We start from the raw sequence: 68,193 nt of genomic DNA, 5'->3' as shown, positions 1-68,193 counted from the left end.
CCCATAATAGATCTCTGTAATAAACCTCGCCTTTGCTTATTACATCCAAAATGGTCTCTCTGTGTCTGGGGTCCGTGATTTCCCGAGACTTAAATAAGGGTGTCTCTCAGACTGGGATCTTTCAGTTGGGGGCTCGTCCGGGATCGGTGTTTCCTGGGGCGCGCCATCTTGAGACTTGAGCTGGGATCTTTCACCAGAAGCTGATGTGTCTGTTAGAAAATCTTTTATTATTGCAATATCTTAAGTGCCATGTCTGCAGATCTCGAAGTGTTCAAGGACCATCTGTCTAAGTATATCTAATTAGACAAACTTACCTAGCCTGACTACTGTATCGTTCTGAATGCATTGAAGTGTATGATTATTTATAGTTCTAATAGTCCTGGCAAACTTGTATAAGACTGAATATGGGTTATAGATAATGGATGTTCAAGTTACCTGTTGTAGTTGTATAAATAACAAATTTAATTCTAATTCATCTGGATTCAGCAGTTTCTGTATGCAAACAAACTCTTTCTGCATATTGAGAGTCAATAACTACATTAAGAGATTCTGGAACATCTAATAGAGCCATGAGAATTACCATATAGTTCTGACTTTTTGCATTCAGCATTAGCATTCTCAAAAGCTGAAGACTCAAATATTTCTTTTGCATCTGGATCTGACATTGCTCTATTTTCAGCTGAAGTTAATATTTGTAAAAATAAATAGTAAAGGATTCATTTGAGCCTTGGGCTATCTTGGAAAATGATTCAGATAGTTTTCCCTTGTTGTGGTTTGCCCTGGAGTTATCTGTATTTTGATGATAATTCCACTGCCCCAAGGACGGCTGCCTAGTCAGTACTCAGGACTCAGGTGACTTCACCAGAACCTTCTCCCCAATGAATTTGTAAAATACAGGTGAGGGGCAGGTACAGGATAGAAGGAGGCCTGTCTTTAGAGGAGAAGGAAGGATGGATGGGAGAGAAGTTTGAAGGAAGAGGAGGAGACTGGGATGGAAAGGAAAAGAGACAGGAGGGAGAGGGAGAGAAGCCGTGGCAGGACGGATGGCAGGTGACGTTAAGATTCTGCTCTGTGTATTTATAGGTTGTTATTATTAATGTTCTTAAGGGATGGATGGTACTGGGCTTTGTATGTTTAGGTGGGCAATTATATCTTATCAATTGGATCTAAGATTATTGTGTTGTGTGTTCTTTCATGTGTAGATTAAGTGTAATGGAGTGTGGGGTGGCTGGTCTGGGCTGCCACGGAATTGGAATGTGTGCTTCTGGCAAGATAGCTACCAGACATCTTGGGACACTGAGGTGCTGGATCTAGGGGGATAAAAGATAACCATACTTTCTTTCCTTCTTTCTTTCTTTCTTTCTTTCTTTCTCCCTTTCTTTCTTTCTTTCTTTCTTTCTTTCTTTCTTTCTTTCTTTCTTTCTTTTTACAACAACATTCCCTGTTGTTCAACCTTGTCCCAAGCATTTGAAGCAACTGTATGACATTGTCCTAAGGTGACAGCATCAAACAGAATTTACATTTGTCTCTCAGCATATTCACCTTCACTTGGCAATTGATCCTTGACAATATTAATCTCTCGATTCTTATTACATTCTTCCTCACTCCACCAAGTCAGCCACTGTAGCCGAGGGCCAGCATCCAATATGGCTGTCACTAAATCTTTCCAATCTTTTGGAATTACATAATTTTGCATAGCCCAGTCATTAAGTACCTGTTTCACACAAGGTAAGTGCATTCCATAGGCTACCATTGCCTCTTAAAATCTTAGATTTAGCATCTATGGGGTTGCCACACAAATTCATGGTAACCTTGTAGGGTTCGTTCATCTGAAGGTAACTATATTACAGTAAATAGAAAAATTATTGTAGTTTTTTTTAAAGATTTTTTTTTATTTACTTAATGTGTGTGAGTACACTGTAGCTGTCAGACACACCAGAAGAGGGCGTCAGAACCCATTACAGATGGTTGTGAGCCACCATGTAGTTGCTGGGAATTAAACACAGGGCAGTGCTGAAAGGGCAGTCAGTGCTCTTTTTTTTTTTTTTTTTTTTTGGAGCTGGGGACCCAACCTAGGGCCTTGCGCTTACTAGGCAAGCGGCTCTACCACTGAGCTAAATCCCCCAACCCAGTGCTCTTAACACTGAGCCATCCATCTTTCCAACCCTTTATTGTAGGGTTTTTTTTTTGTTTTTTTCCCCCCGGAGCTGAGGACTGAACTCAGGGCCTTGCGCTTGCTAGGCAAGCGCTCTACCACTGAGCTAAATCCCCAACCCCGTAGGTTTTTTTTTTTAACAGGCCTGGACTTCTATCCTGCATTCTTGTCATAAGGTAGCACCATAGGCTTTACATTGAATTTCTCTGAGCTAGCTTGATATCCCAATTAAAAAGATCGTCCAATTTCTGTACTCTACTGCTTGTAATTTAGCATCCCACCTCTCAATCCTCTCTTTAAGTCTATGCCCCATGAAATCAAGGAAGAAGGATGAGGAAATGGTTTGGTTTTAGACCCTGGGACAAGGTGCATATTTTACATATCAAAGCAGATCTGGTCTCCAGGTTCTCCCAGCATGCCTCAGTCCCATCTGGTATACCCTGCCCCCAACCCTGAACTAACCAGCCCAGGGGCTGCTGCCCTGCCCCAGATGCTTTTCCCTATGTAATCCAGACATTTTGGCCTCCTCTCTTTCTTCCCCTTCCCTCTCTGCACATCCTTTCTGTCCCCATCTCCACACTCAATTCCCCATGGCAATTCCCCTGGCCTCAATCCTAGGGACCAGAGAACTCACCAGAGAACAGCTCCCCAGTAAACCCACCTTTAATATTCTTTTTTTTTTTTTTTTAAAGATTTATTTTATTTATTAGCACACTGTAGCTGTCTTCAGACACACCAGAAGAGGGCATCAGATGCCCATTACAGATGGTTGTGAGCCACCATGTGGTTGCTGGGATTTGAACTCAGGACCTCTGGAAGAGCAGTCAATGCTCTTAACTGCTGAGCCATCTCTCCAGCTCCACCTTTAATATTCTAGTCTGGCTTGAATTGGCTCATTTCACCTGCGGTGGAGAGATAACCTCTCAGAGATTATTTCCTTTTTACTTTATTCTGATTTTTCTTAGAGAGAAAACTGTGATCATTACCAAACATTACATATAATTCACTTGGTAATGATAATTAAAATAAAATAATAAGGAGGTCCACATGCCCTCTCTATAGTGTTTTCCATTTTTAATACAGAAAATTTTCTTTTCTTTTTTTAAAATAATTTATTTATTATAAATATAGTACACTGTAACTATCTTCAGACACACCAGAAGAGGGCATCAGATCTCATTACAGATGGCTGTGAGCCACCATGTGGTTGCTGGGATTTGAACTCAGGACCTCTGGAAGAGCAGTCAGTGCTCTTAACCACTGAGTCATTTCTCCAGCCCAAAATTTTATTTTCTTTTTAGTTTTGCCAACTCCTTCCTTCAGAGACTTCACTTTATTATATTCAAATTCAATATTTCTTTCTATGACTGTTTATACTCAGCATCTTTTTCAGCATCTCTATTTCTCTTCTGCTGCTTTAAACTTACTGTTTATCTCAGTACTTAAGCCTCTCTAAATTCTGTCTTCTGGAACTGCACACTCCAAGCATACATTACTGACTCTGAACTCTGGGACTTCAGCTCCTCCACACCAGCCGTTGTCTCTGCTCCATGATCCTGTGCCTGGATTCTCTCCTCTGAGTCTGGTGTCTGGAACTCTTGTTCAACCTGCATCTTGGGTCCTAACTTGGATCTCCTGCCCCATGCTTGTATGGCAAATATTGTGAAAGTTTCTGGGTCCTACTTGAAGTTTAATAATAAAGACAAGGAGACATCTGTATACTTTAAAGCTGTAGGACTGTTTTCTAGGGCTGTCTCTAAATTAGCTTCTAACTTAACCTGTTGGTGCCCACGCTGCCACAGCACCGAGAACTGGGCGTAGGCCTGCAAGGTTTAAGAAAAAACACATACCTGGGTCATTCATGTTATGTGAATGCCCTCTTCCTCACATTAAATACCTGAACAGGATCATGCCATATGCCAATATGTGGATCCTTCCATTTCACCTAGGCATAAGTATGCCTAGTTGTAGGGTGCCATAAACACTCAGAGAGTTCCTTGGCATCCGAATTTTAAAATTTAAAATGAAAAGGGCATTATTTAAATAATTGTATGGCATACAGGGATATAACTCCCCCTTTTTTATTTATTAAGGTATTGTTTTAAAGTTTTATTTATTTTTTTTTTAGACAACTGTCTTTTTTTTTTTTTTAAGATTTATTCATTTATTATATATAAGTACCCTTTAGCTGTCTTCACACACCAGAAGAGGGCATCGGATCTCTTTACAGATGGTTGTGAGCCACCATGTGGTTGCTGGGAATTGAACTCAGGACCTCTGGAAGAGCAGTCGGTGCTCTTAACCGCTGAGCCATCTCTCTAGCCCATTTTTTTTTTTTTTTTTGGTTTTTTTTTTTGGAGCTGGGGACCGAACCCAGGGCCTTGCGCTTCCTAGGCAAGCGCCCTACCACTGAGCTAAATCCCCAACCCCGTTTTAAAGTTTTATAATACCTGTTTTATAATATCTTATCCTTGAGGATTATAAGGAATCTCAATAATATAGGTGTCATCGATTTGTCAAATATTATTAGGATGTAACCCTCTTGGGCTAACTCCCAAATTGGGAGAGGAAAAATATGGGGCGCACTGGGGACATTAACTGACTATTCAGGCTGTTTGTTCTTTAGTTACTCTACTGTGAAACCTCAAAGAATTAGCATTAAGATTAAATTTTCTATGTATCTGTAAAGCTTTATCATAGACAGTACTATTTGTCTATTAGAAGAACCATCAGTATCATATATAACTGTGGGTACTTTTGCCTCAAAGGCTTTAGGGTAGAGGCTATATACACCTGACATATAGTAGGACTGTTGGCCATCCCCTGTGGTACACAACCCAATGATAGCCAGGAGAAGGCTCCTGAAAATTTATGGAAGGAATGTTAAAAGCAAATCTCACAATTTTTAGGATCTAGTGGAATAGTAAACAATCCTTTAAGTCAATAACTATCATATGCCAATCTTTTGGTATAGCTACAGGAGAAGGGAGACTGGGCTGAGTAGGTCTCTTGAGTGTCATAATTTTATTAATTTCCATTGAATCTTGTAATAGTCTCCACTTGTTTGATTTTTTTTTCTTAATTTTAAATATGTGTGAGTCCTGATCCTGTGATTGAACTGCAAACTGTAGCCAATGTAACACTGGCAATTTTTAACCACAATCATCAAGTTTTCCTTGTAACACCAGAGCAAAACCAAAACTTTGGAAAGCAAAACTAAACCTCTAACAAACAATCTAGTCTCCAAAATCCAGTCTCTCCAAAACACCAAATACATCTCTCATGCTATAAGGTTTGACTGCCAATTCCTGCATACAAACACACAATGGTGCAGTCTCTAATACCTCAACAGAGAGACATTGCCCTAAATTCATAAGTCTTGTTTCTAGGATAAGAATTATATAAAAACATTATCCTAATTTAGACCTGTTTCCCTGGGTTGGCTCATGCCATGTGTTGTCTAGAATGACTCCATCTGAATTGCCAGTTTTAAGCCAACTTTCTGTTACCAATGTTATAAATTTTTAACCATACCCAATAACTTAAAAGCCAATAATCTATAGCCAAGACATGTAGGGCATATTTATACATTTAAAACCAATCAGAAACAAAACAATAAAGTGGCTACACATATCTTTTTTTTTCCTCCGGAGCTGGAAACCGAACCCAGGGCCTTGCGCTTCCTAGGCAAGCGCTCTACCGCTGAGCTAAATCCCCAACCCCTACACATATCTTTAATATATAGTCCAAACATAATTTTTACCTTTTCTAGCTGTAATCTTAAGAGAAGCACCTTGTCAACTGCTAAATCCAATAATCACAGTCAGAGATTTTTCTAAGAGAAACAGCCATCAGTTCCCTTACCATAGAAGCTGAGGAGCTGCTGGCCCCCTTTAATATCGGCTCGTGCAGACGCTCAGCCTCTGGGGAGCCTGTCCTGCTTACCTAGACTCCTAGCTACAGGTGCAGGGCTCCAAAAGTCAATTGAAATGGCTTTTTATTTAATTGTTCCTTTTTGAAATGAGTTAAAACTAAATCAAGGGGTAAACAGCCAGCATTTAAAAAGTTTTAACCATTTTTTCTTTTGAACGCGAAACACAGAACAACATTCAAGCAATGAAACAAAAAACATAAACTGACAGACATGGACAGCTTGGTGCACCAAGGACAGACAATATACATAGAGGGAGAGAACTAGATGGTGTCCCACCAAAGGGACCCAGATATCCTACTTAAAGGACCCAGAACCAGAGATAAGCGTTTCTCCAATAGGAGCCAGCAAGGAGGCAGGATGTCTCCAATCTCCCTCTATCCCTGGGAGAGCTCAGAAAAAGCTTACACTCATTTTCCTTCTCTTTTGCCAAAGCTTCTGCAGAGAGTCCGGGAGGACTGCTTTTCTCAAACCCATTCTCTCTCATGTCTAGGGTGTAAACTCTCTCCAGTTAGGATTCAAAGACTAAAAGCATCTATGAGAATTGACTTCGCTTCTCTAGATTCTAGCATAACTCTAAAGGAACACATACACAAAAACACTTTACCATTACCTTGTCCTTTTTTTTTTCTTTTAACAAGGTTTACTCACTGCTAGCCCAAATCTTTATTTTTCTTTGCATGTGCTTTCAATTCCCGTGGTGTCCTTCACTGTCTCCCGCTATCCCTATCGCTATGCCATATAGTTATTTAAATAATACTCTTTTTATTTTAAATTTTAAAATTCGGATGCCAAGGAACTCTCTGAGTGTTTATGGCACCCTACAACTAGGCACACTTATGCCTAGGTGAAATGGAAGGATCCACATATTGGCATATGGCATGATCCTGTTCAGGTATTTAATGTGGGGAAGAGGGCATTCACACAACACGAATGACCTGGGTATGTGTTTTTTCTTAAACCTCACAGGCTTATGCCTGGTTCTTGGTACCGTGGCATCGTGGGCGCCAACAAATAGAGGTCCCACCAAGATCAGGATGTTGTTGTAAAAATATATAAATAATAAAAAGTATCAGTGTCTTTTACCCCGCTAACTCTGTTCCTCGGGGCCCCAAGATATCTTGGCGGAAACACAGCCCAGCCGCACACTTTCCTACACTCAAACCATCACATAAAAGAACACACAACACAATAATCTTAGATCCAATTGGTAAGACATAGTTGCCCACTTAAACATACAAAGCCCAGTACCATCCATCCCTTGAGAACATTAATAACAACCTGTAAATACACAGAACAGAATCCTAACGTCACCTGTCATGGCTTCTCCCTCTCCTGTCCTCTTCTCCTTTTTCGTCTCCTCCTCTTCCTTCAAACTTCTCTCCAGCCCATCCTTCCTTCTCCTCCAATGACAGGCCTCCTTCTATCCTGTACCTGCCCCTCACCTGTACTTTACAAATTCAATGGAGAGGTGGTTCTGGTGAAGTCACCTGAGTCCTGAGTATGTGACTAGACAATTGTTCTTGGGGCAGTAAAATTAACATCAAAATACAGTAACTGCAGGGCAAACCACAACACCAGGAAAGTGAGGAATTCCCGACAAGGTCGTCCCAGGAAGCTAGCAGGTGAAGAAGGAGGGACTTATTGGAGATGCTGAAGCACTCATTTGTGTCTGAGTGTTGTGTACGTCCTGTGTACGTCCTGTCCCTACAGAATCCTGTATGGATGGAGACCTATTGGAGCTTCGTGAAAAATCCTCCAATCCTGATGCCAGTGGGAATAAGGAGCACAGTTTGGCCCACGGTGATTGCCACCAATGGAACCACAAGAAAGCAGCTGTCTTGTCTGATGACTTTGCTGGGAACATGAAGATTCAGCTCTTGTGTTTCGGGTCCCTGGAGTCGTTCCTGTGCCCTTGGATGAAGATGGAGGATTTCCCCTCACCTCGTGTCATTACGGAAGAGATTTTGGCATTGCTGCAGTCATTGTTACTGCCACTGCACATCCTGTCCCACTGCGGCCTGCGCTCCAACACCTCTGCACACCGCTGCATGCCAGAGGAGAAGGCTGGACTCCAGTTGTTACCCCTGCCCCTCCCCGTTCCCCTGGCAGTTGTCGCCACCGTGGGTGGTGTTGCCATTTTGCAGTCCATGGCTTTACAAGAATGCCATCTCCATGAAGCTGCTGAGGACCAGGGAACACTTCCCAGGTTGCGCGGATCTCAGACGTGGTTCCATTGCCTGCTGGTTGTTCGGGAGAAGGTTGGCTGATCCTGAACTGTCATGGGAAAGACTTTGGCATCTTCGCTGCTATTGTGGCAGCCATTACTGCTGCAGCCACTGTGGCTGCGGTGTCTGGGATTGCCCTCCCCCATTCTGATGTTAAGGTCAGCACAGTGGGTAAACTTTCAGGAGAGGTTGCTGACAATTGGGAATTCTAAATTTAAATCAACAGTCAGTGCTTTTACAGGAACAGTTTGATCTCTTATTTTCACACATGTTTGTGTGAAATCTTACAATGGCCCTCGATGTTATGGCCCTTGGGCGCTGCAATACCTTTCTGTTTGCCCTGAGCATTTCGCCTGGGTGGTACACCTGGGCGATAACACTGTTAAATCGGTTCCTGTTTCTTTGTTCCTGAGGGTGTTAGCCTGTTTTTCCACTGTGCTTCCTGGATTTCTCCACTCAGTGAACTTGGGGTATATATTCTGGGAATCTAAGTAAAAGATTTGGCATTCTTTTTTAACATGAATGACCTGAGTCTGTGTTTTTTTCTTAAACCTCACAGCTCTACGCCCGGCTCTTGGTACCATGGCGGCGCGGGTGCCAACATTAGCCCACTTCTCTGCCATTGCCATTGGGCATATGTCTGTTCATGTGGCTCTCCCTGCCCTACTTTGCTGCTTTGTCCTGTCTCCCTTCTGTTTCCCTCCTGTGTCTGTCTGACCAGATGTTCTGCCTGTTCTTCCCGCCCTATTTCTGACTGCCAGTTCTTTGTTATGCAAAAAGCCCAACCTACTCAGCCAGTTGGCTGTGTGGTCCTTCCCCATGGCAGCATGCCTTTCTTTTTGAGCAGGTGAGGAAGTGAGTGCCAACTAACAATTCAGAACACAGGGACGCACTTTTTTATAGCTAGTAATACATTATTTGCGAATTATGTCAATAGCAGATAATATGACAGTATACATAAGTAACCCTAAAAATTCCCCTGGGAAACTCCTACAGTGGATATACACTTTCAGCAAAGTATCTGGATACAAAATTAACTCACAAAAACCAGTAGCCTGGGGTTGGGGGATTTAGCTCAGTGGTAGAGCGCTTGCCTAGCAAGCGCAAGGTCCTGGGTTCGGTCCCCAGCTCCAAAAAAGAAAAGAAAAGAAAAAAAAACAAAAACAAAAACAAAAAAAACCAGTAGCCTTCCTATAAACAAACTTCTGAGTTTAAACTTCTGAGACAGAAGTCAGAAACAACACCTTTCACAATAGCCTCTAAGATATCTTGGGCTAACTATAATCAAACAAGTGAAAGACTTGCATGATTAAAAACTTGAAGACTATTATGTCCCAAGAAATTCTTTTCCCCAATGTTAGGCGTCTGACAAAAGCCAGGGTATTAAGAAGATAATTTCTACGTGGTAAAAGGAGTTTAATTCTCAAGGGACATGTGTCTGTCATGCCCATTAGTATATCAAGGTCTGTGTACATTCAATTAATCCCGACTTACAAGTACCTGTTACAGTCATCCTGGCTGGCATACCCTATCTCTACCCTGAACCTCACTGAGTCCCTGAGTTTTGCTTCCTGGGTTGCAGCTTCTCTTCCCTATATAATTCAGCCATTTCAGCTATGGGATCTCTTGGATCCCATGTGCTCTTCTGATCGTTTTCTCCTCTCCCTTCTATCCTCTTGCTCTCCCCCCTCCCCTCTCTCCTCCCATGGTCTTTTTCTTTTTTCTTTTTCTTTTTTAGATTTATTTATTTTATGTATGTGAGTACACTGTTGCTCTCTCTCTCTCTTTTTTTTTTTTTTGGTTCTTTTTTTCGGAGCTGGGGACCGAACCCAGGGCCTTGCGCTTCCTAGGCAAGCGCTCTACCACTGAGCTAAATCCCCAACCCCTGTTGCTCTCTTTAGACACACCCTGAGAGGGCATTGGATCCCATTACAGATGGTTGTGAGCCACCATGTGGTTGCTGGAATTGAACTCAGGACCTCTGGAAAAGCAGTCAGTGCTCTTAACCACTGAGCCATCTCTCCAGTCTCCACCTGGTCTATTCTACTGTCCCAGTTCAGTCTGGACCCTTCCAGATGACTCTGACTGTGATTTCCCACATATCTACAATAACCTCCTCAATCATACCCAGGAGCAGCCATGTCCTCATTTTCAAAGACATTGAGAAAAATGTAGAAGATATTGGAAGCTGGAAAGATCAGATCTCATGCCCATGAATTGGTAGGTAGGATTGATATAGTAAAATGGCCATTCCAACAAAAGCAATGTACAGATTCAATCTTCATAGATCTTGAAAGGATAACTTTCGGCATCATATGGAATCGCGCGCGCGCGCGCACGCGCGCACACACACACACACACACACACACACACACACACACACAAAAACAAGGATATCTAGAACAATTACTGTTGGTGTAATTGTTCACCATCCCTAACATTTAAGATGTATTACAGATGTATAATAAAGATAGTATGATATTAGCACAAAAAAAGGCAATATTGATCAATGGAATCAAATTGAAGACCTAGACATAAATCCACAGACTTTCAGACACGTGATTTTTTTGATAAGCCAGAAGTGCACGCTGTAAAAAAAAAAAAAACCAGAATCTTTAGCAAATATTGCTGGTCATATTGAATGAATGATGCATGTAGAAAAACCCAAATAGATCCATAATTATCACAATGCATAAAACTCAACTCAAAGGAATCAAAGACTTCAATTAAAAAACCAGCTACACTGGGCTGGAGAGATGGCTTAGTGGTTAAGAGCACTGACTGCTCTTCCAGAGGTCCTGAGTTCAAGTCCCAGCAACCACATGGTGGCGCACAACCATTTGTAAAGGAATCCAATGCTCTCTTATGATGTGTCAGACAAACCAGCAACAGTGTACTCATATAAAAATAAATAAATCTTAAAAAAAGAAGAAGAAAAAGAAATGAAATCTTCTGAGACTGTAAAGCTTCTGTATGGCAAAGGAAACCATCATTCACACAAAACAGCATCCTATGGAAAGGGAAAAATCCTATAGAAAGGGAAAAGATTTTTTACCAACTATATATTCAATATAGGGCTAACATCCAAAATAAATAAAGAACTCTGGCTGGAGAGTTGGCTCAGCAGTTAAGAGCACTGACTGCTCTTCCAGAGGTCCTGAGTTCAAATCCCAGCAACCACATGGTGGCTCATAACCATCTGCAATGAGATCTGATGTCCTCTTCTGGTGTGTCTGAAGACAGCTACAGTGCACTTATATATAATTAATAAATAAATCTTTTAAAAATATATAAAGATCTCAAGAAACTAGATATCAAGAAACTAAATAATCCAGTTTAAAAATGGGGTACAGATTTAAACAGAAAATTCTCAAAAGAGGAAACTCAAGTGACTAAGAAATACTTAATGAAACACCCAACATCCTTAGTCATTACAAAATGCGAATCAAAACTACTTTGAGGTTTAATCTTACACCCTTCAAAATGGCTAAGGTGGACAAAACCAGGGACACTCATGCTGGGCGGGGAGGTAGAGTGGGAAGGAAGAGGAAGACAAGAGAAGGAATATGGGCAGAGACACCTATAATTAAAGGCCATTTGAGGGGTAGTATGGAGATCTAATACTGAAGCTTCCTAAAATGTGTACATGTGTGAAGGTGATCTAAATGAAATCAACAAATAATTGGGGAGGCAGAGCCCCTAATGTATATCTCTTGCCACCAAATGAAGCTAATGGTACTGGAATTGGGTTAACTAATAGAGATGTTGACCACAAGTGTCCCATGGGAACTTCCGAGCAGCCCAAGGTGTTGTCTAAAGTATAGGTTTCTCTCCACAGACTGACATCAGGGCTGCACTGATGAAGACAACTGCACAAATCATGAGACATGTAGAGGTCTACATATACGTGTTTCGTACAGGAAGGTACTCAGCACACTACCAAAGGAGAAAAATAAATACCACTGAATTGGCCAGAGTTGGGGCCAATCTGGGCCAGTGGGAAAATTCCCACCACAAACCTCTGAGCACAAGGACCCCTCCCTTCCAGAAAGAAAAAAGCTGGTTTAGTTCCTGGAACAGCTACTAGTCAAACTGTCACACAAAGCTACCTGTGGCTTCCAACCGACCCCTCCCCCCTTGGGAAAGCCTTGAATGGTACACTGAGTCCAATCTGAAAGTTGTTTCACTTCACCAAATGTGCATAGTACCCTGCCTAGGTACCATTGTTTGAATTCTGCCCCAATTGTTTGAATTCTACCACAACTGTTTGCAAGGTATATAAGTCTCTGTTACAGTCTGCTCAGGGTCGTCTCCCCTTGAATTGGGAGGACCCCGATGTGTTGGAATTAAACTCCTCTTGCTATTTCATCTGTGATCACTGCATCTGTGAGTCTCATTCAAGAGGTCCTGGAAGAGAATCAACTCAGAGCTCACACCACCCAGCCAACAAGCCCTTTGCTCTATGATGGCATCCTGCCTGTAAGATATGCTAGGGCACCGAGTGGCACAGAGCTTGTGGGAGTAACCAACCAATATCTGATCTGACTTAAGGCCTACTCTGTGGGATGGAATCCATATCCTGCACTGCTTGGAGGACCAGGAACGTGAGACTAAATAGCCCAGGGACCTAGGGTAAAACCAAACACAACTGTTCTTTAAAAAAAAAGTATTAATGACATGACATCTAATGACATTCTGCTGTACTAACATACTCATAGATCAGGGACTACCCCATCCCCCACTCCACAGAAGAGGTGGCAGAGGGGATGGAGAACAGCAAGGAAACAAGGCCCTCTAAACCAACAAGATCAAGGTATATATGGACTCACAGAGACTGAGGCAGCATGCACAGGGCCTGCAAGCGTCTGTATGGACCTGCACCAGACAGGGTCCTAGAGCTGAGAGAAATGAACTCATGACCCCACTCCTAACCCGGAAGAAATTCCCAATTGATAATTAATTGCAAATGGAAATTTAGTTTCCTCCAAGGGATTCTCATAAGGGAAAATATAGTTTTAAGGAGGGTAGGCTGCACATCCAACGATACATGGCCAACAGATAAAGAACTCAATGGGATCTTTGGAGGTTCCTTGTCTCATTATGTGATTCCTGGGCTTTCCCTTCATCACCACCACCACCACCACCACCACCACCACCACCACCACCCCACCACCACCCCACCACCACCATCATCATTTTATTAGTTTATTCATGTAGTTTTTTTCTCCTCTCCTTTTATATTAATCTCAAAAATGGGAGGAGAAAGGCCACTGATCCAAATTATTATAGCCAAACTAATTAAAACAAGCTTTTCTTATTCACGTACACTGCCCAATGTGGGGTTTGAGATTAAGGAAGACAAGGCTTTTAGAGCTCCAGGGTAGGGGGCTTCCAAATGGGGGATTCAGTGGACAAACTAGGTGGGGTTACAGGAGCAGAACATAAGCATAGCAAACTAGTCCCCCCCTGAAACAAAGACCTGGTCGCAAGGTGGGCAAAGAAGGTAGCCATCAGGTGTGGTTGGAGTTCCTGGAACAGGCAGGACAGAACCATTTGTAGTTATGGTTACAGGTGGGGCACAACCCAATCCTTGAGAAGACGAGCCCAGTTTGTCTTTTCTGTAACATGGCCTTGAAGCCCAAGACGGAGAGGAGCCGCTTCGTTTACCCCACAGACTCTGCATGCTACCATGTTGTCCGGTTTAGTGTTCTTGCGGGGCTCCTGAATGTGAGAACAAGTGGGTCTCTCATTCTCGTGCTGTTCTTGGGCTCTTTTCCTGCTGTTCTATTCTGTTCTCAGATGTTAGTTTTTGTCTTATTATTTTCATAATATTATAAATTATTATTATTATTATTATTATTATTATTATTATTATTATCTCTTAGAAGCCTGATCATTAGCTGGGAGGTGGTGGTGCATCCCTTTAATCCCAGTACTTGGAAGGCAGAAGCAGGTGGATCTCTGAGTTCCAGGCCAACCTGGTCTACGGAATGAATTCTGGGACAGACTAGGCTATGCAGAAGAACCGTGTCCAAAAATAGATTTTAAAAAAAGAAGAAATCGGGGTTGGGGATTTAGCTCAGTGGGAGGGCGCTTGACTAGCAAGCGGAAGGGAATGGGTTTGGTCCAAAGCTACGGAAAAAAAAAAAAGAAAAGAAAAGAAAAGAAAAAAAAAAAAAAAAAAAAAAAGAAAGAAGAAAAGGAAAAAAAAATGTTTGTTTTCCAATGAAAGACAGAAAGGGGGTGGATCTGGATGGGGTGGGGGAGTGAGACCGACCTGGGAGGAGTTGATAGAGGGGAAATCTTAATCAAGATGGCTGGTATTCAGAGCCAGGATAAACAGCTATGGTGCGTATTTAACACACCTAAGTGGATCTGGCTCCCAGGTTTTCCCAGCATCCCTTAGTCCCTACCTGTTACAGGGCATGGCTGGCATACAACCTTCTACCCTCTGCCCTGGATGAACTTTTCAGCTGAGGGGCGGGGCTTCCCCTCTCCCAGAAAGGCTTCCCTATAGAATGCAGACATTTTGGTCTATCTCTTCTTCTTCGCCTTCTCCTATCATTCACTTCCCCCTCTCCTCTGTCTTCCTCCCCATGGTGACTTCCCTGATTCCCTCCTGCTTGGTCAGTGAACTCACCAGAGAGTTCTTCCCAACGAACCTGCCTTTATACTCTAATGTGGCTTGAATTGGCTTATTTCATCTAACTTATCAGCTGACATATCTATTTTCATTAAGAAGGAGAAAAAAAATAAAAAGTAGTGATAAATTTGTCTCTGATTGCTCCTAGGTACAGTTGCGGGGGTTTATTGTAAACAAAAGGGAGAAGACAGTTACAGGCATCCGGAAGAGTCCACACTGAACATGGCCAGCAGACTGAACTGGGCCGTTCAAGGAGAGGGAGGGGGAACAGAATGAGAGATGGAAAAGAGAGAGGTCAAGAGAGGTCAAGCAGCCAAGAGGCCAAGAGAGTGCTTGGGACCCAAGAGACCTTGTAGCCAAAGCACCCAACTGAGGAGAGGTTTAGGGTAGGGCGGAGTGAGAAGTGCTGAGGGGAGCCAGGGACACAGAGTGAGACCTGCCTTCGTTTTCTTTGAGACTTAATGGACAGCATGGGCAAATCAGAAAGAGCCAATCCCAGAACAGTAAGGAAGCAATGAGAAGGCTAGCAATACTATTTCATGCTGGGGTACTTACTTATGTGTAATCCCTAGGCTTAATCCTCAGTATAAGGAAGTATAAAAGAGTTGGGGGGGGGGTGCAAGAGCTGGGGTATGTTAATGGCAAAGGAGCCAGTCTTAGAGCAAGAGAAACAAGGAGAGAGAAGTGTCTGCTCAACCCTGTGGTGACACATTGCCCTTGCCGTCTGGTAGCTTCCATCACATGGAAACAAGAGTGCTGACTAGCATTAGAAGCTCCGTGCTGCTTGGAACTGGTAATAACACCAGAATGGCTGGTCTGGACAAGTCTGGGCAGATCAGGTAGGGATTAGTCAAAACTGCTTATGCTCATGCATTCTTCACCTGCATTTATGATATTGGGAAGCATCCAGTCGCCTGGGCTGCGTTCTTTTAAAATCTCATTTGTAATTACTGTGTGAGTGTAGGTATAAATGATGGTGCTGCTGCTGCTGCTGCTGCTGCTGCTGCTGCTGTGTGTGTGTGTGTGTGTGTGTGTGTGTGTATGTGTGTGTGTGTGACAGAGACAAGGGGTGAAGAGCACAGCAGCACACACGTGAAGGCCAGAGGACATCTTTGTGGAGGTAGCTCTCCTGTTCTACCTTTACCTGGATCCTGGGGATTGAATCCAGGTTGTCAGGCCTGCAGAGAAAGCGGTTAACCTGAAGAGTTAGCTTGAAGACCTGAGGACTGCATTCTTTCTATCCTTTGAGTCAGGGTCTCACTATGTAGCCCTGGCTGGCCTGGAACTCATTATGTAGACGAGGATATCCTAGAACTCCCAGAAAGCCACCCGTCAGGCTTTTTAAAGGCATGTGTCATCACATCCCACCCAGACTGCATTCTTTTAAAAGAATTATTAGATGGTCAGGGTTTATCACTAATTTCTATGCTAAAATTGTATATAAAGTTGCCTAAATATGTCCAAACCCAACTTTAGGTCTAAGCGTCTTTTTTTTTTTTTTTTTTTTTCAGCTGGGGACCAACCCAGGGCCTTGCGCTTCCTAGGCAAGCGCTGAACCACTGAGCCAAATCCCCAACCCAGGTCTAAGCGTCTTACACATATAGTTCTTTAGCAACTATGATTCAAATCTAAATATCAAATGCAAGCTATTTAAATTAAGTTAACAAAATGAATAGTAAATCTATAACAATAAACAGTAAATATTGAATTCCAACTATTTAAGTGGCAGCATTCACTTACTATGACACTTGAGGCTGTTTCACTAAACCCAGATCACCTGCGGAATCACGCGTGGGTCTGGCGCCGGCTACCTTAGAGCAGGTTCTCTAGCACTGGACAAGATATTACCACAGGCAGAGGAATGACACAGTCATAAACTCTTCTCTAGGCTGGAGAGACGGCTCAGCGGTTAAGAGCACTGACTGCTCTTCCAGAGGTCCTGAGTTCAAATCACAGCCATTGGCCCAAGTTCCTGACTGCTGGGAAACAAGCATGGACCATCCACTGGATAGATTATGATTTCTAAGATCATAATTTTAAATGAGAAAAAATATTGAAAAAGCAGTAAGTGGTAAAACCTAACCAAAAACTCTTTTTAATGGAACATTATTAAAAAAAAAAAAAAAAAATCAAAAGACAAAAAAAAAAAAACAAGAACACAGTGAAAGCCCCAAACTTTGTATGGGGAGAAAAGAAATATTGTATACAATTTACAATACCTGGTGTTTGGTTTCCTCCCTGGGACAAGCACCCCCTACCCCACAGGTGCATATTTTACATACCAAAGCAGACCTGCTCCAGGTTCTCTCCGCATCCCTGCCCCCAATCCTGAACTTTGCAGCCCAGGGGCTGGGCTGTCTTCCCCCCAGAGGCTTTTACTGTATAATCTGAACATTTTGGATTGTCTCTCTTCTTTCCCTCTTTTCCTTCTCTCTTTATCTTTCCCCCTCCTCTGTTTCCCTTCCCATGGCAACCTCCCTGGCCTCCTTCCTTGGGTTCAGTGAACTTACCCTTGGAGAGCAGCCAGAGAGCAGCTCCCCAGTAAACCTGACTTCATATATAATTTAATCTGGTTTGAATTGACTCATTTTACTGGTGGAGAAATAACTTATCAGTTGGCACAATTAACACTCAATGAATCCCTTTATCCAAACTCTAATGTCACTTGCTCGGGTTGGGGATTTAGCTCAGTGGTAGAGCGCTTGCCTAGGAAGCGCAAGGCCCTGTTCGGTCCCCAGCTCCGAAAAAAAAAAAAAAAAAAAATGTCACTTGCTCTATGAAGTATTATCCAATGATTTTCTTTTGTTCAAATTTATATGATTCTACACATGACAAACAGCTCAAAGCAAGAATTTTTCTTAGACTGGAAAATAAAAATAGCTTTGTCAGCAGAGCAGAGGGGGCTCATACTTGTAATCTCAGAATTTGGAGGCTGAGACAGGAGGATTGTCAGAAGTTTGAGGGCAGCCTATGCTATATAGCGAGTGAGTTCTAGACCAGCCTGGGCTACAAGTGTCTTAAGGAAGCAAGGAAACACAAAAACCCAAAGGCTTTGTCGGTTCTTTCAAAGCACTTTATTGGACCTAAAGTTCATTCAGGGGATACACAGACACACAACTCGTCTGATCGGCCACTAATATGCTTTGGTTCCCTTTTATTTTTGTACTCAACAGCCAGTTCACTTTTTCTCCGTGTTCAATATCGAGCTTCGGTAGAAGCTTTGCAAGTCCCTCGTCCTCGGCCCCCGGGACTCTAGAGTCCCCACTCTGCGTGGGGCGCACTGCCCTCTTTGTTTTCTTCCTGTGGATGTGCTTCACGGGACTCTTCTGCTGTTTCTCCATTTTGCTGCTCACGTCCCACAACCTTATCTTCCCGTCATTCCCTCCTGTGAGCAGCAGATGGGACTCAGGCAGAAAGCAGACCTGGGATACACCCAGAGTATGTCCCTTAAATCCCAATTCTCGCTCACATTTGACTCCCATCACCCTGAAGATGCGCACTTTACCATCCTCTGCACCACAGCTAAAAATGTTGCCACACGATGCCACAGAGATAGAGTGGGCTAGTGCAGGGTTTAGGAGCCGACCAGGGGTCTGGGGGCCTTCCGTTTCCTCTGTTTCATCCTCCTGTAAATTTGTAATCCAGACAGGTCGGGCTTTTTGAAGACTCCACAGCATTACCTTTAAATAAGGTGAAATTACAGTCACACAGTGTTCTAGGCTCATTGCTCAACTACAGTGTCTACTGAGCTTCTAATAAAATAGGTCACAGTTCCTCTCACACTAAATGGTGTTAGCTGACATGCCAGGATAACATGACCCACACTAGACTAAAACCAGAATGCACACGCACAGGTAAAATTTACAGGGGAGGGATCCTAACACTTTTATTGAACAGACTCCATGAAAATCCAGTGGTTGGGATGAGGATGAAAATATGGCTTAATGGTACAAACACGTATCGGCCACTGTAAAACCAAGGGAGACCCCCAACATCACCCCCCAAAATTAAAAAAAAAAAAAAAAAAAAAAGGAAAGAAATGAAAACAAGCCAGTCTGCCTTTAAGCTCAGCACTAGGGAGGCAGAGGAAGCAAACCCCCAGCCTCCCACCCCCTCCCCCAAGCCCCTGTTTTTTCAAGACAGGGTTTCTCTGTAGCACTAGCTGTCCTGGAACTCTCTCTGTAGACCAGGTGTCCTCAAACTCACAGAGATCCACCTGCCTCTCTCTCTCAAGTGCTGGGGTTAAAGGCGCACCACCACAGGGCATGGAAGGCAGGGATTTATGCATTCAAGGTCAGTTTGGTCTACATCGCCCCGTCCAGACCGTCCAATGCTACACAGTGAGCCCTTGTCTCAACAAACAACAAAAACCTTAAAAAAATATTTCATAGTTGACTTGCCAAAGAAATTCTTGGTTTGTTTCAAACCAGATCTCACTATGTAGGGCAAGTTAGTTTTGAACTTATGATGACCCTTCTGCCTGTTCGTCCAGTGCTAGGATCAGAAGTGTGTATCACCACACCCAGCTCTGACTCTTTTTCTTTATCTGGGGCCAGGAAATACCAGTGGAGGGGGGTTGTTTTTTTTTTCTTTAAGATTTATTTATTTATATTAGTACACTGTCTCTGTCTTCAGACACACCAGAAGAGGGCATCACATCTCATTACAGATGGTTGTGAGCCATCATGTGGTTGCTGGGAATTGAACTCAGGACCTCTGGGAGAGCAGTCAGGGACCTTAACCACTAAGCCATCTCTCCAGCCCCATGTTCTTTTTTTTTTTTTTTTTTTTTAAATGTAGCAGAAATCTGTGTGTGTGTGTGTGTGTGTGTGTGTGTGTGTGTGTGTGTGTGTGACGACGCTGATGTACAACCCAGCAAATAGAATTTGGGAGGCAGAGGCAAGAATTCTAGCTCATTCCCTGCTACACAGTGAGACGTTACCAGGCAAATCAAAATACCCTGCCTTTCCACAGAACGTTGAGAATGTTCTCATGCAGATGCATACCCCTAAAATGTTTCACACAGAATTGGAGCCAAAATGCCAAAATCTGGATGTCTATTTTTTTAAAAAGATTCTTTTTTGAGACAAGGCCTCTCTATATAGCCCAGGCTGGTTTTGAATTCATAGCGATGTGTCTGCCTCTGCCTCCAAATGCTGAGACGGCATGCACCACCATGGCCGGCCCACAAAGCTTCATTTAACTTTTACGTGTGTGTGTGTGTGTGTGTGTGTGTGTGTGTGTGTGTGTGTGTGAGAGAGAGAGAGAGAGAGAGAGAGAGAGAGAGAGAGAGAGAAATACCAGTGCCTTGGCAGTCCAGAAGAGAAGAGGGCATTAATTAGATCTCTGTAGCTGTAGTTAGGCAGTTGTGAGCCACCTGCCATGGGGGCTGGGAACTCAACTCAGGTCCTCTGCAAGAGCAGTGTGAACTCTCACTACTGGGCCTCTCTCTAGCTCCTGTCCATTCCTAATCTCACCTCAAGAGTACAGGTCCCGTTTGCATATCTAACTTACATGTAGGAGTTAGTGAGCCAGTGGTAAAAACTGAAGGAGGAGAGAGGTAGTCAAACACACTACCTCTGAGTATTGCTAACCAGCAGCCAGCTAGCTGTTCCAGTACTTCCTGAAAACCACAGGAAGATCCAGCCTGCTGGGGAACAATGCAGATTTAGGAAGGCTTTGGTTATGACCTAGTTGTAGGCTGCAGGGCAACTGTGTCCTATAAATACAGAAGAAGCCTGGTGTGGTGTATGACTTTAGTCCCAGTACTTGGAGGCAGAGAGACAAGTAGATATCTCTGAATTTGAGGACAGTCTGGTTTACAAAGTTGGTTCCAGAACAGCCAGGGCAACACAGAGAACAAATACACCCAGAGCAATTCTGTATTGAATGATTTTGTATATAGAATTTTTACAGAAGCACTACAAATATTTTTCAGGGGGAATTCTTTATTATTTGGTGAGTGTCCTAGCACACAGGACATGTATTGGCTCCATTGCCATGCCCTTCAATCTTATGGATGATACTGATTTGTTGGTGTTGTAGTATGTTGTTGTTTTTTAGATAGGATCTATTACATAGCTCTGGCTGTCATCCTATAACTTGCTATGCAGCTCTTGCTGGCCTTGAACTCACAGAGAGCTGCCTGCTTTTGCCTCCCAGGAGCTGGGATTAAAGGAGGCCAGCACACTTCAAGTGTAGATAATACTTTGAATACCTCATATAACAGAGAAAAGTATGGGTTTCAGAGGCAGACATTGAAGTCTAATTATAGTCAGGTGGCTCACTTATAATAATTATTGACAAGGAACAACAGGAGACTAGAGAGAAGGCTTGGCAGTTAAGCACACTGTTTGCTCTTCCAGAGGACCCTGGTTCAAATCTCAGCATCCACACGGTAGCTTGAAGCTGTCTGTAACTCTAGTTCTAGGGTATTCAATGCCTAGTTCTGGTCTCTACAGGTACCAGGCACACAAGCAGTGCACAGACAAACATGCAGGCAGAACATCCATACACGTAAAATGAAATTACTTTTAAAGGGAACAGTAGTTAGGAGGGCACGATGGAATGAAGACTAGTTTGTGCAAAGCACCCAAAATCCTAAGCACTCGATTCCAGTGATGAGATTTTTCTCTTGCAGGAGGAAGGCCAGCTCACCAGTTCAAGCTACCTAAGAACTCTCATGTTACTCCAAGATCTGCTCCTGTGAAAACAGAACGTTAAACCCCACCAGCTTTCCCTATACAGTGTGCTTTATACCCCCATGCCTTTCCTCTGAAGTCAGGCTAATTTGTGATGTTGTTTCCAGTCTAGTACTGCATACAGTGTTTTGCTTCTGATCACTCACACGCATTTCAATCACCTCAAATTTTAAGTAAAAAGAGACCCTGCAACTCCCCCTCACCCCCCTTTTAAACTATTTAAGTTTCTAGGGAATGTGTAGAACAACTCTGCCTTCAGCATCTCACCCCCACCCCTTTTTTGTTAAGTTGACCTAAAACTACTTCTTTGTTTAAAGCAAGTTTTAGAATCGGATATTTGAATCCTAAGGTCTTAGAATATCTTTAAGGATGGACAAAGGAAGACCAAAGGCTAATGAATAAAATATGGTGTCAGGCTAGCACTCAAGCTAGAAGTAAGCTGCGATCCACAGCTGAGTAAGAAGTGTTAGAGTAGAAAACACCTGATCAACACTTGACTCCAGGACTGGGATAGAGGTTAGTGGGAGAGCACATGTGTGGCATGTACAGGTCCTAAGCTCAATTTCCATAGCTGCCAAGGAGACCAAGCCGAACATACTTGATTTTCTTAGCAAATTCTGCTCGGAAAGTACCCAAGTGCTCTTTGCATAAACATCACCTGCATATCCAAGCCGCATGACACCAGGCTCTGAGGCCTCTGAGGTCGGAAAGCCACAGAGGAACAAATGTTGGAATGTCTCTTCAGGGATCTGGTAACTTTCTTCTTTTCCAAGTCGAGGATTTTGATTGCCCCAGAGTCATCAGCAGAAGCCAGCAGACTTTCAGTTTCATTTAATGAAAGACAATTGATTTCTTCCTCATTCACATGAAAGTGGTCCAGGCACCCTTTGAGAGACCTGACATCTAGTACACTGATGGACTCTCCATGGGAGGCATAGAGCTTGGTGGGGCAGGAAGCGGAAAACACGACGCTGGTCACATCATCTGCCCCTTCCAACTGCATGTGTCCTACAGGGGTCCCATCTTCACCCCAAGCCACAAGGTCTCCACCCTCTCCTCCTGAAGCCACCAGCCCGTCTTTACTTGCATTCAGGCAAAGGATTGAAGAAGAATGTCCTCCAGTCCACTTGACTGCCATGATGGCCTGCAAAATTCTGGGAAGAGGGAGAAAACCTGTATCAGATTTTGTATAAGAACTCGATACTATGAGACAAATATAATTACCAACATTTCAACAGTTTTTAAAGATTGCTTAAAAATTCAACAACCCTTGCCCTCTCCTCTCAAAAGACATTTGAGGACTAAATCTACAAATCTCTAGTTAAATATAAGACTGCTTCTCTAGTACACATCTACAGGAAACCCAAATACACGCTGACTAGCAGGAATAAACTCTTAGGTTTTCTCCTAATCTTATCCTTGTTTTTGGTTTTGTTTGTTTGTTATTGTTGTTGTTTTAAAGGGATTAACTCTATTTTAAAGGTACTTTGGGCTAACTTCTATCCTACAGAAAACATGAGAAGTTAGGCAATGAGCAGACTGTATAGTTAAAAGGACTATTACAGACACATGCAGTTCTGATAATTTTTTCCATAAAGGTCTAGTAGTAAGTCTTCTTTTAAAAAAAGATTTTATTTATTTGATGTATGTGAGTAGACTAGCTATCTTCAAATACATCAGAAGAGGGCCTCGGATTCCATTACAGATGGTTGGTGGGAATTAACTTAAGACCTCTGGAAGAACAGTAAGTGCTCTTAGCCACTGAGCCATCTCTCCAGCCCTAGTACTAAGTCTTATTACATCAATCTTTTAAGATCCAAGAGTACAGTACAGGTCTACACATGAGAGGGGAGGTATTACATTTCCATACACTAAATGAATCACGTGAATATTTATTGATCACTTACATAGTCAGAAAAATAACAAACAACTATCAATGAGTCTATTTAAAAAAAAAAAAAAAGAGTTCAGAAAGCCTCAAAAAACTCATTTGGAGGGGTTGGGGGTTTAGCTCAGTGGTAGAGCGCTTGCCTAGCAAGCGCAAGGCCCTGGGTTCAGTCCCCAGCTCCGAAAAAAAAGAAAAAAAAAAAAAAAAAAAACTCATTTGGAGCCACAGAGATGGTTCAGTGCTTAAGAGAATTTTACTAGCTGCTATTTGAAAGGATCACCTTGGTTCCCAGTACCCACATGGCAGTTCACAACCAACAAATAACTTCAGTCCCAGGAGATCCAGTGCTTTCTTTGGACCTCTGAGGGTACCGGGTATCAAACTGTTAAACACATGCACACCTGTAATCCTAGCACTTAGGAGGCTGAGGCAGGAAGATATTGAGTTCTGGGCCACTGTGGGCTACATACTGAGACCCTCAAAGGAAAAAATGGTGTGTGTGTGTGTGTGTGTGTGTGTGTGTGTGTGTGTGTGTGAAACAGAGTGCTATGACAGAGTAGGGGAAAGTTATTTAAATATATGTTAAGTCAAAACAATTTAGAAATGAAGTGTTTGCAAGCTGCTGTTGTTGACTTTGTACACTTGAAGCAGACAGCCTTGTAGAAATGTGTCCATGCCAAAATTACTTCCCTCACCTATCGAGTTCCTAAGCTTGTCTTCTGTGAGGTCACCTAAAGCACAGAATTACTCATATCCTACCATGATTAGTTTAATTAGATAATAGATTCATTTCCTCCAACTCCTAATTCGATGAGGGAGTGCGTAAGAGCAAAGTAGGGCATGTTAAAGGAATCTTTTAAAAGGGTAAAATGCCACAGGGGGCAGTTCCGAGCAGGTAGAATAGATAAAGTCCTGGGGGAGGGGGGGGGAAGGGAGGTTCATGAAGAGCAGGTGAAGGACCTGTAACAAGAAGGGAGTGATGAAGGCCATCTTCTTACACTTTGAAACTATCCTGGCTCTAGTTGCGTGACGACATGCCACGAAAGTCATATGAACAACTGGGGTAAAGACACAACAGAATGAAGCTGGGCAGTGGGGCATGCCTTTTAATACTAGCATAAAGGCAGCTGTGAATCCAAGGCTAGTCTGGTCTACATATCAAGGTCCAGATTATTTATGGCTATACAGAAAAATCCAGTCTTGAAAAACAAGCACCACCACCCCCCCAAAAAAACAAAAAACAAAAAACAAAAGAGAGCAGAATGATACCATTGGATACTTCAAAGATTTGTCTTTTTCTTTTTTTTTTTTCAGAGCTGGGGACCAAACCCAGGGCCTTGTGCTTGCTAGGCAAGCGCTCTACCACTGAGCTAAATCCCCAACCCCCAAAGATTCGTCTTAAGACAAGATAAAGTATTTGATAAGTGGATGATCTCTGCCATCAGTGTTTTTTTAGTCATACCTTTATTCATGAATTTCTACTATCCATTTGTACAAGCCTGAGATAGATAGATAGATAGATGATAGAGAGAAAGAAAGAAAGAGAGAGAAAGAAAGTAAGAGAGAAAGGAAGAAAGAAAGAAAGAAAGAAAGAAACCATCTGAATCTGTCTCTCCTAGGGTCCCCAAGTAACTAGAGTCTATACTCTTAGTACCATTTGCCCATGCCTTTCAATCTAACCATTCTATGTATGTAGTTCTTTACTTTCTTTTCAGATCCACAAAATTTAAAGGAAAAGCAATTGTCATTCAGACAAAATTTGGTTCAACATTCAGGAGCCATGAAGAGAGAGGCCATTACTATAATGTGTGGGTCAACACTTCTTCATAGATTTGGACTAAAGTTAGTCCTGATGTGGAGAAACTAAGTGACAACCAAAACAACTCAAAGACTGTGACATTAGCCTAGACACAACAGACAAAAATTTGGGTTACTTGGTGGAAGACACCTTGAGGAAGGGATTAGCAAGGCATAAGCATGTAATTATACCCCAGTAGGGAAGCAGTTGTTGTTCATTTGTTTTTACTAAAAATCAGGAAGTGGATTGCACATAGGTGGATCTCAGGCAAGGTTTCTTGCTACAAAAAATTGCACAATACTGGACTTGACTACTGAGCCTGTGGGCCCTATTACAATAATCACTTCATAGTCTTGAGAATTATAAAAGTCAGATTAAAAGATCTCATCAATGCCTGGTTCACACTGTAGTTCTTTTGTTTTATGTGTATGGCGTGTATGTGCGTACACCTCGGTCATTCGTGAAGCCGGAAGGCTTGGCTCCCCTTGAACTGAAGTTACAGGCAGCCTTGAGCCTCCATATGGGTGCTAGGAATGAACCTATGTCTTCTACAAGAGCAGCAAGTGCTCTTAACTGGTCAGACATCACTCCAGCCCTCAATTCTTTTTCTAAATGCCCTTTAAAATTTGAAAACATCGTATAACTAAATAATGCTAGGTTCTTTTCCTCCCACTGTTGGGATTACAAATTACAAAACAAAAAACCACACACATTTCCTTAATCTTTTTACTATGAGATGAACCGAATGCACTATATTTTGTCCAAAAGACTGTGACACTTGGTATTCAAATGACCCTTTGAAATTACCCAAACTTGCTTAATATCAAATATAATAAAAACCTGCGTATTTACGACGGTTGCTCAGATTTAGCCACCTTACTTTTAGAATGGATACTGTATAGATGTTCTGTTGAGTCCCCTACTGTCCTAGCCAGGAAAAGACGATGTCAATTTCTCAAGGTAAAAAATAAAGTAAAATGGATCTAACCTGACCACGAAAGGGGTCTCCAACTGCCCAAAGGTAAAGTTAATAGATCCAAGCGAACTGAAGATGAAGGATCTAAGAACTGGCTAGCAAACTTTGTCGTAAACAAAGTTGGAGAATGAGCAGAAAGCAAATGAAACGGGAAACTCCGTAGGAAGAGAGGCCAAGGAAAGCCGACTCAAGGCCATTAGAGGAAAAACAGAAAAACGCACTTGAGAACAGATCAGAATCCCACTAGCCAACAGCCTCATACCTGGGCTTCCCGTTCCCGGTGGCGCGTAGTGATGACCTCAGGCGCAGCATCCAATCCCATCAAGCTTAGGGAGCGAGGCGCCTCCACCGAACAGTCACTTCCGGGCTGAGAGGCGCGGCGGCCGAGCTGGGCGTGCGCCCTTGCTTCTTGCCCTCAACCCGCATGGCGGATCCCGGGGCGCGTCGCGGGCAGGCCGGGCGAGGCGGGTGGTTCCGGCGCCCGCGCTGAGCGGCTACGAGGGGCGGGGACCCGAGTGGCCCGCGCCATCTGCCCTCAGTGAGGCGGGGCGCGCAGCGGACGCCCCCGGGCAGGGGCGGGAGCGGTGGAGGCGCGAGCGGCTGTCGCTGAAAGGGGCGGTGAGCGAGCTGCTCCGGTCTCTAGGCGAGGCTTGGCCTCCCGCGCCGAGACGGGGCGCAGCGACGGCAGCGGCGGCCCTCGGGCCGGCTGGTGAGGCGATGGCGGCGCCGGGCCCGGGGGCTGGGGCAGCCTCGGGCGGCGCTGGCGGCGGCGCCAGCGCCAGCGCCGGCGCGGGATCCGCGTCCTCCGGGATCGGCGGCCGGTTGCCCAGCCGGGTGCTGGAGTTGGTGTTCTCCTATCTGGAGCTGTCCGAGCTGCGGAGCTGCGCCCTGGTGTGCAAGCACTGGTACCGCTGCCTCCACGGCGATGAGAACAGCGAGGTGTGGCGGAGCCTGTGCGCCCGCAGCCTAGCAGAAGAGGCTCTGCGCACGGACATCCTCTGCAACCTGCCCAGCTACAAGGCCAAGGTGAGGGAATCCCGGGCCATGTCGAAGCCCGGTTCCTCTCCTGCCCGGTGTTCTTGGGGTTTACCTTGAAAGCTTGAGTTAGATGTTTCATCTCACCATCCCGCCTTTCTACGGCTTCAGCCAGTCAGCACCACCCCTCCTTTCCATAACGATCTTTTCTTTGGATTGAAGTTGTGCTTCGTAATCCACCTCACTTTTAAAAATACTAGGTGGTTTCCCATCATTCATTTTCCTCAGCTCTACTTTCAACAGTTTTTGCTCTTAAAGACCAGCCGATACCCTTGATCATATATTTTCCCTGGCCTCCAAGTAGAATGGCACTAATGCATTCCAGGTCGCTTTAAAATGGGTTTAGTTGCTGGGGCTTTTGCGTTCACCATCCCCTTTCTTGGCTCTGATTAATAAGCACGTTTTCATTATTTTCACCCATGTTCTCTTAGGGCCACAATATTTAACGCTTCCAAGTGATGATCAGGGTAGGCATCCTGCTAACTAACTTGTAAGAAAGAGACTTTAATATTACTTCCTCTCATTGGTGCGGTATAACTCATCAAACTGCCTTGTCCTGCTGTTATTGATAACTTTTCATAGTTCTACTGGGGTGATGTCTCTTTTGTCATCTAATATGTTTATTCCTGTTTTGCTGGGCTTTTGTTGTTGTCGTTCTTGATTCTTGTGCTTTCATAACAAAATTAAAATGCTAACAAACAGGTCGTGGCAGGACCAAGTATTCTCCAGCATACAAACAAAAGGCCTTGGGCTAAGGTTCATGTAGGTAGATAGTAGCTCTTCAGGATAGCAGTCATCAAAAGCATATGAAGCTGGATGTGGTGGCGCACACCTTTAATCCCAGCACTCCAGAGGCAGAGGCAGAGGCAGGTGCGCCTCTGTGAGTTAGGGCCAGCTTGGTCTGCCAAGTGAGTTCCAGGACAGCCAGGGCTACATAAGAGACATGGAGAGACTGTCCAAAACAAGGAGCATATACGAGAGATGATAGACGTCTGACCAGGAATGTGGTAAATATATCTTTTCTTTTTTAATTCTATATTGCCAGTGAGTGTCTAAGTCATTTTTAATGTGAAATAGGTGCACTATTTCTTTTAATATACATGTATTATTATAAATGTGTATACACATATTTTATGTCTGTTTTTGGAGACAGGGTCTCACTGTGTGTCCGGGTGGTCTCCAACTTGCCATCTTTCCTTGAGAGTGCTGGGATTATAGGATGGGCCACAGTACTGATATATTCTTATATATTAAGACAAGTTTTCGTCTGATGAGAGAGGAACACTGCTGTCAATTATGTCAACTACCAAATAAATAGTCTGTCTGTCTGTCTGTCTTTCTTTCTTTCTTTCTTTTTTTCTTTATTTATCTGAGACAGGATTTCAGTATTCAGCCTCGGCTGGCTTGGAACTTAACAGAAATCCACCTGCCTCTTGTCTTCAAAGTTCTGAGTCTAAAAGTGCCACCACTCCTGCCACCCTCCCCATCATATTATTTTTTCTTTGACACAAGTACACACACTCATGCATATGTGAAGAATACCAGTGCCCACAGAATCTAGAATGTCTACTGCTCTAGCTGGAGTTACAGACATGTGACCTCCCTCTGCAACACACACACACACACACACACACACACACACACACACACACACACACACACACTGGAAAATCAGGGGGCACTCTTTTTTTTTAAATTTTAAAAGATTTTATTTATTTTATGTATGTGCTCTCTAAATAAATAAAAAGATTTTATTTATTTAGTATGTGCACACTAGAAGTGTGCATCAGATCTCATTACAGATGGTTGTGAACCACCATGTGGTTGCTGGGAATTGAACTCAGAACCTTTGGAAGAGCAGCCAGTGCTCTTAACCACTGAGCCATCTCTTCAGTCCCCGGGGCACTCTTAACTGCAGACTAAATTGATACTGATTTTGGTTTTTCCGGAGAGATTATAGTTTTAAGTTTCTAATCTTCATTATCTTTCTGCTGTGTGCACTGAGGCTCCAAGGTGGTCTTGTCTTACCCGGGTTCTTGTAGGTGACAATTGTGAAAATGCAGTGTTAATTCAGGAGGACTCAGTGTAGAAGTCCTTAGACAGGGAAATAACTAACATGTGGCACACATTGCTACCTAGTGTAGTATAGGAATGCTAGCAGTCCGTGGGGAGGAAGAACTTAGGAGCTGAGTGGAGAAAAAGTTTGAGATTAAGATGCCACAAAGCTGAACTTTAAGATGAGGTTTATGATGTTAAATTTTATGAAAAACTCTGAGCAGAAAAACAAGGAAAGCAAAAATGCAAACTCTTACCCACACTTTGCCTTGTGGGGATTACAGTGTAGTAGAGTGCGTGTGCGTGTGCATGTGTGTGTGCGTGTGCCTGTGCCTGCGCCTCTGCCTGCCTGCCTGCCTGCGCCTGCCTACAAGCCTTCCTGCCTTCTTGCCTGCTTTCCTGCCTGCCTCCCTGCCTGCGTTTCTTTTTTCAGTACTGGGGATTGAATACGTGCTAGCTGCATCCCCCAGCCCGGGGGAATAGCTATTAATCTGATCACTGCCGTTGTGAAACTGCATCTGGTAAGTATTATGAGTGAGAGTCACATCTGTTCTGAGTGTCAGTAATGGAGGATTTAACTAGGTCTGGAGGTCAGGAAGAGACTTTCTTATAAGACATGATGCACAAACTTAGTGACACCTAAAAGATAAGTATAGAGGCCAAGAGGAGCAAGAAGAGCCTCTGAGGAGGGACTCTGGCTTGTATGAGAAACAAGGTGACTGCCAGTGGTTGCTCTGAGAGTGCAGGTGACGCTGGTTTGAGAGATAAAAGGAGTGGGACACACTACACTGAAGCCTTTCTAGTTGTAAGCAAGAACAATGGCTGTGGGGAGTGGTGCCATGATCAGTTTGTGGGTTAGTTTTGACTCCACTATGGAGAACAGGTTGGAATACGATTTTAGAAATGTGGTAGATCCACTAGAAAGAGGATAGTGAAGGAGATGGGGGGAAATGGACAAACTTAGGAAATAGAGTAACAGAATTTGATGACTGTTCCTCCTATTGCCTTTAGATGTGGCACTAGGATTTTAGGTCATCATAAATTAAAATTGATTTTTTTCACTCAGAGAATATTAAGATACTGGGATTATCTATGTACTCTCTGAAATTTGCGGGATCAAACAGTTTTTTGTTTGTTTTTTTTTTTTGTTTTGTTTTTTTAAAGAATCTGTAGAATGTGGCAGTAGTTTTGAAATAAAGACGAGGAAGAAGGAAGAGCTAAGGATGACTCCTAGATATTTGGCTTACATAATCTAAGTATCACTTGAGCAAGAGTTTGGAGGAAAATGACAGCAAGTTCACTTGTGGAAGGTCAGAATTCATAGTGTCTTTGAGATATTCGTCAGATTTCAGATAGGCAGCTCCTGATAGCCAAGGGTTAGAAGCAGTCTAGGCTAAAGATAGGAATTTCTAGTTGGACTGAATGAAGGGAAATACTGCTGTAAAGGTGACTGGGGACTGGCTGTATCGTGGAAGAGGGCCTTTGGAAACAGTCTGTTATGTATTGTTTGGGCTTTATTCTGCACCTGGAAAACCATACAAGTCTGAACAGAAGAACAGTGAAGTAAAGCTGGGCTTTAAAAGACCAGGCCATGGGATACAGAGGAGAGAAAGACACAACTGGAGGAGTGCCACAGAGAACGACTCTCATGGTGACAGTAGACCAACAGCTTGTTGAGGGAAGGTGCATCCAGCAGAACTCCCAAGGCAGCTGAGCAAATGCGAGGAGAGTACAACACTGGGAAGTGTTTGGTTGGTTCATTTTGTTCTCCTCCCTTTCTATCCCTACCTTTTAAAAGACTTGTTTATTTATGTTATGTATGAGTACATTGTTGCTCTGAGGGCATCAAATCCTAGATGGTTGTGAGCCACCATGTGGTTGCTGGGAATTGAACTCAGGACCTCTGGAAGAAGCAGTCAGTGCTCTTAACCACTGAGCCACCTCTCCAGCCCCCGTCCTTCTGTCTTATCTCCTTCTTCCATGCTGCTCAAACCAGGGCATGCTTAGCACTCACTGTGCCATTGAACATTCCAGAAATGTTCTTTTTTATAACTCACGCTTTACTTATTTCCAAGTAGTATTTAGTCACCCCAAATATTTTGTATCGAAGTATACCCTAACTTTCAGACTTACATTCTGAGCTAGACCTTTTTCATTTTTGTTTTTAGAAGCAGAATTAGAGACAGCTTGTTGAGAAAGGGCAGGCCCTTTGGAGAAGAAGGATGAGCTAAGAGCTGGGGAAAGTGTGCACTCAGAAGCCCTCGGCTAGGTCCTCATGCTGTTGAAATAGGAAACCTCGGTTTTTCAAAAAGAGACAGAAACTATGACTTTAATTTTTTGTATTGTTTTTAAAGATAGAGTTTGTTTCTCTGTGTAGCCCTGGCTGTCCTGGAACTTGCTCCATAAACCAGGCTAACCTCAAACTCAGAAGATCCACCTTCCTCTGCCTCAGTGCTGGGATTAAAGGTAGGTATACTTGGCCTTTAAAATTTATTAATTGGGTATTTTTCATTTCATTTGAATTTTTCAGTATTTGTTCTAAGAACAAAGATCCATAATATAATCACAATGCTACTGTCATCTCCAAAATGAAACTAACAGTAATTCCTTAATACAGAAGTTGCAGTGTTGTCTCATAAATGTGAAATATATAGTTTAACTTATGGCTTATCTAATCAGGATCTGTATATGTCCTTCGAGAAGGAGTCACGAGGTCTGTTAAGGCTATCTTAGTAAACAGACTGATTCCGTCTCCCGCCTCCCGCCTCTGCAGCTCATTTGTCACCATCTACCTTCCTTAATGTTACCCAGCATGCTCTTCTCCGTCCCTTCCTGTAGACTCTACAGTGCAAAGCATGACCAGTTTAGATTACAGTACATTTCTGTTTGTTTGTTTGGTTTGTTGGTTGGTTGGTTAGTTGGTGGTTTTTACAAAATACTTTTTACTAAAGTCATGTGTTTAGAGGTGTGGTAGAAAACAAGATCCTAAGTGTGACGTTAGTGAATGGGAGTTCAGGAGAGAGGAATGATGGGGATTGGGCGGTCCTGGCAAAGAACACCTTCATGGAGGTGGTGGTAGAAAACTAAGAAGAGGATGCAGATATGGCACGAGGAAGTGGGAACAAAGGGCAGCAGCCTGCTCTGGAAGGCTTTGAAGCCAAGCAGGGCTAGCAGTTGCTGTGGTGCTATCCAAAGGTATTAGCTGCCATGAGATTCAGTGGAAGTAATGTTTTAGAAGAGACTTCTGGAGAGCAGAGGGAGGGAGTCACTGTAAATGAACGTGGTCGAATCAGTTCAGCGAAATCGGAGATTGAGGAAGAAGTTGTTAATATCACTGGGGCAAAGGGAAAAATTAGAGAAGAAGCACCTGGAACTTGTAAGACTAGGAATAGGTGACGAGGAAATCGTAGTTTAACATTATCTTGAGGACTTCATCCTCTTCTTGTCATTCTTTTGATTTAGAATCATACTTGTTGGTGGGGATTTCCTTCCCCTATTCACGTTTATGATGCCCATGTCACACCACACCACACCAACACATAATTTTAAAAAAATATAAACAGAAACAGATAAGGAAAAATTAAAAAGTGCTTCGTTTGTCCATTTTCCTTGTGGAGACAGAATGCCCGAAACAAGGACTTACTGTACAGCACAGCAGCAGTGAGACAGTGACAGTGACGTGCTGGCTGTGGAAAAATGACCTCGACCTGGGAGCTGGGTCCCTGGCTCTCTAAGGCTCTCCTGCGTGCTGTTGCTCTTTAGGTCTGTAACCTCCCCCTCCTCCCTTTTTTCCCTTCAGATTTATTTTGTGTATGGGTGTTCTTCCTGTATATGCCTTGTTCCTTCAGTGCCCACAGAGACCAGAAGATGGTGTTAGGTTCTCTAGAACTAGAGCTTCAGTGTGTTGGGAATTGGTTCCTAGGTCTTCTGCAAGAGCAACAAGTGCTGTTAACTGGTGAGCCATATCTCCAGCCACACATACATACATAAATATATCCACATATAAATACATATATCTGTATTTTCCCCCTCTTACTGTAGCCCTGGCTGTCCTGGAACTCACTCTGGATACCAGCCTGGCCTCAAACAGATCTACCAACCTCTGCTTCCCAAGCACTGGGATTAAAACCATGTGCCACCATGCCTGGCCCTAAGTTTTATATTTTTAAAAGATGAGAATTTGTCATTATTTGCACAAAGGAGCTATTTTTTTTTAATGTTTTAATGTTAGTACCTTAAAAAAAAAAAGACTTTATGAAAGGTCAGCTCATCTATCCTCTTGATAGCTGCTCCTTTTAAGTCCTCTGGTTGAATTTGTTTTATTTTATTTATTTTTTGTTTTGTTTTGTTCTGTTGAGGCAGAGTTTCTCTGTGTAGCCCTGGCTGTCCTAAAACTCACTTTAGACCAGGCTGTCCTTGAACTCAGAGATTTGCCTATCTTTGCCTCCTCCAGGGATTAAAGGCCTGCACTACTAGTACCTGGCTTCTTCTGGTTGAGTTTGTGTGCTGTCTAGGGGATGTAACTTGGAACAAAAGAGACTGGTGATGTCAGTGTATGAGTAATGCCTAGTGAGTAAACAGAGAGTCTAAGGGAGTTTGTGGTCAGTAAAATCCTCTCTTCACTTTAGAACTGCTGTGACTAAGGTCTTTATATAATATTTTATATAAAACACACACATATATTTTCCTCTTGCATCTGCTGGACTAGAACATTACCAGTAGGGGTTGGGGATTTAGCTCAGTGATAGAGCACTTGTCTAGCAAGCTCAAGACCCTGGGTTCGGTCCCCAGCTCCAAAAAAAGAACCAAAAAAAAAAAAAAAAAAAAAACATTACCAGTGAGCTCAGCCTGACATAGCTCAGGCTGGCCTCAAACATGATATCTACTGTGGATAACCTTCAACTTCAGCTCTTCCTTCCTCTTCTTCCCCAGCAATGAGCTCAATGTGTGCCACAGTAGGCTATGATTCTTGTTTATTACAGCACTGACGATGTGGAAACCACACCACCTAAGTGTAAATAAAAGCAAAGAAAGTGATGTGCTGAATTTTCATATGCCATCCACACAAGCGTTACCACTGACTCAGGACAAATCTGGTTTCATGTTCACCCCATTCTCCCTCTAGCTATTTCAAAGCAGTCACCATTTATAGTTATTTTATGCATAAACATTTTAGTAATATCTCTATAAAGTACAAGAATAGTTGTGTACATTGTTACGTTTTAAGTTTACTTGTAGAAATTATACTAGTTTGGGATTTGGTCAGTTAGACAGTTGAATTGGTCCCCTCTTTCTTTGAACAGGAGTTTTCTGTTTCCCTTGTTCATTGTGACCTGGCTCAAGTGATGTAGAGTCGTTAGGCCTGCACGCATGTGTTGCCGTGCCTAGCTCTAGCTAGGAGTTATTTTTAACAGGGCTTAGTATCTAATGACAGTTTCCCACCAGAAAATTTAGTCATTATTTGGAAATAGTGTTATTTAAAAGTTTATAATCTGGGGTTGGGGATTTAGCTCAGTGGTAGAGCGCTTGCCTAGCAAGCGCAAGGCCCTGGGTTCGGCCCCCAGCTCCGAAAAAAAGAAAAAAAAAGTTTATAATCTTATTATCTATAAATACAATGCCTCAAGTCTTTTGGTTTTTTGATTTGGGACAGGGGAGAGAGATGGGGTTTAGTTGCCAAGTAGCCTAGGCTGGCCTTGAATTTTCAGTCCTGTTTCAGCATCCCGAAGGGCTCTGAGATCTGAGATCACAAGTGTGAGTCATCACGTTAAACGTGCTGCCCTTTAAGGTAAAAGTCAGTTACTCTTTTGTTCTGTTTCTTGTGGTTTTAGGTTCGTGCTTTCCAACATGCCTTCAGCACGAACGACTGCTCCAGGAATGTCTACATCAAGAAGAATGGCTTTACATTACATCGGAACCCCATCGCTCAGAGCACCGATGGTGCAAGGACCAAGATTGGTTTCAGTGAGGGCCGCCACGCCTGGGAAGTCTGGTGGGAGGGCCCTTTGGGCACTGTGGCAGTGATAGGGATTGCTACGAAACGGGCCCCCATGCAGTGCCAAGGTTATGTGGCTTTGCTGGGGAGCGACGACCAGAGCTGGGGCTGGAATCTGGTGGACAATAATCTACTACATAATGGGGAAGTCAATGGCAGCTTTCCACAGTGCAACAATGCACCCAAATATCAGGTGAGAGACGGCATTTCCTCAGTGTGGGCCTTTTCCAGTTTGTTTTAATGTTGCTACTCTAAGTTTTTTCTTTGTTTTGACGAGTTTTAAAATAAATGGTAGAGGGTTCCATTCAGTATTTCTTAACACACATTTGAGCAATCCTTCCTTGCCCTGGATCGGGATTGCCAAGCTTTTCCTGTACAGGCCAAAGAGTAGATGTATTGGGTTTTGCTGTATGTCTCAGAAACGTCAGCAGTTGTGTTGGTGTAACATCAAATGAGCTATAGATACTGTGAATGAAGGAGCGTGGTGTGCTGGGAAAGACCGCATTTATGCTGCGGGACTAGTTTGGCCACGGGCAGTCTGTTGGTTCATGTTCAAGGATGTGTTCTTCCTGTGTCATGAAACATCCACAGGTCTGGTTTTGTTGGTCATCTCATCACAACAAATGCATGTATGCACATATACGTGCATATTTACTCTGCTTCCTACTAATGTGGAGTCAGAGTCCTTGGAGGTATTAACGTTTTCTCTAGAGATGAGTTCAGGCAAGCTGCTACTTTTTTTAAATTTTTTTAATATCTTAAATGTGTTTTTAAACTTTATTTTATGGGTATGGGTGTTCTGTCTGCATGTAAGTCTATGCATGCCTGATGCCCCCAGAGGCCAAAAGAGGAAGTAAGATCCCCTAGACCTGTAGTCACAGCCAGTGTAAGCCACTGTGTGGGTGCTGGGAGTTGAACTTGAGTCCTTTAGAGGAGCAGACGGTGTTTTGACTGCTGGGCCACCTCTCCATGCCCTGTTCCTCCATCTTATGTCTTATGTCACTTGGTTCCAGAATCAAGACTGTGTCCTGAAGCCACATTACTGTAGACTCAACAGAGTGGAAGACAGTTAAGTAGGATTACAAAAACTGAGAGTTAACTGTGGTTAAGAGTACTTGATGCTTTTCCAGAGTTCAGATCCTATCAACTAAATGACCTTTGACTCCTCCAATATGCCTGTGTTTGAGTCTGTATTGTCTGACTCTAATGTAGTCACTCCAACTCTTCCTGGAGTACTGTGACAGGGCATCCTCCTGCCCTTTGCTTTAATCTATCTTGTTAAATGGGACCCTCAAGAGCAGGTGGTTTAGTTTTTTTATTTTTTTAAGATTTATTATATATGCGTACACTGTAGCTGTCTTCAGACACACCAGAAGAGGGCATCAGATCTCATTACGTTTGGTTGTGAGCCACCATGTGGGTGCTGAGATTTGAGCTTAGGACCTCTGGAAGAGCAGCCGGTGCTCTTAACCTCTGAGCCATCTCTCCAGCCCTAGTCTTCTTTATTCAACAACATTTCAGTCTCTCTCTTGAGAGTTTAGTCCATTTGTACATATTATAATTGTTAGACAACTTAATAGTATCTTTGTGTCCCATAATTCATGATCTTTTATTCCTCATCTGCCAACCTTGTTCTTTTTGTTGTTTATTTGTTTGCTTTTGAGACAGGGCTCACTATGTTTATTCCTAGCTGGTCTGGAACTCACAGGTATCCACCAGCTTCTGCTTCCCGAGTGCTCGAATTAAAGGTGTGCACCACCGTGTTTGCCACTTTGTCTTCTTTGATTGCAGTTTCTGTCGCTCTGGCCTCATGTCCATTGCCCGTTTATTTTACCATCTTAGCTGCTGTTGAACCTGGCTGATGAGTTACTGTTACTGTATGCTCTCCTTTTCTGTCTCCATGTCTCTGTTGAAATTTGTTTCCACACACAGAGTAACTAAACATACTTTGAATTCTTTGTCAAATTAGAAAGAAAGCCTAGGTCCAGGTAGTTTCTTTGGATTTCCCACTACTTCAAGAATCATACTTTTCCTATTTTTCTATTTTTCCTATTTTCTGATTTTTCTTTTTGAATTGAAAATTTTATGTGTGGTAAGGTGTATTAACAACTCTAGAATGTCTCCTTTTTCTAGAAACTGCCTTATTCTTTGGTGCATGTTGATTTTCTAGTAAAGGAAGACAGTTAACCTGTTGCAGCAGCAGCTTTCCTCTGGTCTTCTAGGCCTCTGCTCTCTCAGTCCACTTCCCTGGGAGCTTTTCATGCCTGTCATCTCTGTGGTCTCCTGTGGGCTTGGGTAGAGTTTGTTCAGATTTGGATGCTCGCTCCTCTCCGCTTTGCTCCCTTCCACGGTGTCTACTTGTTCTGCCATCCACTTTTTTTTTCTTTTTTAATTTTTAATTTTTGAGACAGAGTCGCCCCATGTAGCCCTGGCTGTCTTAGAACTCACTGTGTAGACAAAGCTAGCCTCAAACTCATAGAGCTCTGCCTGCCTCTGCCTCCAGAGTGTATTTTACCCCCTGACACCAGCACTGTTGAGACTTGTGCTTTGCAGTTTCTTTACTGTGAACATACATGCTGTAGGTTCCTAGGTTCCCAAACTTGGAAGTTTCAGCGGAGTTACTTATGTCGCCTTAATCTGCTTCAGAACAAGGCTGAGACTGATGGCCAGACTCCTAGGATAACAAACACTGTTGCCTGACAGAGCTGGAGTATTGTTCTCTTTCTATTTGTCTGGTAGGCATCGTAAAGAGATTGGATATATTAGTGGTTCATTTGGGCAAAGAGTAGCTAAAAGCAGAAGTTGGTGGTCATTTGTGACAGGAAATAAATGAAGGAAAATTATGGACAACAGCAGGAGTTACCATAATTATGAAGTATTAAATCTCAATTATAAATTGTAGGACTTTCTACTTCCTCTCCCTTTGGAGACAGGATCTCATGTGGTTTAGCTGGCCCTGGTCTCACTGTGCAGCCAGTGATAACTGTGAACTTCTATGCTCACCTCCCACCCAGGTGCCGGGGTTACTTACCAGCATGCTCCATTCCCAGTTTGATGCTTGGGATTGAACCCAGAGCTTCATGCATGCGAGGCAAGCAGCCTGTCAGAGGAGGCTGTGGCCAGTTATTTCCCGCCTTCAGCATACACTGTAGCCAGCCTTTATGGATGCCAACTAGAAAGATGACACAGTCCTGCTATTCCAGGTTTTAAAGTGGGAGAAAAGCTGGACGTATTGCGTTTGCAGTTTAAACCATCAGGTGCTGCTCAATTTTAAAGCCAGGCACAGCAGCGCAGGCGCACACCTCTGGTCTCAGCACACAGGACACAGAGGCAGGAGGATCTCTGAATTCAAGGCCAGCCTGCTCTACAGAGTGAGTTTCAGGACAGCCAAGGCTACACAGAGAAAAAGAGGGCTGGAGAGATGGCTCAGCGGTTAAGAGCACTATCTGCTCTTCCAGAGGTCCAGAGTTCAATTCCCAGCAACCACATGGTGGCTCATAACCATCTGTGATGGGATCTGATGCCTTCTGGTGTGCAGGCATAACACTATACAAAATAAATTAATCTTAAAAAAAAAAGAAAAAAGAAAAAAATCAGAATAAACGTGTGGAGAATAATGTCTGTTCTTTCTTCAAACTGTTTATCCCCAACTAGAAACTCCCCTTCTCACTACCAGAGATAGCCTAGAGATAGAGATTCTTTGTACGTTTTCCACTCCTGACTTATCCTCTCTTGTAGCCATGGCTTTGGTCGATGTCCTGCTAACCTTGTAATGTCTATTTACAGATAGGAGAGAGAATCCGGGTCATCTTGGACATGGAAGATAAGACTTTAGCCTTTGAGCGTGGGTATGAGTTCCTGGGGGTTGCCTTTCGAGGACTTCCAAAAGCCTGCTTATACCCAGCAGTTTCTGCAGTATATGGCAACACAGAAGTGACTTTGGTTTATCTTGGAAAACCTTTGGATGGATGACAGTGGCTTTCTGGAAAGGACAGTGGAGAAGAGATCTACGTGTGGAAAGTAGAACCACGAAGTGAAGTATCGTGTGTGCATGCCCAAGAAACATCCTGAAGACACATGAAGTTGAGAACTAGAGAAGCAACTCTACAACAGAGACGGTCGTAGTGTTTCCTCTTTCCACTGGGCCAGAAAATCCTCAGGGTTGCAGTTGGTTGAGTGGGCAGTTGACAGACATATGCATGTTGCCACAGAGTCTTCTCTAAGTTAGCAGTGTGTGACTTCCAGCTTAAAGGTGAGCGTGTCGAGACGCTGTAGGAGGGAATCGCAGGAGTTTATGTAGAGTTCATGGAGAAGGCTCGGTCCCATCTCACATCTGCCTGTCCCTCCTCCAGTCCCTTTATTTCTAGCCAGCTTGACTTAGAAAGTATGAAACTGGCTGGGTTTTATTTAATATTTTTAATATATTGAGAAGCATGGTCTGCCTGGACTGCACTTCTCTAGCAATGAGAAATAAAATCGTGCAGCTATTTTAAAAGTTGTATATATAATGTGTATAAAACTGTAAAAAAAAAGGGGGGCAAAGGCATTGCTTTGTTCTATTTCAATTTCTTAAAAATCACTACATGGTACAACATTAGAGTGACATTAGGGGACAGTAGGGTAGCAGAGAGAAGAGGAGACATGTGCTGGCTCATTTGGTAGTGTTTGGGCTCATAGTCCATGGCTAGAAGAGAATTATGATAAAGGTTCCTCAGTTGGTTAAAGGCGGGAAGCAGGTCTACTTACAATTATGCATATGCTCCAAGGCTGATTCACAAGTATAGGAATGTGCCTCCTGGCATCGGCTTTAGTGTTTGGCCTTCTCAGAACTGGTCTCCACACAGAACAGTTTCAGCTGCTCTTACAGTACTCAGTATGAGCACTATTAGTATAAACCCTAGGAGAACACATGGTCAGCGGTTCTTTTATTTCTTAACTTTATAATGCTGTAGATGTTATGAAGAATTTTTAATTTCATATTGTTTACATTATACAACAATCGAGGCCTCAAAGTCTCCATTGGGGCTGTCATCAAATGTTTACTCACCCGTCTGAACCAGTGCCAGCCTGCACCAGGTCAGGCCAGAGTGTTCCTAATCACCTAGGTGTTGCCCCCTGGGATTTAATGCTGAAAACTTCAGGTTGGCAGCAATATGGAAGCTTCATTGCAAAGAGGTGAATGTTATTTCCTGTTTTAACCCCTAAAACTTCTCACTAACACTTAGCACATGAGCTGAGGTGGCTGTTGATTTTTTTTCTTTTGCTAGAACAGAAACATCTTTCTGTATAAAAGGATAATTAATATGGTTCCGATACATAAGAATTGTTGAAGGCAAGTAAAATCTTTGTACTTTTTACATGATTGCTGTATGTATATTTTGTTTTAAATCTAATAAAATTAGGGACAGAGAGCAGCTTGCTGGGGTTCTTGAGGCCCTTGATAATTAAATTTGTCAATACTGCTATGAAGCAGGAGGCTTGGCCACACAACGGTCTGTATTGCCTCCTGAGAGGGTTACAGGTATTTATTGTACATTTGATCTGTTGCTTGAGAAAGAAATTTGTTAAAGATTCTTTTGATAATCTGTATCAAGAAGAAACCTTGTACAAAGTGGAATTATATGTTAAACGTATTAGAGAAGATAGCTGGCCCAGGAATTGTTTTGGTTTTCTTGTTTTTTTGTGTTGTTTCGTTTCGTTTTGTTTTGTTTTTCTGCTCTAGAACAACTCAATATGGTGGCATTTAAGAATCGATGAAAGCCCTGGTTAAGGATGGAGACTGACTAGTTAAGAGGATGGAGACTGACTAGTTAAGAGGATGGAGACTGACTAGTTAGGAGGATGGAGACTGACTAGTTAAGAGGATGGAGACTGACTAGTTAAGAGGAGGATGGAGACTGACTAGTTAAGAGGATGGAGACTGACTAGTTAAGAGGAGGATGGAGACTGACTAGTTAAGAGGATGGAAACTGACTAGTTAAGAGGATGGAGACTGACTAGTTAAGAGGATGGAGACTGACTAGTTAAGAGGATGGAGACTGACTAGTTAGGAGGATGGAGACTGACTAGTTAGGAGGATGGAGACTGACTAGTTAAGAGGATGGGGACTGACTAGTTAGGAGGATGGAGACTGACTAGTTAAGAGGATGGAGACTGACTAGTTAGGAGGATGGAGACTGACTAGTTACAAGGCGCCAGCAGTCCGTATATACTTGCCTCTTCAGCTGTGACGGCCCCTCAAGCTTCTCATGAGTTTGATGCATAACTTCTGTTTTTTGTCTTGTTGTTGGTAAATATTCATTTGCAACAAGTTTTTGAAGGTGCTGACTGGAAAACAAAATCACGTGGTTATTCATTTCTCATTGAACTTAGAGTCGGATAATTGCCTAACAATTTAACACCAAGCTGTTCTCTGTGTGTCTTGTCTTGTTTTTGGTTTTTTAAAAGACTGGTTCTCACTTTGTAGCTCAGGCTATCCTTGAACTCACAGCGGTCTCCCTACGTCAGCCTCCCCAGAACTGGGATTAGAGATATAAGCTACATTCCCAGAACAACAAGCCATTTTAGCTCAAAGATTTGAATGTTCCTAGTTAGGATGGGCATCTAGAGAACAGAGGACCTTCATTTATAACCTGATCTATTTACTAGAAATCTTGTTACTAGAGACCAGTAGTGGCTGCCCAGATCATTAGGGCAAACTGCTCAGTGTTGAAGGAAGTCATGTTCTCATTGGTGCTTAAAGAGCGTGTGGAAGAAACAGTTGTACCTGAGTCAGTGCTGCTCAAGTATGGCTGGATCTCAGAGTGGCTTAAAAAATACTAAGCTTGGGTCCGTATCCTGATTCTGGTGTCAGAACTGGGATATGCTCTGACCATAAGGATTTAAAAATGCCCTGGTTTCAGAATGCTACCAAAGGTTGAGAGCAGTTGTGCTCAATTTCCCTTAGAGGTTTCCCATCTACAAAGTAGGAAATTCTTGCTCCCCTCACTACCTCACAAGGATACAGAGGGTGCACGAGAGCGCACTGGGAGTGTTGGCGTTGTGGGTAGGGGACGCTGCAGAAGTGCAAGCATCTGTCACAGTTCTCAATCTCAGCTGCAGCCGCGATCGGGAAAACGGATAATTGAATTTGTTGTTGTTGTAGGAAGATCTTAATGTGATTCTGTGAGGAAGCATGCAGGGGTGGAGCAAACGTTAATGACTACTCCTATTCACTATGGTCTTCTAGCCTACTTGAAACAGGCGGTTATATTATCTAAGTTTTCATAGGAAAGAAGAAATATTAAGGCTTAATTCTGTAATGTTCATTGGCTCATAATTCATTAAAAAGTTCATACAAGGAACTCTGTGTTAGTAGATGTCATTTCATAGTTGCCATTGTTCTCATTGATGACTTCTGAATGTCAAGCCATTTTTCGTTCATCTCATTTTTTTTTTTTTTTTGATATTTTGATTTTTTTTTATTCAGACCATATATTGAAGTATCGATTTTAAAAAATTTATAAAAAGACTTAGATGTAAACTGTCATAATAGATTTACAAAAAAATATATAAAAAAAAAAAAAGCAAATTAAATATTAGAAATATTAGGAGTCTCTCCCTTAAACTGAAGGAGTCTTCTTTAATAACTTTCAATGTAGCTTACTGGTAATCTTAAGAAATTCAAGAAGCTCATTCATGTTGTGTAAGCCCTAGAGGAAAAAACTGAGGAAACTCATTGATAATTTTCACAGCTTCATTGTAAAGTTCAAGATCAAAGCGATTACAATCTTCCTTAAACAGGATATAAGATGCACATAGTATGGTTGCCTTGGCTGTCACTTTCCCGACTACTTCTACGATTCCGGAGATTTCTTCATCCAGTGGCTCCATCAATTCAACGGTTCCATTCTTTCCTTCTCCATCTGAAAGAATAAACATTTTTCCAGTGGGATGAATCTTTTCCAGCTTCCCCACGAAGCACACGGGTCGGTCGATATACTGTGGTAACATGCTGGCGTTGACGCGCGCTTTGGGGAGTTCCATTATGTCCACCATGATTCTGCCGCCAAAACTCACAACCCGCAGGAAAGCGGACTATGATTTTAACACAAATAAGCTTACTTACAGATGTGACAGCATCCGAAGCCTGCCTCTTGGGTCTGACTGTGACTGGGAAGTGTGATAAACAGCAAAGACCTAAACTTTACAGAAGTTACACTTGACTTCGTTTTTCTATCTTTTAGTCAAGAAATAGCAGTTTGATGAGACAGAAATATGGAGTTTGCAAAAGTATTAGTATTAAAAAGATTCCATAATCGAAGACTACCACAGCTGAGACTGGGCAAGGCCCTGTTGATGATTGTGAGAACAGACTGCATCCAAACCAAATGCCTGTTCTTGTAACATTCTCAGGCCCTCTCAACAGATTCTCTCCTTCCTTGCAAGTTTCCTAGTTTTGTTTTTTTAACACATACCTGACTCAAACTGTGGGCTTTCCTCTCTGCACATAACTGTTGCCATCTAGCTCCCCAATACAAACACAGCATCTTGGACGCAACCTTTCCAGTCTTTAAGCCTAGTAAGTAGGGACTCACATATTTTCTATGGAAAAGAATCAGGAATAATGACCTCTAAATACACAGACCAAAGTGTCAGCAAAGACAAATGAGAAAGGAACAATGTGTCCAGATGAAGCAGAACTGTCTAGGTGGCAAATCTGAGTGAAGGAAGAGTTGTTATTGGCAATGCTTTTTGGCCACCCCTGCCCCCTTATTTCAGAAATACTGGTAAACTGACTTTCTAGTTACCAAGCCCTATGGCCTATGATCTCTGGGACCCACATAGTTGGATGGAGAGAGCCAACTCCCCACAGTTGTTCTTTACATGCAGGCTGTGGCCCACACGTGTATGCACAGTTCCAGACAGAATAAACAAAATGTAAAAATTAATATTTTTTTAAAGCTAATGTCTGCATAGGGATCTAGCGCAGCAATAGAGTGCTTGCCTAGCATGCACAAGGCCCTGGGCTCAATCTCTAGCACCATAAATAACTCACAAAAGGCTAATGTCTGAAGTTTAGTTCTAAGCATATTGTAATGGATGTAGGTTAGACATCCGTTTAACATGACCAGTCGGCTTCATTTCCCAATCTGTGCTCTGTGCTCCTTCATTGTGTACGAGTGACAGTTTTTTATGATGCTTTCACCTTTCATCATGCACTTTGGTCACACCCTTCCCATTGCCTCTGTCCTCCTTCCAGCCTTCTTACATTGATGTCATGTGAGTGCATTTAAGTCTAGACTCTGCATGTGGCGGGAAACACCGTCTTTGTCTGAGCCACCATATTTTTATGTTTTTTTGAGGTAAGGTCTCACTCTGGAGTGCAGCAGGCTGGTCTGGAACTTAGATCTGTCATGTTGCCAGGATTACAGACATGTGCTGCCATATATGGTACATCTTCACGTTTGAAGGAAAAGAGGCTTTATTTATGATTGGAATGAAAACTCAGCGAAAGTCCTCTTCAGAAGCCAAAGGGTGATAGTCATTTCTAGCCAAGGTTCCCAGAGCGATCAAGCTGTGCACACATGATTCTTTACTGAAAGGTGAGGGGCTGGCTGCCTGAAGCATTGAGAAACAGCTGAGTGCTGTCCACCTTTTCAGAGAGCGCTCTGCAGCCAACACACGGAAGTGTGAGTCCCCACACTTATGTGTTTTATGTGGCCATAGTTGAGCTGTCAGATTGTGAAAGGTCTCTTCAGCCACCCTGCTATTAACCACCTACTCAGACTTAGAAAGAAAGAAATCAGAAGAGTTAATTCAGTATTGGTTAAACATTTTGTAGCACCCATTACATGACAGGCCCTTGCCAGCTACAGTGGATATAAATAGAGAAGATCAAAACTAGAAACAGCAGTCTGTCCCGCAGTTCCTCCAAGTTCCGTGAGGGTGGGCACAGCACCAGGGGTCACACCTTAATGGACTTACCTGTGCAGTCCTGTGTGGCGGAGGATGCTCTGAATGTGGAATGATGTCTAAGGAGATGAAGGCATAGATCACTCTTGTAGGCAGACAGAAGTCTGCTGTAACGCAGGATGTAAGCAGAAACTGCACGCCGGAGAAGTGGTGAGAGTATAGCACCAGATATTGAGCCCAGATTTTAGCTGTCAAAGTAAGGGCTTTGAATTTTTCCAGTATCGTGGAAGAGCAAAGGTTTGTGTCAGGGTCACAGCCTGATCCACCGTATAATCCTATGCAAAAAGTAACAACAGTAGGTTATGATGGAGACACAACTGAGGTGACTTGGGATATGAAGGAGAGAGGTATTGAGGTATTCAGAGATAGGGAGATGGCTCGGTCGGTAGTGTTTGCTGTGGAAGCAGTCTTGAATACCACAAGCTTCTTTAGGGTACAGCGCTTTAGGGTACGGAATGGGGGGATCCCTTGAGCTTGATGGCCAACAGTCAGTCTACCCAAACCAGTGGGGTCCAGGTTTGGAAAACAGCTAAAGAAGACACCCAATATTGACCTCTGGCCTACACCGCTCTCTTACAGTTTCTATTGCTATGGGAAGCACCCTGACCAAACAATTTATAGTCCCAACATGAAGAAAAGACAGGGCAACAACCTGGGGATAGAAAGTAAGGCAAAGGGGTTGGGGATTTAGCTCAGTGGTAGAGGCCCTGGGTTCGGTCCCCAGCTCTGAATAAAAGAAAAGAAAAGAAAAAAAAAAAAAGAAAGAAAGTAAGGCAGAGACCTTCGAGAATCTTTGCTGCCTTGCTACCGTGTACACTGCTCAGCCTGCTTTCTTATACCATTCAGGATCTTTCTCTAAGGGTGTCACCACCCACAGTGAGCTGGGCCCACCCATATCAATCATTAATCAATAAAACACACCGCAGACACCTACAGGCAAATCTTATGGAGACATTTTCTCAACTGTGAGTCCCTTTCCCCAAATGATGCCAGCTCATATCAAGGTGACAAAATCTAGCCAAACAGCATGTACGCACACACACAAGAACATCTACCTAGACACATGCCAGAAAAATTAGGTCAGTGGACATGATTGTACGCCAAGAGCAAGATGCTGTTGCCATTGTCTGCTGGGAATAATAGGGCTGGCTCTTCCCTAAGACAGAGCTGAAAAGGAATGGCTGGGTGGTCGTGATTACAGTGTCAGTCATGCTGTCTGAAGAAAAAGTTCAAAAGGTAGTTGGAGCTAATTGGTAGTTGAAGTAGATGGTGAATGGAGGGCCACTAAAGGGACTGCTGAAGGGTCAGTTATAGCTCGGGGGATAAGAGGTCTTGGCATTGAGCCTGAGGATGTGAGTTTGTTCCCCAGAATCCACACAGTGGAAGGGGAAAACTGACTCAGACAAGTTATCCTCTGACCTCCACACATGTGCACCATGGCAAGAACATGCATGCACATACCAAATACATGTAAAAAGACTGGCTGTGGTGGCACGCTCATTTGATCTCAGCAATCAGGAGGCAGGGGCAGGGGCAGGGGCAGGGGCAGGGGCAGGGGCAGGGGCAGGGGCAGGGGCAGAGGCAGAGGCAGAGGCAGAGGCAGAGGCAGAGGCAGAGGCAGAGGCAGGCTGATCTCTGAGTTCTAGGCCGGTTGAGACTACAGAGTGAGACCCAGCACTTAAGAGATGGAAGCAGGAAGACCAGGTTCGTGGTCATCTTCAGCTACATAACAAGTTTGAGGACAGCCTGGACCAGATAGACAGGTTGAGTCAAGTAAGTATTGACATGTATCCATCAATCACAAAGATACCACACACCCAGCAAGACTCTTAAAAGATGGCCAGGTAAATGCTGCCAACCGGGAGGATGGGTTCAAACATTCATACTGGTATTTTTACAAGTTTCCAGGTAATTTGCCTTTGAACCAGAAGGCTGCCTTTCAGGACAAAAACAAAGTTAATATAGATGAGTAAGATAGTTCAAAGGTAAAGGGACTTCCTAAAAATTGACATTAAACCCATCCATTGGCAGAGCCTGGCCCTAACTCATTATTTATTATTTATACTGTTTATATATGTGTGCATAATAGAGGGGGTGGCATTTATACAATGTGCACAGGTAGACGTTAGAGGACAACTTTTTGGAGAATTTTTCCCTTTTTCTACTTTTACATGGATTCAGAGGGTTGAACATAGATCTCAGGCTTGTGTGGAAACCCCTTTGCCCACTAAACAGGTCCATTGTACCTGTTCTTTTTTTTTTTTTAAAGACTTATTTATTATATTATATCTAAGTATACTGAAGCTGTCTTCAGACCAGAAGAGGGCATCTGATCCCATTACAGATGGTTGTGAGCCACCATGTGGGTGCTGGGAATTGAACTCAGGACCTCTGGGAGAGCAGTCAGTGCTCTTAACCACTGAGCCATCTCTCCAGCCCCCTGTACCTGTTCTTTAGTGCAGTATTCTTTTTTTTTTTTTTTTTTTTTTTTGGAGCTGGGGACCAACCCAGGGCCTTGCGCTTCCTAGGCAAGCACTCTACCACTGAGCTAAATCCCCAACCCCCGCAGTATTCTTTTTTAATTTCATACATGTAAACAATATATTTTATCATAGCTACTCCTCACTCCCCTTTCCAGTGCCCCCCTCCCCAGTACATTCCTCTTCCCAACTCCATGGCCTCTGCTGTTTTGTTTTGTTAAGACAGGATCTATGTAGTCCTTGCTGTCCTGGAGCCTCACAGACCAGGCTGGCCTCAAACTCACAGGGATCCTCCTGTCTCTGCCTTCCAAGTGCTTGGGTTAAAGTCATGTACTACCACACCATTCCTCCTCCTCTTCTTCCTCCTCTTCCTCCTCTTCCTCCTCTTCCTCCTCCTCCTCCTCCTCCTCCTCCTCCTCCCCCCTCCTCCTCCTCCTCCTCCTCTCTTTTTCTCCCACTGAGTCCTGATTGTATAAGCAGGGGCATGGGGCCCTTCACTAGAGCATGGTCAACTTGTCACTCCCCCAAATTAAAAGATCTGTTCCCACAAGAGCCATCAATGAGCCCTTCCCCCACCTATGCTAATTGACTTTGGGCAGGTAATCACAACTGCCATGAGGTCATGAGTGCAGCAGCCACACCGTGCTCAGGAGATGGCAGTTTACAGCGCTCCTCCCTACCCTCCAGCTTACGGTATTTCTTCTTAGTAAATTTTTATTTATTTCTGTGTGAATGGTTATTTTGTCTGTAGGTATATCTGGGCATCTTTCATGTTCCTAGTTTCTACAAAGAGGCCAGAAGAGAGCATCGTATCCCCTGGAACTGGAGTTGCAGACAGTTGTGAGCTGCAGTATGGGTGCTGGGAACTGAATCCAGCTGCTCTGGAAAGCAGCCAGTGCTCTTAGCCACTGGGCTGTGTCCAGCCCCTCTTCTGCAGTGTTCCTTACCCCTCGGGCTGGGCTGGAGGCTGATGTGGGTGTTCCACTGGGAGCTAAGCACTCACAGCCACTTACTCCATGCTTTGACTGGTTGTGAATGCGTGTGCACATGGTTTTCTTAAAACTTAGATTTAGGTGTATGAGTGGTTTAGCATGCATGTATGTGTGGGTATGATGTGCAAATCTGGTGCCTGAGGAGGTCAGAAGAGGCCATTGAACTCCTGGGGCTAGAATTATGAACGGTTGTGAGCCAGCATGTGGGGCTGGGACCCTGGTGCCCTGCAAGAGCAGCAAATGCACTTACCTGATGAGCCATCTTTCCAGCTCCATGTTTTAAACCTATGTTGGCTCATCACACATGTGTGGTCATGGTATCATTAAATATTTCTTTTTTTTCTTTTTGGAGCTGAGGACCAAACCCAGGGCCTTGCGCTTGCTAGGCAAGCGCTCTACCACTGAGTTAAATCCCCATCCCCTATCATTAAATATTTCTTGTTCAACATTTTAAAAAAATTTAAAAAGGCTAACGAGATGGCTTAGCAGGTGAACTGACAACCTGAGTTTGATCCTTGGTACCAACATAGTAGAAAAAGAACTAACACCTACAAGGTGTCCCTTGACCTCCACAGGATCCCCCATGGCTCACAGGAACAAATAAATAATTACAATTTAAAAAATTTAAAAAGCCTTGGGTTGCTGAGAGCACACAGAGGCAGGGTCCACATAAGGAGTCACAGCCCCTCGTGTATTCTGTCAGATTTCTCTACATAGCCCTGGCTGTCCTAGACTCACAGAGATCTGCCTACCTCTGCATCCCGAGTGCTGGGATTCAAAGGCGTGCACCGCCATCACTAGATGTCAGTATCCTTATCTGGATTTTTTTTTTCAGAAACCTTGAAGTTGGTCCTTCTTGAAGCAGGGTGGCAATAAAATTTGGGTGCTAAACCAAAGGTAAAATTGTTTGTTGTTGGGGTTGGGGATTTAGCTCAGTGGTAGAACACTTGCCTCGTAAGCGCAAGGCCCTGGGTTTGGTCCTCAGCTCCAAAAAAAAAAAAAAAAAAAAAAATTGTTTGTTGTTGTTGGTGGTGGTCATACCTGAGAAGCAACCATCCACTTGCTTGACAAGAGGATTTAATGGTTGAAAATTGCTAAAGGAAGGTAATCAGTCTAATGATATGTTAAATAGTAAAATTTAAAAAATATTTCACTGTGTGTGTGTGTGTGTGTGTGTGTGTGTGTGTGTGTGTGTGTGTGTGTGTACCATACATGTGCAGGAGCTACAGAGGTCACAAGAGGGCACTGGATCTAGAACTGGGATCGGTTGTGAACCACCGTGTAGTACTGGGAAACAAACCTCTGTAAAAGCAGCACGTGCTCCTAACTGCTGAGCTGTCTGGCCAGCCCATACATTTGTAAGCCTTGGGTTACCAAAAACTTCAGAATGTATCCTTTTGAAGACAGAGCCATTTCTGATTCAATTATATTGCATGAGTCCATACTGGGATAGAAGGGTTCCCTAATCTACTATAGCCAATGTCCTTTGGAAAGGAGACACTTAGGCAAGACACATTATACAGACATGAATGCCTTAAGAATATAAAAACATGGGCTGGGTGACCCAACAGAAGCCAACACACCGCCCCAGAAACCAAGGCAGAGCCTTTTCCTTTCCTTTTCCTTTCCCTAGCCCTCAGAAGGTGCCAGCATAGCTGGCACTTGGATCTGGGTTTTTATCTTTCAGAGTAGGGACACAATAACATTGTTGCCATACACTTTGTGATACTTTGCTGGGACAGTTCTGTGGTAAGATTTTTATCAATTTTGCTTTTTCTCTCTGGAGGGAACTTTGACGTCACATTTGGTGATCTACTAAAACAAAGGCCACCAATAGCTTTAGGGGTGATGTAGGGTTGCTGGGTGGTCATTTGCTGGTTGGCATTTGTAGATAAGTGTTTGTAAAGTCCTCAGTGCGTTAAGAATGTGGATTCTAGAATGAAGGTGGTTTGTATGCAAACTCCAGTGCAAACTAGTTACTACTTGGACATGGTATTCGATCACTCTATGCCTGGTCCCCTGATGTATGCACTGAGATGGCAGACAGTGCTGGGTATTTTTTACATTTATTTATTTATTTATTTATTTATTTATTTATTTATTTATTTATTTATTTATTGTGTGTGAGTCACATGCGAGTCCCCTATACACATGTGGAGGTCAGAGGACAACGTTTAGGAGTTGATTGTGTCTTTTCCTCTATGTGGGTTCTGGGGATTAAACTCAGGCCTTTAGGCTTGGTGGCAAATGACTTTACAAGGTGAGCTGTTGCTGTAGTTGGTTAATCCACTCTAATCTCCTCAATGGTGGTAACGTGAGTTCCTTGCTATCCTCCCCAGTGCGCTGGACTCTCGAATGAAAGACAGACAGACAGACAGACAGACAGAAAGACAGCTTTACAACTCATATGCCTTAATCAGCTCAATGGCTGGGCCACTCCCAAACTTCCACATTGCCAACGTGTCCCCTCCGATACTCCTGAATCATTACTTACTAAAATCTATACTCCATCTTTGCTGCCCCAGACCCAGTGGGGGGAGGGGCCCTGAGGCCGCTCTTCCCTGGCTCTCACATGATTGTATGCTCTCTCTCCAGCAGCTCTCAAGCCTGATCCTTCCGCTTCCCTGGCGTGGCGATACTAAATCCTTCTTCTTCCTTCAGTTCCCTGGCCTGGGAAATCTAAAATCCTGTCTCTATCTCTCTTCCCAGCCATTAGCCAGTGGCAATTTAATTTACCAATTGGAACCAACTGGGGTCATGGACCCACAGTGTCTTACCTTCAGGATTCTCATGTAATATTTTAGTTAACATAATATAAATGTTAAATAAAATCTACAACATCTCACCCTTTTCATCCAGATATACATTGAACCTAGTTATAACAGTTATGTAAACTATAAGGTATGCTATTCAGTCCATCAATTTTGTCAATCTAGGCATATTACTCTAACATCTATCCTAGCTTCAAGAGTTTACAATTCTATACTTGAATTTTGTTTTGACTTTAACTCGCATCACCATCTGAAAACCATCCTTTCAAATCTACATCATCTTCCTCAATGCTAACCAACTTGTTTGATTATGAGACTATAACTAGTCTTCAATGCCATCAGAGATCGATGAACAAATGAAATATTACCTGAATATATAGGAAGCACAAAAACATAGCTTCCAAAACATAACCAATTTCCAGAGATAGCTGACTACCTGGACAGTCCCCCAAAACATTGGAGCAGCTTTGTGGCCCAGAACCATCTGACGGACCTTAAGTGAAGCAGGAACTATGAAGGACTGCCTTACTCTGTCTTGGCAGAGCAAACCTGCCCACTATCCCATATCCTGTATCCTTTCCTGGACACTATTTTTGTCTGAAGATGAATTAGGGCAATTTATGCCCAGTGGCTACTTTGCCACAACTGGAACAACTCTATATGGAGCTTGTGATGCTCAATATTTTTTTTGAACTATGAAGGGGATACTGTAAGGAGTAGACGTATCTCTTAGTCAGTTTTTCTATTAATAATGAAATGGCTTTAAATGTCATGTTCTGTGAATTTCTGATGCTTTTAAAGACTATATAAAGTGTATCTGAACTGTTAAACCTTGACTACTCTTAGCTATTTCTATTTGAATAATATTGAAAGCACCTTATTATAATTGATTCAGAATCTAATATAACCATGAGTTCACTGTCTGTCCCCTAACTTGTGTTATTTAATCATCCTAAACAGTTTGTCATTGCAGCTATAGAAGGACTGGGTCTAAGCCTGGTATTCTTAAATGGGTTGCATAGGCACAATGTGTATTGAGAGTAACAATATTAATTTCAAATTTTGTATCAATATAAAAACTTATACCAATGAAAACCTTAAATCTGTATCAATATATAAATTTTGTACCAATGTAAGAAATGATCGCTTTAATTTTCTATCAATTATAAAGATTTCTAAAGATTGTGGCTATGCAATGCTTGGTTTAAGAATAAATTTAGTGGGGCTGGAGAGATGGCTCAGTGGTTAAGAGCACTGACTGCTCTTCCAGAGGTCCTGAGTTCAATTCCCAGCAACCACATGGTGGCTCACAACCATCTGTAATGAGATCCAATGCCCTCTTCTGGTGTGTCTGAAGACAGCTACAGTGTACTTATATAAATAAAATAAATCTTTGAAAAAAATAATAAAGAATAAATTTAGTAATCCATCCCATATATTTCCTCCCTGTTCAAAATTATGACCATTTTCAAATTATCCCTTAAAAGGACTACCTATCTATAATTTGTAACATAACCATAACCAGACACCCAAACCCAAGGAATCTGGTTTCTTCTCCATGGTTTCTTCCTGCTGAATTGGGGTGATGAATTTTTTTTAAGGGGTGGGGAACAGTAGAAAAATTGGAAAAGTTGGCTACACTTAAGAAAGATAGCTTTAGCATCTGTTATCCAGTCTCTGTATGTTTTCAACACTCAGGGTGTAACCGAAGTTCTGGCAGGGTCTGTCTGAAAGGCTGGATGAACTGAGTCCATCAGGAATCAGCAGCTGTTCTGGAAGCAAGTCCCTGGAAACAGCATCAGGAGGCAGGGAACTGTCCTGTTTGACTTTCTCGAATTTTTCTTTTCTGTATCCAAGTTCTTCAGGGGGTCTTCCCCCATAATATCTGACCCATATCACTCTGGAAAGGGTCCAAAGCCTTTTTCTTCTTTCCTATCATCACAAACACAGAGCATCTCTCCCACAATGGCATGGCCTTGGTCCGGTAACCCGAAATCATCAAGGGTAGAGATTGATTGAACTTAGCAGCCTCTTTCTCTTAAGGCCTGCTCTATTCTGACCTCTCTCCCAGAGGATTTTTAATATCATGACCACCAAACTTATAAACACACACATTTTATAATTAAGACAACCCAAAGCAATCACAGCAATCTGATCAATTTCCATTATCCATTGACACCGTGCTCCTTCATTATCCCTACCTGTTCTTACACCATTAATCAGGACCTAAATTTATTCATTCATCTGTGCATACACAAATTCTCCCTTTTTGGAGATTAACGTCAATTAAATTCCCTTCTATATTTCTATATGAGTCTATTTCCAGGCTATCAATTTATCATACCAGGTTAAGCAATCCCAGAATTCCCATGTAGCCCACATTCAAAGAACTTAGCTGCCTCTCCTGGCATAGACGTTTCAACTTTCCTTTAAAGCATTTATCTCCTTCCTATCCTTAAAAAGTAATTAAATTGCTTTTCATTAATTCTCCCTTCTATGGAGATTAATATCTCATTATTACTTTGCTGAGATAGGGTTTCTACCTCTATGCCTTTGTTTCCTACATTTGAGGTCAAAGGCCTGGATTTCTTTATTCCATGCATACTGAAACACACTTAAACGATTACTACTATATCTGCCTTCTATCCCTAAAAACAATTAAGTCAATTCCTATTCATTTACTTATCGCTATCTTTTATTATCTGATTGTAGGAGGCAAGCAGCCTCTACAATCTGTCTCTCTGCCTTCTGAGAAGCCTGTCTCTTTGCACAGCAGGGGCTCCCAGCACCTCTGAGCTCAAACTTTCTGCAGCAGCCTAGAACAGGAGAGAGCTTCCAGCTCAGTCTTTAACCTGTCCACTTTCCTGGGTTAGCCCCAAACTTCAGAATTATGTGCACCAATTCAGCATGCCTTTTATCCTAGTTCCGACCATGGCTTGGGCAAACCCGCACCTCTTTCAGGCCATCTCAGAGGCTGGCAGTGGAAACTGAGGGAATGAGGTCTCTCTCCACCAGAACCCGGGCTAACAGCAAGGACGGAGCACTAGGAGCCAGAGTCACACAGGATGCATGTCCTCCCTTGGTCCATTTACGTACCCATCAGTGCCTCCTTGGAGTGTAGACGATGCTAGCAGTTTCAGCAACAGGGTTCCCGCATTCTAGGTCTGCAAAGCCACCGCACTTCATACTCCTGGGCACCTACAATGTGCCTTACCAGCATGATCTCATTTATCCCAGTACCTTAGTGGTATCCCCATTTTATAGGAGCAGGAGGAACTCGATTCAGATAACGTGAGTTACTAAAGTCACCCAGCTGTGTTGGTACCAGGTTCTCTGACTTAGAAATGCAGTCGCTTTACCATCCAAGGTGGAGGCAGGTAGGTCAGTCAGTGAGCATGTTACAAGGTGAGTGCTGTCAGACACATAGACCCAGTGGTGCAGAGAAGGCTACTCATGTGGAGGTTCGCCAGGCTGGAGAGGCAAATGGAAACAGGACAAAGTCCCTGCCCAGGAGCCATGCTCTGACCTGGGTGGATCTCTCTCAGCTTCTCCTTTTATGTCTGTGAACCACCCCTCAAACAACAAACAACAACAACAACAACAACAACAACAACAACAACAACCAAAGCATTACATAACCATGACCAGTGTCTGGGTTGCCAGATAATTAGACAATGCCCAAGGAAATTTCAGGTATGCGAGGAGAATTTTTTTTTTTTTTTCAGAGCTGGGGACCGAACCCAGGGCCTTGCACTTGCTAGGCAAGCGCTCTACCACTGAGCTAAATCCCCAACCCCTCGAGGAGAATTTTAATATACCTATGTTCCTGGTGTTGCAAGAGATATAACCATGCTGAACGATATTGTTGTTTGTCTGAAATTCAAACTCCATTGCTCACCCTGTATGATTTTTTTAAAAAAGAGTTTTACTTTTAAAAATGTATATTGATAATCGATACTTTGACTCCATGTGTCTGTGTACCACTCGTGTGCCACGCCCTCAGAGGCCAGAAGGGGGTGTAGTATCCCCTGCACTGGAATTACAGGTGACTGTGAGCCACCACGTGGTACTGGGACTAAAACCCAGGTCCTGTGAAAGAGCGGTCAGTGCTCTTTTTTTTTTTTTTTAAATTATTTATTTATTTATTATCACCATACAGCTTTCTGTCTGTGTGTGGGCCTGCAGGCCAGAAGATGACCCCAGATCTCATTACAGATGGTTGTGAGCCACCATGTGGTTGCTGGGATTTGAACTCAGGACCTTTGGAAGAGCAGTCAGTGCTCTAACCACTGAGCCATCTCTCCAGCCTTGTCATCCTGTTTTGTTTTCTCCATAATTTTTTGGTGATAAAATACAAGAAACATATAATTTAGTGTCTTCATCCTTTTTGACCATACAGGTCAGTTAGGGTAAATACATTTATAATGCATAGAGTCACCCCACTCCTTTCATCTTGCAAAGTTGAAAGGAAAGAAAACTAAAGAAAAATTAAATAAGGAAATTAAAGGAACTGCTCACTTCTCCCATCCTATGATCGTTGGCATTCTCCTTCCTTTATGATTTTTGATTTATCTAAATGCTCACTGTGCAAGGAATCATAAAGCCTCTGTCCTTTGCTTAACTGGCTTATTTCACATGGCATAAAGTTCCCAAGGTTCATCTTCAAATAGAATGTGTTAGAATTTTCTTCCCTTGAAAAACCAACTAAGGGCTGGCGAGATGGCTCAGTGGTTAAGAACACTGACTGTTCTTCCAAATGTCCTGCGTTCACTTCCGAGCAACCGTGAGTTCAATGGCTCACAACCATCGGTCATGCGATCTGATGCCCTCTTCTGGTGTGTCTGAAGACAGCGACAGTGTTTTCACATACATAAAATAAATAAATAAATCTTTAAAAAAGCAACAACTTAAAAAAAAAAATCAACCAACAAACAGCTGTGCATAGGTGGGCGGAGGCAGAGGACTACCCCAGGCATCCTCTTCAGGAACCCTGTCCAGCTCCTGAGAGACAGGGTCTCGCATTGGCCCGAAACCCACCAATTAGCTGGCTAGCACGCCCTAGGACTCCTCCTGTCTCTGCCTTCCCAAAGCTAGGATTATAAGCGCACAACACCACACTGAGCATGTCTGTGTGTTCTGGAGGCTCAGGTCTTCACACTCACAGGACCAGCCCTTTACCAACAGGGGCACCCCCAGCCTTTCTTTCTGTTTGAGATAGAGTCCCGTATGCACCACATTTTCATCTCATCCTCCACCTCCTTGGACGCGGATGCCCTCCCGTTTTTGGCTATTGTGAATACCGCCTCTGGGAGCTGGGTGTGCAGACACCACTTCAAGACTCTTCCTAACGCTTCCCAGAAAGGCAGTGCCTGCGCCTCCACCGAGCTCTATATATACTGTTTGAAGAGCCATACCGTTTTCAAAGTGGCTGACAAGAACTGTACACTTCCAGCAACGGTGCTCAAGGGATTCAAACCGCTCTGCATCCTGGGAGATGCTTGCTATTTTCTGTATTATTGTTGTTTGTTTTTGTTGTTGTTTTGTTTTAACAGCCACACTGATAATGGTACGGCGAAAAGACATCCCTTTTTATTTTTGCTCATCGATGTAGCACCCTTAAAGTGCAGCCTGACTTTCTGCGGGTCCAGACCAATCCTCAGACTCTTGGTACTTGCGGCTTTCTTGTGTGGAATCCTGACTCTGGGTTCCTGGTCCCCACCTACCCCTCCCTCTCTGTCCCCAGACCTAAAGCTGAGCCTGAATTCAGCTGCTGAGCAGAGCTCCAGGCACAATTTTTCCTCGATGCTTCTGAAAACGACTGCTTGATACCACATCAGCGTCTGACAGAAACTGACAGAGCACATGACTCAGAGGACAGAATCCGAAGGCAGCAAACTTGCACAGCCCAGCCAAGCCAGAATTAGCTTCAGTCAGTTGTCAACTTGACAAACCTGGCAAGAGGGACCCTCAGGTGAAGCTCTGCCTCTATCAGGTGGGCCTACGGGCGTGACCATAGGGCATTTTCTTCCCTGCTAATTGATGCAGGAGGGCCCACTCGCTATGGGTGGTGCCACCATATATGCAAATGATTCTGGGCCGTATAAGAAAGCAGGCTGGGAAGTCTGGAAGAAGCAACCCGGTAAGCAGCATTTCTCAGGTGCCTGCTTCAGTTCCTGCCTCTAGGTTCCTGACTTGAGCTCCTGCCCGGCTTACCTATAAGCTGAAATAAACCCTTTCTGCCCCAAGGCGCTTCTGCTCCTGGTGTTTGTCACAGCAGCAGATGGCACAGTGGAATCACCAGCTAGTACTGCAGGCTGGAGCAGCCAGTCACTGCCAGTTATCGGCTTCTCTCCTCCATAAGGTCTCTCCTTTTATATTCTTCCCATGAGCACCACACCTTTGAGCAGGCCAAGACAAATGTCTTTGGGATCTAGCAACCCTGCAAGGATGCCAAGGCCTATTCAAGAAGGTGTAACGGGGGCTGGAGAGATGGCTCAGCGGTTAAGAGCGCTGACTGCTCTTCCAGAGGTCCTGAGTTCAATTCCCAGCAACCACATGGTGGCTCACAACCATCTGTAATGGGATCTCATGCCCTCTTCTGGTGTGCCTGAAGACAGCTGCAGTGTGCTCACATACATAAGATAAATCTTTAAAAAAAGAAGTTGTAGGGCTGGAGAGATGGCTTAGTGGTTAAGAGCACTGACTGCTCTTCCAGAGGTTCTGAGTTCAAATCCCAGCAACCACATGGTGGCTCACAGCCATCTGTAATGAGATCTGATGCCCTCTTCTGGTCTGAAGACAGCTACAGTGTACTTATATATAAGAAATAAATCTTTAAAAAAAAAAAAAAAAGAAGTTGTAGTAGATTATAATAGGGCAGAGAGAAAATGAGGGGCCCAGGGGACTGTAGGGTGGATGCTCTGGGATAGGGATGTTGGAGTGAGGCAGGAATTCAGTTCAAGCGGCTTCCTGGAGGAGGTGTCATTTGAGTAAAACCTCAAAGAGGAAAATAGTATTTAAACACGCGTTAATATTCAAAGTAAATTGGAAATGTAATTTGCTAATAGCAATTGATCAGTATTGTTCCACGTTTTATTCTTCTAAGTAACGTCTGAATTTATAGCAAATTATTTCTTACCTAAGTATCAAATAGTCTTTTTATGTATTTTTAATTTTTTAAGTTCATTTACGCCATGTGGTGGGTGTCTTGCCTGCAGGTATGTTTGTGTATTACGTGCATTCTTGGTTCCCAAGGAGTCAGAGAGGGGAAAAGAGCCATGGAAACCATTGTGAGCCACCATGGATGTGCTCAGAATCGAACACAGTTCTCTGCCAGAACAAGTCTCCTTAAGTGCTGAGCTGTCTCTCCGGCTCTGGTTTCTGTTTTTCTGGTTCCAGCAGGTGAGGTTCATGTCCCAATGCTACGAACATCACTGGGTGCTTTCTGTCTTCTAGGCAAGTTCCCACCGGTTTGTTGCCTCCTTGGGATTCCCGTCACTCCTTGGCGCCGTTCCCACAGGTGCCCATTCTCCCAACACATACCACAACTCTTTGCTTCATTTTCTTTTTTCTTTCTGTCCTGCTAAGTCTATGACTGTCCTTTTAAGGGTACAGGGGCTGGCAAGATGGCAGAGTGGATCAAGGAGCCCCATTCAGGCCTCACAACCTCAGCTTATCCCTGGATCCCACAGGGTAGTTGGAGTTGGCCCCTGACCTCCAACCATGTGCTGTGGGGCTCATGTACCTGCACAGATGCATGCATACGAACACACACACACACACACACACACACACACACACACACACAGACACACACACACACACACACACAGGCACACACACAGACACACACACACACACACACACACACACACACACACACAGACACACACACACAGACACAGAGGCACACACACACAAACACAGACACACACACACAAACACATACATACAGACACACACACACACACACACACACACACACACACACACATACACACACAGATACAGCCACACAAACACAGACACACACACACACACACACACACACACACACACACACACACACAGACACACACACACACACACACACACACACACACACACACATAGACACACACACACATACACACACACAAACACAGACATATACACACAGATACAGCCACACAAACACAGACACACACACAGACACACACAAACATAGACACATACACAGAGAGACAGACACACACACCCAGGGATACAGAGACACAGACATACACACACACACACACACACACATACTCACACACACAGACATACACACCCAGAGACACAGACACAAACATACACACACACGCACACACACACACAAAGATATAGATGCACACAGAGACACACACAGAGACACACCCATACAGACACACAATCACACGGAGAGAGACAGACACACAGAGAGGTGCACACACACACACACACACACACTAAATAATTAGTCCTGCGTGTTTGCTGGCACTAAATTCAGGGCCACACACGTGTGGTTTTCTTTTAAATTCTTGACATGATTGGAACAGGCAGAAGCTTAAAGAGAGTGACAGCACACACCCATTTGCCCCCGTTCAGCTTTGAGACATCTTATAGTTTTACACACCTTCAGATAACTCAAAAGCAGAGCACTGCTTGCTAACGACTGCAGCCTGCACTACCAGAGCCTGCAACTCAGTCCTCCCCTCCTCTCCAGAGTGTGACACTTGTCATGACTGTGTCTGGCTTTATGCTTTTCTACATAGGAATGACTCCAAACCAAACCACCACGTGTATACACAGCCCTGAGCCACAAAATGACCACATACATAATGCGGCCCCAAAGATTACAGGAGAGCCGACACACTCCCGTCAGTAAACTTTTATTGGACTATGGATACATTTAGATGCACAAGTGCTTACCATTGTACTCCAGAGGTAGTTCCACACAGTAACAGGCTGAACAGGTTGGTAGCTTAGGAGGAAAGGGCTATAGTAGATAACTATGGACTGTGGTAGGCGATACTATTTACGTTTGTAAATAGTACAAACCTAATAACAGTACACCCTGTAATAAGTACACCCTGTAATAGCCACACGGCGATGACATCACTTAATGGTATATTTCTTAGCACGTCCTCATCAGCAAATGACATGGCTGCATGTATGTGCATGCGCTATGATGCCATTGATGTTATTCTGTAACAGTCTTGTGACTTATTCATAGAACAAATAGCATTGTTAAGTCATTCCCCTCCCCCACCATACCAGTACACTACCAATATATACCAATACCAATACACTACCAATACCAATACATACCACGTACGTGCCATATGTTTTTCCATTGATCACCATTTAGGTTGTTTCAAGTTTTTGTTACTATACACAAAACCAGCAGGGCTGGCTACAGCGATGGCTCAGCAGACAAGCACAGCTGCTGCTCTTCCATAGCACCCACCCCACTTGAGTCCCCAGCACTCGGGTTAGTCACAATTACTTTTAGCTCCAGCTTCAAGGTGTCCAACACCCTCTTCTGGCATCCAAGGGGAAACCCACATACACATGGCATTCACACACACACACACACACGCATGCACACACACACACATACACACACACATGCACGCACACACACATGCACACACACACGCATGCACCCCCCCCACACACACACTAGTAAAAGTAAATTTGTTCACCACAATACTTGAGCAGCTTCCCTTTCCCCCACTGGCAACAGTTCTCTTTACGAAGTGAGGGGTGAGGACAGATGACGTAATGGTACAGGCGTGTAATAGAAACACAAGATGTATTCTCTATGGACATGTGCCTAGGCTGTGTGCAGTTAGCCATGCTGCATGCAGTGTACAAGGAGATGGCTATTCTGTTGCTTAGTACATTTATAGAGGAGTTTGATGGGGTCAGAGACCATCTGGCTCTGTGATTAAAGTTTGCGTCTTTCTGAACTCAGAGGCAGTTTAGAAACAACCATGATGACCCAAAGGGCATCATGTACATCATAGTTTTGCAGCCCTGAAAGAGCCAACTCCCGCTGGGCTGCCTGAAAGACATTGGCAAACGTCATCTGGCTGACAACTGGCTTGAGTCTGCATCTCACCTCTGGCCTTGGGGGACTTATTAAATCACAGCCTCATGGCCCGGGCATGTTTTCAGTTGTCAGCACTGTGACACTTTGCACCACAGGCCACCAAACGCAGGAGGCACCTGGTGGCTTCTTGTCCCTATGTATAACATAAAGGAAAAAAGTGCTTAAACATTTTTTATATAGGTTTCTAATTTGCTACCTCTATTAGTTCCTTTTTGTTTCAGTGACAAAAACGCCATGACCCAAAAGCAACTTACAGAAGCAGGAAGAGTTCATTTAGGCTTAAGGTTCCAGAGGGTGAGTCTGATGGTGACAAAGGCATGGCAGCAACCAGCAGGCAGCTGGGCCAGGACGCTAAGAGATCACTTGTCAGCCACATATAGGCAGCAGTGAGCAGAGAGTGAATTGGAAGACGGGCAATTGTGTTAGTTTGCCTTTCTAGTTCCTCACTCTTTTTTTAAAAATTTTATGTATATGAGTACACTGTCAGTCAGTGCTCTTAACCACTGAGCCATCTCCCCAGCCCTAGTTTGCTTTTCTGTTGTGATGTAACACCACGGCCAAGCCAACTTATAAAAGGAAGAGTTCGGGCTGGAGAGATGGCTCAGTGGTTAAGAGCACCGACTGCTCTTCCAGAGGTCCTGGGTTCAATTCCCAGAAACCCCATGGTGGCTCACGACCATCTGTAAAGAGATCCGATGCCCTCTTCTGGTGTGTCTGAAGACAGCTATGGTGTACTTATATAATAAATGAATAAATCTTAAAAAAAAAAAAAAAAAAAAAAGGGGTTCATTTGCCTTACAGTTCCTGAGGGAGAGGTCTGGTGTGGCGGGAACACACGGTACCTAACAGGAGGCATTGAAACCCCACTTGTCTCCATTTAAGGACCAGGCCTGATTTCGAAAAGACCATCAGGCACCAGCTCCAGGAACAGACCATGAAGTCCATGGTGGCAGGAGCTGGATGCGAAGAGCTCACATCTGGAACCACAAACACCAAGCAGGGACAGAGCTTTGGGGATGGGGATGGCGTGAGGCTTTGAAACCTCAAAAACTTCCAGCGAAGTGCTTCCAGGAAGGCTTCTCCTACCTACGCAGACGGTGCAGCCAACTGGGGACCAGGTATGAGACATCTGAGCCTGTTGGGCTGGGGGTGGGGTTCTCAGGTAAACCACCACAGTTATAAACTGTCAAGGCCATTGCCAGCGACACATTTCCTCCAGCCAGGCTTGGAGCCCTGAACGTTCCCTAACCTCCCACACAGCACCACCATCTGGCGACCAAGTCTGTGAGCCTAGCGGTGGTGTAGGGGGAAATAATCTCCTTCCAATCACCACAGGAGCCCAGCCTGGTTGTTAGAGAAGTTCTTGCTTTCCTCTGTCAAGGGGCAAACCCTCCCTCACCACTTGCCAGGTTTGGGCCAAAGTCTTGCTGGCCTGGAATTCTGGATCTCCCTGCTTCTGCTTCCTGAGTGCTGGGATTCCGGATGCACGCCCCATGCCTGACTCAGTCCTGATTTTGGAAACAGGCAATTTTTTTTTTTTTTTGGTTCTTTTTTTCGGAGCTGGGGACCGAACCCAGGGCCTTTCGCTTCCTAGGCAAGCGCTCTACCACTGAGCCATCTCTCCAGCCCGGAAACAGGCAATTTTTTTAAAAAAAGATTTTATTTATTTTTTCTGTATGTCGGGTGTTTACTTTCATGTATGTCTTTGCACTGCGTGTGTGCCTAGTGCCCTTGGAGGCTTTGGATCCTCTAGGTCAGGAGTTACAGCCGCAATGTGGGTGCTGAGAACTGAACCTGGGTCCTCTGTCCTCTGCCAGAGCAGCAGGTGCTCTTAACCATTGAGCCATCTTGACGGCCCCTCACGTTTATTTTTTTTTAAAGATCTATTTATTTTATAAATGTGAGTACACTGTAGCTCTCTTCAGACACACCAGAAGAGGCATCGGATCCCATTTCAGATGGTTGTGAGCCACCATGTAGTTGCTGGGATTTGAACTCAGGACCTTTGGAAGAGCAGCAGTGCTCTTAACCAGTGAGCCACCTCTCCAGCCCCAAGTTTTGTTTTTTTTTTTCTTTTTTTCCGGAGCTGGGGACCGAACCCAGGGCCTTGTGCTTGCTAGGCAAGCGCTCTACCACTGAGCTAAATCCCCAACCCCCCAAGTTTATTTTTTAACACTCCTCTGGTCATTCTTAGCCGTCCGCTCCTCCAAATAGATTTGATTGGTTGATTGGTTGAGAAAGTTTCTCTCTGTAGAGTCTTGGCTGACCTGGAACTCACAGATGTCCACCTGCCTCTGCCACCTGAGTGCTGAGATTAAAGGCGTGTACCACCACTCGCAGCCCTCCACACAGATTTTAAACTTAGCTTGTCGAGCTTACTGGAAATTGAAAAGATGAACCGCAAATCAGTGCACGTATTGAGTGAAAAGGCTTGGGGAGTTTCGATGTCTTTCTGACAAACGCTTTCTCCCCCACAGTCATTACCATCATTTGAATCTGTAATGCTGTCTGAGGGTCCGGGCAGCACTGAGCTTCCCGTTTGTTTAGAACATACTGAGAAATAAGGGTGCAGTATCCAGTGTGGCAAAAGACTGCCTTCAGCGCTGAGAGAGGGCAGTGAAGGATGTAGTTTACTGGCTAGAAAGAGCCTAGCGGGTGAAGCCATTACACAAGCGTGCTGGCAGGGATATCGTATCTCCAATAGGTCGAGAGCAGCAGTTTGTATCCCCAAAGAAAAGCTATTTCGAACCCAGTGTGCCCAGATCAGCCTTCATAAATGTATGACTTAGTCGCTCTGTCCTCCAGGAGTCAAAAGAGAGGTGAATTATCAGCCTAGTGGAGTTCCATTTAAGTGATGGAAAGTTTAGGGGTAGAAAGGAACTATGCTCTTTCCTTGTGACATCTAAGTTGATTGCATTGGTTTTTAAATCGAGAATAAGATTCTCTCTCTCTCTCTCTCTCTCTCTCTCCCTCTCTCTCCCTCTCCCTCTCCCTCCCCTCCCTCTCCCTCTCCTTCCTTCTCACTGTTACATATGCCCAAGGAACCTTCAGCTGCCAGCCAGGGCGGGGTCAGCCACATCGGGGTCAGCCAAGCCTCGTATCCATGATCACCTTTACTCCCTCTCCTCTCCCTCTCCCTCTCTTTGAGACAGGGTCTTTTTGCGTAGTCATGACTGTCCTGGAACTCACTGCATAGACCAGGCTGACCTCAAACTCAGAGATCTACCTGTGTCTGCCTCCTAAGTGCCTGGCAAAGATTTATTTTTTTATTATATTTTCTCACCTAATATTGTGAGTGCGTAAGGAATTTTACTGGCATATCTATTTTTATATCATTTTCAGAACTCATAGAGCAACTTGATGAGTTGGGTATTATTTCTGTTCCAATTATAGATTTTTCAACTTTATTTTTATTTTTCTAAACGTGTGTGTGTGTGTGTGTGTGTGTGTGTGTGTGATGCCTTCACTGCTGTGGGGAGGGAGGAGAGAGAGAGAGAGAGAGAGAGAGAGAGAGAGAGAGAGAGAGAAAGAGATCCCTGTGCATCACATAAATGCCATTACCCTCAGAGGCCAGAAAATGTTTTCCCCAGAAACTGGAGTTACAGGTGATTGTGAGCCATCAGATGTAGACACTGAACCCAGGTCCTCTGGGAGATCAGTCAGTGTTCTTAGCCGCTGCGTCACCCCTCCAGCCTCTGTTGCTCCTCTTTTACACGGGAAACTGGGTCAATAGAGAGACAAGGCCACCTGCTCGATGTGGAGGCCTATTCTGCTCCAGGCACTGTTACGTATGCCCAAGGAACCTTCAGCTGTGGCCAGCCACGGCGGGGTCAGCCACCGCGGGGTCAGCCGAAGCCTCGTATCCATGATCACCTTTACTCCATCCCTATTTGTGGGTGTTTCTCTCTTTTTTTTTTTTTTTTTTTTTTAAGATTTATTCATTTATTATATATAAGTACACTGTAGCTGTCTTCAGACACACCAGAAGAGGGCATTGGATCTCTTTACAGATGGTTGTGAGCCACCATGTGGGTGCTGGGAATTGAACTCAGGACCTCTGGAAGAGCAGTCGGGTGCTCTTAACCGCTGAGCCATCTCTCCAGCCTGGGTGTTTCTCTTTTTACAGATGCAGTAGAGGTTGCCCTTAAGATTCATCTCACTTTCCCGGACCCACACTTGGAATGGATGGTTCTCCTTTCCCCTCTTTCCTCGGAGTCATGTTCCGTATCCCAGGCTGGCCTTGAACTCACAGAATTCCTGTCTCAACCTGGGCTTATAAGCGTGCGGTACCACTGAGCTTCCTAGGGTGTTTTTGTTTATTTGTTTGGTCTACAATCGACACTTTACTTCAACCCGCCAAGGTCTGCCGCGTTTATATTTCTCCTGCTTAGAAGTCAGTATGTACCTTTTTGTATGCTTTTTAATGTATTTTTCTTATATTCTAGGGCAACGTCAGCCATTTTATTTTTCTGTAGCTTTATTGGGATAGGTTTCACAGGCCGTGAAATCTGCCACCGCACAGTGCCCAATTCCTAGACTCTTTGTACACTCACAAATCTCAGAGCCATAGCACTTTGTAATCGATAATCAGCAAAAGAGCCCTCTGTCACCGCAGCTCCTTGTCCTCTTCCGCACACGCTGGAACCCACTAACCTGCTTTCTGTATTAACAGGTTTATTTATTCTAAAACTTTCATACAGAGAGCCTGTGAGCGGCCTCAGCAGGCAAAGGCACTTGCCACCAAGCTTGATGGCTGGAGTTTGGTGCCTGGGACCTCAGAGTGGAAGAAGAGAATTGACTCCCTCAATTTATCCTCTGACATCCACATGCTCCCCCACCCCAAAAATGTAAAGAGAGTTCATACAAACTGAATCATACACTACGTGATGTCTTGTGTATGACTTCTTTCACTAATCCCCTTTCCAGGATTTATCCACGTTATAGTAAGCGTTAGTAACTGATTCCTTTTTATCGTTTGATAATATTCCACTGAATTTACATACCCTGTTTTGTTTACCCGTGCATCCGTTAATAGGCATTTGGGCTACTTATGTTTTTTAGTTTATTTATATATCCACATATATGTATATGCGTGTATCTGAGTATATGTCATGAGTGTTCAGGTGTCCTAGGAGGCCAGAGTAGGGTGTTGGATCTCCTGGACCTAGAGTTACAGGTGGTTTTGTTTTGTTTTTCAGGCAAGGTCTCTTTGTTATGTAGCTCTAGCTGTCTTGGAACTCACTACGTAGAGTGACCAGGCTGGCCTCAGACTCCCAGCGATCCACTTGCCTCTGCCTCCCAAGTGCTGGAACTAAAGGTGTGCGCCACCGCACCTGGCAAGCCTCAGGTGTTTGCGAGTCCCCAGGTGTGAGTGCACTTTTAACCACTGAGTCGTCTCTTGAGCTCGCTAGTTACAGTTTTGGACATTCCCAACAGTACTGCTATGACGTTTACACACAGCTTTGCATGACTATATTTAAATGTCTTAAATTTCTCTGAGTAGAGTTATCCAGGAGGAGCATCAGTGGGCTACACAGTGAGTCTATGAGGAGAGTGGCTTCCACAGCAGCCCCATCCCTCCAGCGGTGCAGGGAGTTTTCAATCTTTCTGCATCCTTACCTACACCTCTCCCCCCTGTCTCCCTTCTTCCTGTCCTCTTTTCTCTTTATAGTTCTAGGCATCCTTACAAGTGACACTGAACTGATTTTGTAATGCTTTAGAGCACATTTAAAAGGCCTGTTTTGTACGGAACACCTTTAATCCCAGCAGAGGCAGGCAGATCTCTGTGAGTTCGAGGCCAGCCTGGGCTACAGAGTGAGTTCCAGGACAGGCAGGGCTACACAGAGAAACCCTGCCTGGAATAAACAAAATAAAATAAGTGTTTAAAGTCGTTCCTGTTATTAAAGCGGCAGCTTGCCTTTCTGGCGTTGAGCTGTGTGTCTATATCGTAGGGTGATAGGGTCCTTTTGGAGTGTACAGCTAATTAATTTGTTGTTTTTTGATAAGAAAAGATCTTTCTCTGTAGCTCTGTCCGTCTTGGAACTCCCTATGTAGACCAAGCTGGCCTTGAACTTTGAGAGATCTGCCTGCCTTTGCTTTTTCAGTACTAGGGTTAAAGGCATGTGATACCATACTCAACTCCTTTCTCATGTTTTAGTTCTTTTTTTTTTTTTTTTTTTTTTTCGGAGCTGGGGACCGAACCCAGGGCCTTGTGCTTCCTAGGTAAGCGCTCTACCGCTGAGCTAAATCCCCAGCCCCCTTTCTCATGTTTTAATTCACAGTTTATGTTTAATGTAGAGTTTATTCTGTCCATGATTATTTTAAATTAATGTATATAATATAATGTATATAATATAAATTTACAACATATATATTATTCCAAGATTTCTCATTGACTTCTTTTTTTAAATCCCATCCAACCTCAGTCTGAATGTTTTTTTCTTAAATATTTTATTTATTTATTATATATTATGATTACAC

At 43.7% G+C, this 68,193-nt stretch overlaps 3 protein-coding genes and 1 non-coding gene across 8 annotated transcripts; 2 read left to right on the top strand and 2 right to left on the bottom strand.

Moving 5' to 3' along the window:
- Positions 1–18,008: 18,008 nt before the first annotated feature.
- Positions 18,009–26,682, bottom strand: Wdr53 (WD repeat domain 53). 5 transcript variants are annotated; one of them, XM_032900101.1, is made up of 3 exons: positions 26,583–26,681; positions 22,317–22,812; positions 18,009–18,637 (listed from the first exon to the last, which is right to left on the bottom strand). In XM_032900101.1, the coding sequence occupies exons 1-3, from the start codon at positions 26,630–26,632 to the stop codon at positions 18,041–18,043; spliced, it is 1,143 nt and encodes a 380-aa protein (XP_032755992.1). In that variant the 5' UTR covers positions 26,633–26,681; the 3' UTR covers positions 18,009–18,040. The 5 variants fall into 5 exon arrangements, with proteins under 5 accessions (XP_032755992.1, XP_032755993.1, XP_032755996.1 ...); XM_032900102.1 differs by lacking the exon at positions 26,583–26,681 and adding an exon at positions 26,542–26,565; XM_032900103.1 differs by having other exon boundaries at positions 18,539–18,637; positions 22,257–22,812; positions 26,583–26,682.
- Positions 26,683–26,725: 43 nt separating this feature from the next.
- On the top strand, positions 26,726–42,745 carry Fbxo45 (F-box protein 45). Its single transcript, XM_032900106.1, has 3 exons — positions 26,726–27,346; positions 35,239–35,595; positions 39,189–42,745. The coding sequence occupies exons 1-3, from the start codon at positions 27,038–27,040 to the stop codon at positions 39,372–39,374; spliced, it is 852 nt and encodes a 283-aa protein (XP_032755997.1). The 5' UTR covers positions 26,726–27,037; the 3' UTR covers positions 39,375–42,745.
- LOC116899909 lies at positions 30,394–30,536 on the top strand. The gene has a single exon (XR_004387881.1). It is a non-coding gene; the product is annotated as a small nucleolar RNA SNORA79 (small nucleolar RNA).
- Positions 42,746–42,855: 110 nt separating the features above from the next.
- LOC116898767 (replication protein A 14 kDa subunit) lies at positions 42,856–43,480 on the bottom strand. The gene has a single exon (XM_032900100.1). It carries the CDS (start codon positions 43,437–43,439, stop codon positions 43,074–43,076), a length of 366 nt encoding a protein of 121 aa, XP_032755991.1. The 5' UTR covers positions 43,440–43,480; the 3' UTR covers positions 42,856–43,073.
- Between the last annotated feature and the right edge of the window lie 24,713 nt (positions 43,481–68,193).

This window comes from Rattus rattus, chromosome 4 (genome assembly GCF_011064425.1).
Source record: "Rattus rattus isolate New Zealand chromosome 4, Rrattus_CSIRO_v1, whole genome shotgun sequence".
Classification (NCBI taxonomy): domain Eukaryota; kingdom Metazoa; phylum Chordata; class Mammalia; order Rodentia; family Muridae; genus Rattus; species Rattus rattus.
This window is presented reverse-complemented; position numbering and strand designations above follow the sequence as displayed.

Excerpts from the sequence above, each read along its gene's own strand:
- Wdr53 (XM_032900101.1), bottom strand. The coding sequence starts at position 26,632 with ATGCTGCGCCTGAGGTCATCACTACGCGCCACCGGGAACGGGAAGCCC. Across the intron at positions 22,813-26,582 it reads ACCGGGAACGGGAAGCCCAG|AATTTTGCAGGCCATCATGG; the intron begins GTATGAGGCTGT and ends CCCTCTTCCCAG. Across the intron at positions 18,638-22,316 it reads CATGCGGCTTGGATATGCAG|GTAATGCTGTGGAGTCTTCA; the intron begins GTGATGTTTATG and ends CCTTATTTAAAG.
- Fbxo45 (XM_032900106.1), top strand. The coding sequence starts at position 27,038 with ATGGCGGCGCCGGGCCCGGGGGCTGGGGCAGCCTCGGGCGGCGCTGGC. Across the intron at positions 27,347-35,238 it reads TGCCCAGCTACAAGGCCAAG|GTTCGTGCTTTCCAACATGC; the intron begins GTGAGGGAATCC and ends TTGTGGTTTTAG. Across the intron at positions 35,596-39,188 it reads ACAATGCACCCAAATATCAG|ATAGGAGAGAGAATCCGGGT; the intron begins GTGAGAGACGGC and ends GTCTATTTACAG.
- LOC116898767 (XM_032900100.1), bottom strand. The coding sequence starts at position 43,439 with ATGGTGGACATAATGGAACTCCCCAAAGCGCGCGTCAACGCCAGCATG.